Source organism: Mercenaria mercenaria, chromosome 12 (genome assembly GCF_021730395.1).
Source record: "Mercenaria mercenaria strain notata chromosome 12, MADL_Memer_1, whole genome shotgun sequence".
Classification (NCBI taxonomy): Eukaryota; Metazoa; Mollusca; class Bivalvia; order Venerida; family Veneridae; genus Mercenaria; species Mercenaria mercenaria.
This window is the reverse complement of record NC_069372.1, coordinates 79552426-79624514: the sequence shown is the minus strand read 5'-3', so window position 1 is coordinate 79624514 and position 72089 is coordinate 79552426. Positions and strand designations below refer to the sequence as shown.

Below are 72089 nucleotides of genomic sequence, written 5' to 3'. Positions count from 1 at the left end.
TTAGGGTCAAAGGTTTGAACCTTCCATTTAGTGTCCGCTCTATATCTCCTAAACCCCTTGAAGGATTTTCATCAAACTTGGGTCAAATGATCACCTCATCAAGGCGATTTGCAGAACTTATAAGTCAGCCTTGTTGGCTCAAGGTCAAGGTCACAACTGAAGGTCAAAGGTTTGAGCCTTCCATTTCGTGTCCGCTCTATATCTCCTAAACCCCTTGAAGGAATTTTATAAAACTTGGGTCAAATGATTACCTCATCAGAACGATGTGCAGAAATTATGAGTCAACCATGCCAGCTCAAGATCAAGGTCACAACTAAGGGTCGGAGGTTTGAGCCTTCCATTTGGTGTCCACTCTGTATCTCCTTAACCCCTTGAAGGATTTTCATCAAACTTGGGTCAAATGATTACCTCATCAAGAACTCATGAGTCAGCCATGTCAACTCAAGGTCAAGGTCACAACTGAAGGTCAAAGGTTTCAGCTCTGTATCTCCTAAACCCCTTGAAGGATTTTCATGAAACTTTGGTCAAATGATCACCTCATCAAGACGTTTTGCAGAATTCATGAGTCAGCCATGTCAGTTCATGGTCAAGGTCACAACTGAAGGTCAAAGGTTTCAGCTCTGTATCTCCTAAACCCCTTGAAGGATTTTCATCAAACTAGGGTCATATGATCGCCTCATCAAGAACTCATGAGTCAGCCATGTCAACTGAAGGTCAAGGTCACAACTGAAGGTCAAAGGTTTCAGCTCTGTATCTCCTAAGCCCCTTGAAGGATTTTCATGAAACTTTGGTCAAATGATCACCTCATCAAGACGTTGTGCAGAATTCATGAGTCAGCCATGTCAGTTCAAGGTCAAGGTCACAGCTAAAATCAAAGCTTTTACCCTTTCACTATCCATAGCAGTGGCGGGGGATTTAGCTGTCTTTCAGACTGCCTTGTTAAAATGATGTCACAATTTGTTAAAGCTTCACCTAGCAAAACAGGTACTAAATTATTACTGAATTATACAGTCGACATTGTATTAAGAGACCACCCAAGGGACTGCTAAGAAGTGGTCTCTTAATGGAATGGTCTCTTAATGAATTTCAGTCAGATGAAAAAGAAAGTTATTTTAACTGTTAATGTAACTGTATTTATTATGAACATACACGTATGGTCTAAGGTCAAGGTCAAGCTTAGAGGTCAAATGCCAAATTCAAGAATGACTTTGTCCAGAGCATTTCTTCTTTATGCATGGAGGGATTTTGATGTAACTTGGCACAAATGTTCACCACCATGAGGACTCTCGTTTTTTAGAGTTATTTCCCTTTGTTGTTACTATAAATAGCTTATATTGTAACTTACTTATTATAGGCCGTAGGGAAAAATCGACACCAGTTTTCTGTGGTACAACATGTATGGGCGGCGGTTACCGCCAAAATTAGGAAATATACAATCCATTCATAAACGAGTGTAAATATATTGGATGGAATGGAGTTTTGACCTAGACGTCATTGAAATGTATTGCATTGACTGACTTGTTTATGAATGGATTGTATATTTCCTAATTTTGACCTATACTGTGTTGGTGTGCCGTAAAACCCAAATAAATAAATAAATTGAAATTTGGATGACAGTTTCAGTTTTACACACTGATCTTAAAACTGCTTTTCAGTGACTTTGAATGTGACCTACTGACCTTCTTTCTTGTTTTTTTTTTAAGTTTTAAGATACAGCTTTGAAATTTGGATGGCATGTTTAGTTTTGCATGCCAATCTTTAAACAAACTTTCACTGACCATCAATTTGACTTACTGACCTACTTTCTTGTCTTTTTAAGCTACAGCAAAATGATTTGGACAACCTGTAATATTTTTTTACAGATTTCAAAAGTAATCTTGCATAATTTTTACCTTGACCCACTCCCCTGATTTTCTTATTTTTAAAGCTTTAGCTAAGAATTTTGTTCAAGCAAACAACTCTACTCTATAGAGCCATCATGGACCTCTTGTTATGTAAAGCATACCAAGGAGCATTTGTCATATCATGTAGACATTTTTCTTGGTCTTGTTAAGAAAAAAACAAAACTGTTCCTTTTGTTTATAGTTCGGATTAAACGCTGTAGTGCTGTTAATTTCTGTACATTTCCATAGTAACTGTCTCTGACTAGAATTGTTGAAATTTATCCAGCAGAATATGTTTTTTGTTCTTCAACATAATTTTTGTTATTCATCCATTGTCATTCATTGTTTTTTGTGTGATATGTCATGATAGTTAGTAAGAATATTAGAACTTGTTCTGGAGACAATAGGCCGGCTGGTAAACAGTTTGGTGAAGATTAAGGTAGTTCTGCATATTTGGATCATTTTTTTTTCCACATGGTAGAGTTGAATGAAATCATGATTTTTCAAAAATCCAAAATAGACCAAAAAAGTTCACCCAATACTTATGGTGGTGTGATGACTTTTGGTGAGATTTTTTTTTTTTTTTAAAGTTAGACATCTACCAAGTTTTCATTATTTATCTCCTGAAAAATTAAGTTTTGATGAAACTTATGATAGATGTAAATTTACATATTTATCCTATGGTAACTATGTGTGTTTATTTAGATTTTTGCCCATAGAATAGTTTCACAAATATTATTTTGAAACTTCATAGTATAATTGTATGACCATAATTCATATACCAAGTCCGAGAAATCTGACTTGCCTATTTACATTATTATTGCCATTTATTTATTAAACCATGCATGAGTATTTATTATGATATGAATTTACACACCTCCTATTTTTTGTCTGCCTCCTATTTTCAGAGTTATGGTCTCTGAAATAATTAAAAAAAGGGTTAGGATTAGGGTTTAGCTTTTTACCTTGTGACGCGCCTAACTCAAAAGGTGTTACATATAAATTGATTAAACCTTGCATGAGTCTTTATTATGATATGAACTTGCGCACCTCCTATACCCCACTAAGACTGCAAACATTTGAATTACAGTAGTGTATTTCCCCTTACTTGTGACAAATGTACCAGTGCGGGTCACTCACTGTGTCCTACAGACACGTAGTTGGTTTTGAAAATACACCAGAATTGTTTTTCTCTGAATATCTGTGAAACCAGTGAAGGTGTTATATTGTTACTTTAAATCAACTTTTGAGGATTGTCGGAAAGTTCAAATACATGATACCATGTAAGAACATCATTTCCATTTTTGCACTTGCAAATGGTCACAAAATAAACATTTTCACCAAATTTTGCACATAGACTGGAATGAGATTTTATGCTTAACTTTAGGATCATTATACAAATTAAGAATTTAAGTTCAATAATTTTGCTTTAAGTTGTAACAAAAAAAGCTTCAGTGTTTTTTGGGGGCTTTTTTTCAAAATTTTCTCCTTTCAAACTTAGAAAATCTCCAAAAAGTGTTGTTAAGGCCATACCAAATTGATATGTCGTTCGTCGGAACTACCGCATCAATAATTTCATTCCCGAGAAAAAAAAATAAAAATTACCCGCCCGCACGTACATAAAAATCTCCGAAAAAAATATTTTTTTTTCGATTACGCGGTCCGGAATAATAACGGTAAAACAGGTTTTATCGCTGTTTTAATGCGTCAAATTGATATTGATCGGATTTCATGCGTCCGTAATACATGTTGCTGATGATCCAAACTCAAAAAGTCAGGAATTATGGTGTTGTTCATTATTTGTTTTAAATCTGGAGTGTCTTTGTTAGTGCCACACATGGCCTTCGATGTGCCGGTAGGTAATGAAATAGGCACATTCTACTTTTGTTCAATACAGTGAAAAGAACGAAGCCCGACTTGCAGGGCTTTTTCACCCTATCTCACGGGGCCGATATTCGGCCCCATTCCCAATGCCAAATATGCTCAATTTTACCCAATCTGGAGCAAAAAATTCCCAATCCAATGAAAAATTTCCCAACTGAAATCAGTTACTTTCTGTTTTTCAATAATAATTCTTTCACAATTAGTTTTGTTTGCCAAGTAAATCAAACAAAATGTTGGAAAAACCAACTCGTTTCTATTTTTAGTAACATGACCGTCTGCAAACTCGGCAAAAAATAATTACAAGATTTTGCTGTGGAAATGTATGATTTGTATGCAAAAACCTCTCAAAATGCATAAAAACACAAATATTAATTGAATAAAGTACCCAAAACATGTTGACAGGTAGTTCTTATACCATTAAAATCAATTGTCACATATTTTCGCGACCCAGTTTTTACACTCGAAAATACACGCACTTTGCATTTCTACTTTTTGGATAATTTCAGTTATAACTTTGGTGAAATCAAACTGTAAACAAAAATTTTAGCATGACAAATAAAGAGTTAGTATTTTCAGGCAATACTGGAACACAATCCTGAAAAAAAAAATTCTCAAAATTTCACAAGGGGATAATCGATGAACATATTGTGAATTATTCAGCAAAGCGAATAACTAAGTATGTTTGTAAATTAATCAACACATTTGTGCAATGTGGCATTTTGTTTAAAAATATTATCAAATTAAATATTTCATGACATTTGAAAGTGCTATTTCTTGATGGGTACACGGCGCTAAATATCACATTGACGAGACGTCAACATAATATCGTTGTGATGATTAAAGCATTGTTAGTCATATTAGAATGTGATTAATCTTCCTGTTAAAACCAAAAGTGAGGTACACTGACACATTTCAATGATTTGTTCATGTTCTTCTTATGATGAAACAGTTTGTTCACTTGTGTCTTTACAAAGTTTATATAATCAAAATGCAAAAAAAAAAAGAAAATAAAATTGTTAGTTAATAATGCTCTTAAATGATCTAAGAATTATAAGACTATCAGAAAATATCACTAATTCTGGAAACTGACTATGAAATATTATACTGCAGCAACTATTTTACTAGTACCCATACATGGATGTATAGTCCGTAGGCCCTGATATCAATTTGTATTGGGTTCTGTATCAGAAAAGTGTTTAAAGTTATTATCTGAAACCTTTAGTTCAATTTATATACATATTTCTTAATAGGTTTCAAGGAAGCTTGCCATACTCTTCTTAGTTTTCTGTTCAGAATGTAAATTGGAAGGCAGTGCATATTGTCTCATTTGATGGTACTTTGAAATCCAGCTCTGGATATATTATGAAATTCATAAAATCAACTTCATATTCCATAAAGCAATATTGAAAACATCTTAATGCAACTATTTAACTTATTTTCAACACTATGAATAACTTTTTCTGTGTTATCTAGGTATGTTATGCTTTGGCATGTAGAGTCCGTAGGTCCTAAGAGGTGTGGTTCCTTGAGCATCCGTAACTTTTTTATTTCGCATAATTGAAGAAAACCCTGATAGATTCTTGTGCCCAAAGGATGTACCTTGAAATCACATGATAAGATATGAAATTTTGATTGAGTTTAAAATTCACCATATGTGCAACATCAGGGGTACCCTTTATCTTGGCTATGCCGATAAGTCCTATGTAAAAAGTAAATACATTTTTCTGTGGTAACATGGGTCGGTAAGACACTTTTTTGTATTCACTTTTAGTGTATCTCTAATATTAGAGATTTAATATATTTACTAGTATTACTATACTAGTATTATACTAGTATTACTTACATGTGGAAGCCCAGGATGAAGTACTCCAAAGACTAAGTATTTTTAAGATTTCTTATGGTTGCCATTCTTCTGTGACAAGACCGTATGGTGGGGGTATGAGTCACTCCTGTGACAGTTCTAGTTTAGTATAATAGTCTCTATCTGTACGAAAGAGAACATAACTCTGTTATCTATTTTGGCTGAATTATGGTCCTTTTTGGATTTTGAAATTGGTTCTGTTTTCATACAAATCCATGTTTTGTCAAAACTATTTGACATATCGAGGGTTCAACGCAATAAGGGCGTAACTACATTTTTGAAAACTTTACAAGAGAAGAAAAAAACTATTTTGTTTTCTTCTGTGTTCAGTCACATATAAATTTACCAAAGTTTTTCATTTAATATTAGACATGTTATATGAAACATTAAACAACATGAATGAAATTTGACAAAGTAACAGTATATTTTAAAACATTTGACTTAAGCCCTTATTGCATGATTTTTCTTGCAAATCTGGAGTAATTTTATATGCAAGATGGGCGTAAGTGGACTTACGCCTTTATTGCAAGAAAGTTTCTGCTGAAGTTGGTAAAATTGTGTCATGCAACATGGTAGTATGTACAAATAAGTAAATACAACAAAAGCATATTTGCACTTTTATACTCATTTTAAATAAAACATGTAAGAACATAATTGAAATTGAAGAATGTAACTGCTTATTTTAAAGTAGCAGACTTAACAGCAAGATTTTTTCATGTAAATCCGGAGAGATTGTATTTGCAAAATGGGCAAAAGCGTTCTTTTGCAGTAAAGTTTCAATTAAAGTTTCTGATGAATTTAATATTTTTTCACGTAAAATGGTATTACTATACAACAGAATACAATTATAAATAACTAATTTATGTCTGCATTTTCTTTAATTAAACTGAATATTACACATATCAATTTTTTTCCTCCAGACCTGAATGAATATCTTTCTATTTGGCACTATAATAAAGGGAAAACAACAAAAAAAGAGACTTTAAAATAGCAAAACAGTATATAGGGAGTCTATCAAATATCAAATAAGACAAATGAAATCTGTCAGTCACTCTGTTTCTTAAATTTCAGTCTTGCAAGCTTTATCAAAGACATTAATTGTATATCTGTACAAAATGAAAACACCACAAAATACAGGACATGACACACAGGAGATGGCATCAGTTACCACAGCACAGTAACAGCATCTTTGCTGCATGTTATAACATGGCAATTCTCCTTGCCTATTTAATTAATAAACTGAAACGGGGAGCAGTGGTCTAGTGGATAAGGTGTCGACCGCTCAATCATGGGGTCGTGGGTTTGAGCACACTCATATGACACCAGTATTGGATTTTCCAGAAGCAGACGCAAGAGTGGTTCCAATAAGCTTGAAGCTTTCATCACAATTGAGCTAAAACAAATAAGTATAAACTACTAAATTAAAATAAACTGAAAACTAGATGTGTGTATAAAGGACACAGGTGCCCCCACCTGCTGTCACTGTACATCATGGTTTCATGACTGGGTGAAATATCTTATAGATACATGCAACACAATTAAATGTTTCATCACTTTAATGTGTATTTTTCACTAAGTCAAAGACCATAACTCCTGATTGGCTGAATGAAATCCAAAACAGAACACCCAATTGTACCAGTTCACATGTTATAACAATTCCCTGATGTTTTCTGACTCTAACTCAAATACTTCTTGAGATACAGGCAACACAAACTTGTTTGCCCTTTATGCATTTTTTTTTTACTTAATCAAGGCCCATAACACTAGTATGACCAAAAGAAATCCTGAATGAAACCTTAGGTGCACAAATTTACATGCTGAATAATATTCCTATTATGTTTCATCCCTTTTGACCCGTGGTCAAATACGTTTTAAGATAAGTGTGACACAAACTTTTATATTCATTTTATGCATATTTTTTATTAAGTGAAGGGCCATAACTCTGGTCTGGCTGAATAAAATCACAAACAAAACACCAGGCACAGAACTCAAGTGCTGAATAATAATCCTGTAATGTTTCATAATCTCTAAGGTCAAAACTGTGATGTGACACAGACTTAAAATTAATTGTTGGTTGGCTGTGAGAGATCCAAATTAAAATACCAGCTAGGTGCACAATTTCACTTAATGGAGCTTGATGACACTTTGTAAAATACCTTTTTTGAGATATGCACAACATAAATTTGGACGAAAATACAAGGGCAACTCAAAGTGCCCCCATCCAACCCTTGCTCACGAAATTTTGGATGGCTGAAAAATCTCACAGTGACTGTAGCAATGTTAATACCAAAAGAATCTGTATAGTTGCAGATTTAGCATGATCATTTTACATATTCCACCTGAGCACAATGCAAAAACCACAAATTGGTTTACAAGTAAATATAAGAAGAAAAACGCCCAGGAAATTTGCTGAAATGGCATAGAAAATATGTGGTAAGTACTGGTATACAAAACAAGAGCACAGCCTTGCAGGTGCAGACGCTCATCTGATTTTATTGTCTCGATCTGTATAATAGAAATATTGTCTACCCGTGATTTTCTAAGTCCAAAAGGGGCCATAATTCTTGCAAAAACAATTTAAAATTACGGTACTTGCTTTGCAGAGTCAGCTTTAATAGCGAATGCCTTCACCAAGATTTAAAGCAATAGCCTTGACCTTTAAGGAGAAAAGTTGATCTAAACCCGGGAAATGCAAAATTTAAAAGGGGCCATGATTCTTGCAAAAAGCAGGATGGAGTTATGTTTCTTGCTGTACATAGTCAGTTACTGATGTTGAACAAGTGTTGCAAGTTTTAAAGCAATAGTTTTGGTAGTTGACTTAAACATAAAACTTAACCAGGCAATGCAAACACCGACGCAGACATTGACGCCTATCAGGCGATGACAATAACTCATCAAATTTTTTTTCCCCAAAAAATCAGATAAGCTAAAAAGCTTCGAATGTTACCAGACTGGCTTCATGTATTATTATGTTACTGAATAATACAGTCACATTCACATTTTCAAAGAACGTATGCTGTATGTCTTAGGCTGTGGTTGTTCACTGTAAACTATAGCCTGAAGTACTGGCTTTTGATGTATGGCACCTTTTTGATTTTCATTTTATTATTAAAGTAACTAAATTTGGAAATAAATTGCACTTTTTTACCTCATTTTGAATGTTTTGTTTCTTTTGGTGCCATACAACACTAAAATTTTGGTACATATTATTGAGGAGTTTTTCTAGGCCAGACGCCTTTCATGTATTATCACATTTCATTGTTGGACTTCCCTTTTTTAAGTATATGGAGTTTCACCTACAGTTTTCGTGGACTATAATCCTTTTGCAATACTGTACCGAGTAAGCAGGCACAAGTGTAAAAATCTTCAAGTAATTGGTACTACAATTTATTTGTTTTCAAGAAAATCATTTTTTAGCTCCCTTACATTTTTCAAGGGCATAAAAATATTTTTAAACCATGTTACATCTTAAAAAGCCTGCAAGGATATAGAACATGGACTTAGTTCAACCATGGTACGACTTTACAAAATTCAAGGAAATTGAAATATTTCCTACCATGATACACCTTTAAATATCTTTAAGAATACAGAATATAGACTTACTTAAATCATGATACACCTTCTGAAGTCTTCAAGAATACAGAGAATAGCCTTTTTATAACCTAGCCCAGTTAATATTTTGAAACAATTTTGGATAAAATGTTAATATATTTCATTTTATTTTATGAGTATAGAAAACTTTCTATTTGGCAATAATTATTGTGGGCCAAGTACGGCTTTCACTTTGAAAGTATTGGGCTATTAGTGCCACAGGTGCCCGTCTAGTCTTGGTGCCCATATGGGTGCCGCCCCCTCAAAAAAAAAAAAAAATGAAAAATACTGTTTTAAACCTAAAACGAAAAAAAAAATTGTTTTTTGAAAATTTTTTCGTTTTAGGCTTAAAACAGTGTTTTTATTATTATTTTTTTTTTTTTTTGGAGGGGGCGGCACCCATATGGGCACCAAGACTGGACGGGCACCTGTGATTAGTGCATTAAGTAGCAGTAAGATGAATGGGGGTCTATTTAACTGTAGCTAAATTTGATAATTAACATATCCATGCACATGGGATGAATAGTACCATTTGTAAGTACTGACTTTCATAAGCATAAAAAACTTTTCTTGACTTCAATGTCATAAAATGTGACAATACTACATTTACTTTAAGGGCCATGCATCAGGATAATGCCCTTGATATTTTATGATGTCATCATTATGACATCACAGAAATTATCTGATTACACAAGCCTGTATTGCAGGATAGATATTAAGACTACTGGATACTTTTTTGCATGCAATAAGGTAGTAAGTCAACTTACTTCCATATTGCGCGTAAAAATCAAGACAATCTGAGATACGCCCTTATTGCAATATCAAAATAATGATATAAATAACTGAAACATCTGGTTTAAATTTTCACAGTATATAAATTAGGTCAAAATAAAGTGAAAAATCAAAAAAAGTGATTTTTGGTAAAATATGTAGATACGCCCCTATTGCGTTGAACCCTCGATATGGCTTTTAAACTTTGAACACTTGTTTATCATTATGATTTCCATCTGTAGGCAAGAGTACATAACTATTTTGACTGAATTATGGCCCTTTTTGGACTTTGAAATTGGCTCATATATTGCCATTTAGTGCAAGACTTATCGAAATCAAAGTAATACAGGAACATTGTTTGTCTAATCTATTTATTCCTTTTGTCTGAATATCCGTGGAAATATTTTGACCCCATTCTTCAATCAATTCTTCGAATAGTCGAGCGCGCTGTCATCAGACAGCTCTTGTTACACCACTCGCGCACACGCTTCCTGCCGACTTTAAACAAACTTGCAGCAATGTGTTTACGATATACCCTTTTCTTCGGCAGTTTTAAGAATGTGTCAAACCATTGACATTGTGTATTGCCCTATTAGCTACCCGCATGTACTAAGGAAAATGTTATCGGAGTACACAGCTGTTTGGGGGTCATGACGTAATGTATAGTGTCGCGAGCGTATCAAAAAGCCAGACATGGAATACACGAGGTACCGTATATAAATGCATAAAAAACACACTGCATTAAATTGGATGCCAAATAATTACGTTTTGGGGGGATTAAACAACACAGAAACACTTTACAGATAGTTTGAACGATGTTTTTAAGTTTTGTAAAAAAAAACTTTTTTTTTTTTTTTTTACCTCAAATAAACGCCCCCTCTTTCGAAAATGTAACGCCCCCGGGGGCGTTAATACGGGAAAATACGGTATATATCTATCCGGACAATAGCTATATTTCTGCCGTGTACACTGCACTTTGTCATGTACAATATACGTACCATAATTTCACACCCATTTCAGCCATACAATATGGACTAGCAATACAACAAAAGTACACTGATTTAGCAACATTTCTACCTTGCAAAATACGGACTAGCAATATGTCTGCCGTGTACAATACACATATAATAAATTAGCAATACTTCTGCCTTGCACAATACGGACTAGCAATATTTCTGCCGTGTACAATACACGTATAATAAATTAGCAATATTTCTGCCGTGCACAATACACGTATATTAAATTAGCAATACTTCTGCCGTGCACACTACAGACTAGCAATATATCTGCCGTGTACAATACACGTAAATAATTTAGCAATATTTCAGCTGTGCACCATACGGACTAGCAATATTTTTGCCGTGTATAATACACGTAAATAATTTAGCAATATTTCAGCTGTGCACAATATGGACTAGCAATATGTTTGCCATGTAATATAGACGTAAATAATTTAGCAATATTTCAGCCGTGTACAATACACGTACAATAATTTACCAATATTTCTGCCATACAATACGACACAGACACTAGCATTTTTCTGCGAACACTATATCAATATTCGGTCCTATCGAAAGGAAATTTACAATGCCAAAGAGACACATAGGAGATACCAAGCCTAGCAACAGCTTGTGGGCAAAACCCAGTGCTCACAGAAAAAACTAAATTTTGAAATGTACTCCAGCAACTTCACCAGATCGAAGAATATTCCACCTAAGTAAGACATACGACCCGGCCAAGTAATTGCTAGAATATTTACCTAACAAAAAGAATGTTTACATATTCGACCATCCTCTTTCATGAATATTCCATACAGCATTTACAGACCATAAAAGAAGATGTTGATCAATGTGCAAATGCATGGCCAATCCTCAGCAGTCAGAATCCCTAATAAAGATGTAACAAGAATTTTTACTTGGAATAAATTTTGATTAAACTAGCATTATTATGCAATACAACAGTTAACAAACACCTTCGTGTTGACCGTTCTTTTAAGTCATTTATAAGTACAAATGTTAAAAGAATAAATGCAATTTGAAATCCGCGCACCAAAACCCTAAAAAACTCATTTAATGAGAAAAGTAAGGGAAAGCATTGGATTACATTAAACGAAATAATATTGTTATTAGGTCAGCTGATATAATAATACAATAACAGAAATGGAATGCAAAGATGTAACAAATTGAATAACAAAAATAGTTTTTATAAACAATAATCAATGACTTCTCATTTAAAATTTAAATAGGTCAACAGTGTCGTTGTACTTGGAAAATAGGCTAAACTGACCCAGTTTATAGGTTGGTCAGGGCTACTAATATGTGTAATGTATTGTATTTTGTCATTATTTCTAGCATGGATTCCTTTCATTTAAAACCGTCAGTGTTTACAATCAAGTTTGTTTAATTGATAAGGAGTACACCTGACTATGTCAATGTTTCAAAATAACACTTCTGTTTATTTTCTTTATGATATATCTATATATATATCTGTATATATACACGGAAATCGCCACCTGTGTTATCCCTTGTTAACACACTGAATGACAAATTATAGATTCAATAGTTAAAACTTCCACAAAACTTTCATTTTTTCACCTCCATACATTTGGTGTCAATTGTTCTCCTGATAGCTCCATATATCAAAGCACTCAAAGCGCTGATGGTGGCTGCTAATCAATGTGTAAAAAATTACAAATAAAGTGACATTGGAGGAATTCTTGATATAAACCAGAAGAACTTCTTTTTTTTGGGGGGGGGGGGGGTGCAAAATATTCAGCTTTGGTTTCAAAATTAATCCTTTTTTCATTGCCAGTCATTGTTTACATACACACTGATTCTGTCTTTAACGAACAGTTTTGATCCTTTTTGATTATTTGTGACGAAAACAACAACTTAAATTATTTTACTGTAAATAAATAATATAAGCTTTTTCTACAAACCATTCAGCTTTTAAGATTTCTTTCTAAAGCTTTTGGACAGTGCCTGTCATTAATTATAAACACACTGACTTAGTCCTTATGGGATAACTTTGGTTTTTGTGAGATTTTTGTGAAAGAAAACAGCATAAAACATGCACCAAAAATGCACCTCAGAATTTCAGTTCTGCAGCCAGTGTATTTAAGAGGCGCATTAATTATCACTCCATCTGTTATACCGGTACTCAAAAGTCCGCTAGACATAACAACAGGCTTCGCAAAAATGTTGGACATTTAAGTCAGACAAACTTACAACTTTAGTCAGACCGAGAAAAAAATCGAAAAAATATATTATGTTACTGGCGAAACGAAACCGTTTTAATTTTTATACATATTTGTATCAATCCAGATATTTTGAGCCGCACCATGAGAAATCCAACATAGTGCGTTTGCGACCAGCATGGGTCCAGACCAGCCTGTGCATCCGTGCAGTCTGGTCAGGATCCATGCTGTTCGCTTTCAAAGCCTATTGCAACTAGAGAAACCGTTAGCGAACAGCATGGATCCTGACCATACTGTGCGGATCCGCAGGTCCATGCTGGTCACAAATGCACTATGTTGGTTTACTCTTGGTGCGGCTGAAGTGAGCAGAATCTGTCTTAAAACAATTCAATTTTTAAGTTGGTCAAATCTGTTATCCGATGGCTTGCTACAGTCTGACATATTGCCGTTTCAAAAGGGCGAGTATTAATATCATTGCTGCGCCCGTTGATAATTCGTGTTTTGTTAGACGAAATTGTACATGTGTATCTATGCATTAATATAGTATCTTATGTTGTACATTTGCTGAAGGAAGTTATCCGTGAGGGAATATTATTTAGAAAACATACATGTCTTTGATTCTCATGGCAGGTCACTTTGCAAACAATATTGAATGAATTTTAACTGAATATTCTTTTGTTTTGTTCCCTCTCGTATTGCAAAGCATGTTTAATTATATTTTGTTCTTAATATAACGATGAACTGTACATGTTCAAGTTATATTAATAAATTACTGTCCTGTTCTGTTCATAAATCATCTTACTAAATTAGTGCGCTAATTAGTGTTAATTGGCAGTAGCAACGCCTGAGGAAATCTGTATCACTGCTGATTATCGATTTTCTATAAATAGCCTAATTAACATGTGGTCATATTTTCGTGTGTTTGAAACAACAACGAGACAATACTGTCTAAAATTCGGTAACATTCTTAGATCACTAGGGTTGCTTTAATATAATATCTTATAATTTGATAGCTATGATTGACGAACATTTAAGTTTATTCTGACATACTTGAAAATTGTTACAACTTTCTGGAAAAGCTATGGTAGGTACAAACTGGTATTGTCTATGGACCGGAAATGTTCGGAAACTTTTCCGTTGAAATTCCGTTTCTATTTTTAGCCGTGGATTATCTGTAGATGTATATAATCTGTAGATTATTGCTATTAGAAGTCATCATTCTTTATCAAAAACAGTCTTATATTTCGGGAGTTATACATGTGACAATGCGGTTAGGAAGCATGTTTGAATTGTCAGTCTGGATTCTCGGCTAGGTTTCTACCTTTTCTACGTTATAAGCTACGTGACCTCTAGGGCAGTACTATGCAATAGCTAATCAATATCATCGTTCAGTTCAGGTGACATGAGGTCAACGTTTATTCACGTGATCATAAATTTACATATTTGTATTCATACACGTGGTTGTTTTAATTAAAACGTTGACTTCAGTTTGTATTGATTTTAGTTGCCGAATTTACATTAAAAATGGTATTAAGGCGTATATTGTAGCTTTGCATTATTCTGCACGTTGTGTAGATAATTATTTCCCTGGAAAGCCTGGAACTATTTTTGGTTGTGTTGTTAGGATGGTCTTAAGAACTGACAAGATTTCTCAAACAGAGTATTCTTTTTTACACTGGTGGCAGCAGCCACCAAAAAGCAAGTATATTTATGTTACAATCTGCTGTACATCATAAGGCCATACCAAATTGATTAATAGTTCTTCGGAAAATTTTCAAAAAAAATAGGAGCAGGCGAGCGAAATTTTTATTTTATTTTTTTTTTCTCAATTTTGATTTTTTCAGAGGCGGGTAGATTTTACATGGAGCGAGCGGGCTTTTTTTATTTTTTTCCCCCCCAGCTTGAACCCTTGAGGAGGCGGTTATGATTATATATAAAGTTAACATTTCTTTAGAAATAACACAGAAATCAAATATTTACAGTGTGGGTAACACAGTATATAGCTTTTCTATATGTTTTAAAGACTACATGAATGATTTTGCAAATAAATTCTTGCCAGAACTCACTTTTTTTTATCCCCCCGCCAAAGGCGAAGGGGATATTAGAAATGCTCTCCGTCCGTGCGTGCGTGCGTGCGTGCGTCCGTCCGTCCGCAACGATCTTTGTCCGGAGCATAACTCCAAAAGTACTGGAGGGATTTTCTTCAAACTTCATACACTGATAGAACACATTGGGAGGAAGTGCAGTGTGCAAGAACAATAACTCTACCTTGCCTATTTTTTGAGTTATTCCCCTTTATCTTATTTTCTTAAAAAAAATTGTCCGGAGCATAAATCCAAAAGTACTGGAGAGATTTTCTTCAAACTTTATACACTGATAGAACATATTGGGAGGAAGTGCAGTGTGCAAGAACAATAACTCTACCTTGCCTATTTTTTGAGTTATTCCCCTTTATCTTATTTTCTTAAAACATTTTGTCCGGAGCATAACTCCAAAAGTACTGGAGGGATTTTCTTCAAACTTCATACACTGATAGAACACATTGGGAGGAAGTGCAGTGTGCAAGAACAATAACTCTACCTTGCCTATTTTTTGAGTTATTCCCCTTTATCTTATTTTCTTTAAAAAAATTGTCCGGAGCATATCTTTTTCATGCATGGAGGGATTTTGATGTATGTTGGCATAAATGTTCACCACCACGAGGCGGAGTGTCATGCGCAAGAACCAGGTCCCTAGGTCTAAGGTCAAGGTCACACTTAGAGGTCAAAGGATACAAGAATGAAAACCTTGTCCGGAGCATTTCTTCTTCATGCATAGAGGGATTTTGATATAACTTGGCACAAATGTTCACCACCACGAGACAGAGTGTCATGCGCAAGATCCAGGTCCCTAGGTCTAAGGTCAAGGTCACACTTAGAGGCCAAAGGTCAGATACAAGAATGACTTTGTCCGAAGCATTTCTTCTTCATGCATGGAGGGATTTTGATGTAACTTGGCACAATTATACACCATCATGAGATGAAGTGTCATGCGCAGTTCCTTTCTTTAGAATTACCTCCCTTTGTTGTTACTTTAAATAGCTTTTATTGTAACTTTTTCATTACTAGTCGTAGGGAAAAATCGAGACCACTTTTCTGTAGTACAACATGCATGCTACATCCAATTTTGAGGTGTATTTTGACCAATCTCTACCTGGTAAAGATTTTTGTGTGGACTTACAATTTTTTTTTTTTTTTTTTTTTTTTTTTTTTTTAAAGATTAACTTCCCTTAGTTGTTACTATAAATAACTTATATTGTAACTTTTTTATAATTGACCGTAGGCAAAAAACAAGACCACTTTTCTGTGGTACAACATGGATGTTACTTTCCAATTTTATGTGTATTTTAAGATATCTCTACCTGGTAAGGAGTTTTTTTATGGACTTAGAAAAACAAAAGACTGATTACTAAACAACCACAAAATTAAAATTCCATTTGCAAATACAGCTGCTAGAGTAAACAAATTTGCTGTGACGGGCATATATTGTGACATTCTGGCACTAGTGTTCCCTGTTAGCTTTCCATTCCTTCTTTTTACAGTAGCCATATAGAAAAACATCATAGCTTTACTGTTCATGAAAATTAATAAAATTTAGCAGTAAACCACCTCACCACTGACTTATTCTTTCTTCCACATCTTTAAAACCCCTGATGCGGACCACAACTAAATGGTTCTTCAAAGCTTTCCCCAAAATTAATACTTTCAGACACTAACTTGCCAGGAACTTTAGCCTTCAATTATGATATGCCCGGCGGGGGGATTGGCCATGTCTAACATGGCTCTTGTTTATTTTGTAATTTTAATTACTAAGGAATGAGTGTCTTATTTTTAATTTTGATTTTTCTACATTAATCTGAAGACGTGCCTATTTAATGGCACAGGATGAGGAATATTTAAGACAAAACAGGCACATGATTGTTTGGAATAACATTTCTTCTGAAACACAGTTAGATGGCTTTGACACATGAACAAATTTGTGCCCCTAGTGGAACTCCAACCCATAGAGGTGACAGGGGAAGTAATAAACCACTTGACCAGTGAGACCTGACAGAACTGGGCATACAGATGCTTAGACATTGCTCGAATCCCTTTGGAATAATTTTTTAACAGATCATGATCAGGCTAGCTTAAGCTTTTGTGGTAGAGATTCATTTCAGGCAAAAATAATAACAGACTGACAAAGAACGATCCCAATATGACCACCCTTAAAAGTGTTGTTTGTTGTGCTTTGACTGAACTAGAAATTTAGAGTTGGGGAAGTCTGTTTTTTTTTTCAGTTTCTTTCGTTCAATCAATTTACAGCCAATTTTAAATATATCCTGGCATCATGTGTACAAACAGGCAAAACTGTGGTTACAAAAGGACAGATTTTGTTAGAAATTATTTTCATATCAACACTACTTATTTGAAAAGCTAAACAATTTTTAAATTGACTAAATGCTTTTTGATAGAATATCTGACTGATGTACTATTTAAAGGAGTTACGTTCAAAAAGATTTGGGTCGAGACAATGTGATAGGTCGGTCAGGATCTGTTAACAAATATTTTTTTAAGATAGTAGTTGGCCTCAGCTTTGGGCTCTAGATCTAACAAGCTGAATTAAACAACTGATAACAAATGGTTTGAAAACTTTATATCTGAACAATATTTCCAAATATTTTAACTGCATCCCCGTGCACGTCTTACAAGTCGGGCTTCGTTCTTTTCACTGTATTGAACAAAAGTAGAATGTGCCTATTTCATTACCTACCGGCACATCGAAGGCCATGTGTGGCACTAGCACAGACATTCCAGATTTAAAACAGATGATGAACAACACCATAATTCCTGACTTTCTTGAGTTTGGATCATCAGCTACATGTATTACGGACGCATGAAATCCGATCAATATCACTTTGACGCATTAAAACAGCGATAAAACCTGTTTTGCCGTTATTATTCCGGACTGCGTAATCGAAAAAAAAATTTTTTTTTCGGAGATTTTTATGTACGTGCGGGCGGGTAATTTTTATTTTTTTTCTCGGGAATGGAATTATTGATGCGGTAGTTCCGACGAACGACATATCAATTTGGTATGGCCTAAAGCAAGTCTGACAGATCAAAACTGCATTCCCATTCTTATGTTAAGCGAATCTAAAATCTGTATTTGACCGATAATGTCAACTGTGTCAGCAGTAGTTCAATTAGTTGAAATATGGACCATCTATATGTAAATAGGCATAGTCACTAGCATGTGTCGTCCATCGATTATAGATGCAATAACTAAAACCTTCATTTCCACCTAAAGTTCATTTCGATACATCTGATGTAAATTGTTCTCCTGATGAAGATATAACTACAATCTGATGTAGCAAGTCTGACAGTCACAGTTGCCTTCCCGCAAGATCTTGAAATGTTTTAAAAGTGAATCTAAATCTGTAGTAGACCGATAATATCTGGAATTCAGTCAATAGTACCGGTAGTTCAAATAGACGAGGTATCGTCTGTATGTAAATAGGGATAGTCACTGGCATGAGTTGTCCCTAAGTTTAATTTCCATACATCTGATGTAAATAGTTCTCCTGATGAAGGTATAACTACCATCATTCTGGTGTAGCAAGACTGGCAGTTCAAAACTGCCTTGAAGATTTTGCAATGTTATGCGAGTCTAAACTCCGTGTTAGATCGATAATGTCTAGAACAGATTCAGTAATAGTTCAAATTGAAGCGCTCAGTGAGTACCACAATAGACCGTTCGATGTAGTTAGATCAAGTCACTGACATATGATATTGCTGTCCAGAGCACATTGAAAAGAACCACAACCTGCGCATCACTGAACATGTTTTTGACATCACCTCTTGGTTGCCTGAAAATAAACAACTGACAGCAGTATCTTTGTAAAATCCATAGTCAATACGATTCAGAAATAGTACAACTATTTTGTCACGGATAATGGTTTCACTACCCGATTCCCCTTTTCTCAATATTAACATTAACATGTTATTGTTACAAATAACGTGCGAGAGTAGTACCATTAGATCTGTAACCATAATACAACATTAAACATATGTGAAGAGTGTGGTGGGTGGGAATTTTGTGTCTGTTTCATCTGCCATGTTTGCAATTGATAATGTGACGTCAGATAGTTTTGCTGTTGAAACCGAAGCATTCCAAATGGCATACATATGTAATGACAAGTTGTCTAAAAATAGCATTTATCTAAAAATACCAACGAGAAAAAACCAGATAATTCCTGGCCTAAATAACTTCGGATTTATTTTCATTCGAAAATAATCACTATTATTATTTTACACCCTTTTTTGAAGACATACTAAAAATGCTTCTTACATGCATGCAATACATTTAGTTATTTGTTATATATCATGGGCACATTAAAAAACAAGTATAGAAAATGGTTTATTTTAGCCTAAGAAATCTTACCTATTTAAGTGTGCCATAACTGCATACCAAATGACATAGTTGTTTTTAGCTCGACTATTCGAAGAATAAGTAGAGCTATCCTACTCACCACGGCGTCGGCGTCGGCGTCGGTGTCGGCGTCGGCGTCGACGTCACACCCTGGTTAAGTTTTTCGTACCAGTCCACTTTTTGACAAAGTCTTTTGAGATAAAGCTTTGAAACTTTCAACACTTGTTTACCATCACCATTTCCAGTTGTAGGCAAGAGTACATAACTCTGTCAAGCATTTTGACTGAATTATGGCCCCTTTTGACTTAGAAGTCTTGGTTAAGTTTTTCGTACCAGTTCACATTTTGACAAAGTCTTTTGAGATAAAGCTTTGAAACTTTCAACACTTGTTTACCATCACCGTGTCCAGTTGTAGGCAAGAGTACATAACTCTGTCAAGCATTTTGACTGAATTATGGCCCCTTTTGACTTAGAAATCATGGTTAAGTTTTTCGTACCAGTTCATATTTTGGCAAAGTCTTTTGAGATAAAGCTTTGAAACTTTCAACACTTGTTTATCATCACCGTGTCTAGTTATAGGCAAGAGTACATAACTCCATCAAGGATTTTGGCTGAATTATGGCCCCTTTTGACTTTGAAATCTTGGTTAAGTTTTTCGTACCAGTTCATATTTTGACAAAGTCTTTTGAGATAAAGCTTTGAAACTTTCAACACTTGTTTACCATCACCATGTCCAGTTATAGGCAAGAGCACATAACTCCATCAAGAATTTTGGCCCTTTTTGACTTAGAAATCTTGTTTAAGTTTTTCGTACCAGTTCATATTTTGGCAAAGTCTTTTGAGATAAAGTTTTTAAACTTTCAGCACTTGTTTACCATCAGTTATAGGCAAACGTACATAAATCCATCAAGGATTTTGGCTGAATTATGGCCCCTTTCTACTTAGAAATCTTGGTTAAGTTTTTTCGTACCAGTTCATATTTTGTGTAAAGTGTTTGACATATGGCTTTGAAACTTTTATCACTTATGTATTATAATAGTCTTTATCTGTAGAAAAGAGTACATAACTCTATCATCTATTTTGGCTGAACTACGGTCCTTTTTGGACTTGGAAATCTGTTCTCTTTTCATACAAGTCCATGTTCTGTCAAAACTACATGACATATAGCTTTTAAACTTTGAACACTTGTTTATCATTATGATTTCCATCTGTAGGCAAGAGTACATAACTCCGACAACTATTTTGGCTGAATTATGGCCCTTTTTGGACTTTGAAATTGGTTCACACTTTGCCATTTAGTGCAAGACTTATTGAAATCCACAGATACTGGAACATTGTTATTCTAATCTATTTTTTTCTTTTGTTTGAATATCTGTGTTAATATTTTGACCCCATTCTTCAATCAATTCTTCGAATAGTCGAGCGCGCTGTCATCAGACAGCTCTTGTTGTTCTGCCCAGCTGCATTATTGAAATGACTATCTTAATAAAAATAAAATATAACAATTAACAAATTAAATCAAATGGAAAACAATAGTAAAGATACTCATTTTTAGCTCTACTATACGAAGTATAAGGAGAGCTATCCTACTCACCCCGGTGTCGGTGTCGGCGTCTTTCCGCGTCCCCACCTTGGTTAAAGTTTTTTTACACTTTCTCTTTTTTCAACTTACCTCTGTAATTACTTGTTGGATTTGATTCAAACTTGAAATACTTATTCCTCATCATCATCTTCATCATCTGACCTAAGGGCCATAACTCTGGCACCAATATTTCATGAATTATCCCCCCTTTTCACTTAGATTTTCAGGTTAAAGTTTTGATGCACTTTCACTCTATCTCTGTTATTATTGAATGGATTTGATTCAAACTTAAAATAGTTGTTCAACATCATCACCCACATCATATGACACAAGGTGCATAACTCCGGCACCATTTTTTCATGAATTATTCCCCCTTTTTACTTAGAATTTCAGGTTAAAGTTTTGGTGCACTTTCACTCTACCTCTGTTATTACTGAATGGATTTGATTCAAACTTAAAATAGTTGTTCAGCATCATTACCCACATCATATGACACAAGATGCATAACTCTGGCACAATTTTTCATGAATTATTCCCCTTTTTGCTTAGAATTTCAGGTTAAAGCTTTATGCACTTTCACTCTATCTCTGTTGTTACTGAATGGATCTGATTCAAACTTAAACAATTGTTCTACATCATTACCCTTATCATATGACACAAGGTGCATAACTCTTGGACCAATTTTTCATGAATTATTTCCCCTTTTTACTTAGAATTTTAGGTTAAAGTTTTGATGCACTTTCACTCTGTCTCTGTTATTACTGAATGGATTTGATTCAAACTTAGAATAGTTATTCAACATCATCACCCACACCATATGACGCAAGGTGCATAACTCTGGCACCAATTTTTCTTTAATTATTCCCCCTTTTTACTTAGAATTTTAGGTTAAAGTTTTGATGCACTTTCACTCTGTCTCTGTCATTACTGAATGGATATGATTCAAACTTAAAATAGTTGTTCAACATCATCACCCACACTATATGACACAAGCTGCATAACTCTGGCACCAATATTTAATGAATTATGCCCCTTTTTGCTTAGGATATACTTACATAGTGTTTTGATACATTTTATCTTTACCTCTCTTATTACTTTAAGTTGATATTTTTAACATAGACTCAGGCTATTGTGCAATATCTTCATCCACAATTGGATTCATTAAACACTCCAGTGACAGCTCTAGTTTCCTCAGATGTGCCCAATTTTACTATCCAGCATCGAAATAGTTGAGCACGCTGTCTCCTGTGACAGCTCTTGTTAAATGTGTTGTATGTTTTACTTATGATAAAAGTTCTATAAGTGGATACATTTTTACAAAGGAGTATAAGTATGTTTAATTTTTCTTTTGTACTTATAACAGAATATAACTAGTCTTGAGTCAGTGATTATATGAGTTTTATCATTCAAAAAAAAGATCAAGCACTTAAACATTAATATTTGCATTTTTGCAATTATACTGCTGGTGATATTAAAACTATGCCATAAACCATAGTCAACCTGCAGATGTTTGCACCTTTTGTTCAGAATGTTACCCTCAATAAAATCTTGGATGAGTTCGATATTGGGTCATCTGGAGTCAAAAACTAGGTCACCGGGTCAAATCAAAGAAAAAGCTTGTTAACACTCTAGAGGTCACAGTTTTGGCCCAATCTTAATGAAACTTGATCAGAGTGTTATCCTCAATAAAATCTTGGGTGAGTTCGATATTGGGTCATCTGGAGTCAAAAACTAGGTCACCGGGTCAAATCAAAGAAAAAGCTTGTTAACACTGTAGAGGCCGCATTTATGACTGTATATTCATGAAACTTAGTCAGAATGTTAATATTGATGATCTTATGGTCCGGTTTGAATCTGGGTCATGTAGGATCTAAAACTAGGTCAAATCAAAGGTGAAGCTAGTTGACACTGTAGAGGCCACATTTATGATCATATCTTAATGAAACTTGGTCAGAATGTTAATCTTGATTATCTAAAGCTCAAATTCGAATCTGGGTTACGTGGGGTCAAAAACTAGGTCACCAGGTCAAATCAAAGGAAAAGCTTCTTAACACTCTAGAGGCCATATTTATGACTGTACCTTCATGAAACTTAGTCAGAATGTTAAACTTGATGCTCTTTAGAACAAGTTCGAATCTGGGTCATGTCAGGTCAAAAACTAGGTCACCAGGTCAAATCAAAGGAAATAGCTAGTTAACACTTTAGAGGCCACAATTATGACCATATCTTTATGAAATTTGGTCAGAGTGTTAATCTTGATGATCTATAGCTCAGGTTCAAATCTGGGTTAGGTGGGGTTAAAAAACTAGGTAATAAAATAAATAAAGGCCATATTTATGACTATATCTTCATGAAACTTAGTCAGAATGTTAAACTTGATAATCTTTAGGACAAGTTCAAATCTGGGTCATGTTAGGTCAAAAACTAGGTCACCAGGTGAAATCAAAGGAAAAGCTAGTTAACCCTTTAGAGGCCACCTTTATGACCATATCTTAATGAAACTTGGTCAGAATGTTAATCTTGATGATCTTTAGGTCAAGATTAAATCTGGGTCAGGTGGGGTCAAAAACTAGGTCACAAGGTCATATCAAAGGAAAAGCTTATTAACACTCTAGAGGCCACATTTATGACTGTATCTTCATGAAACTTAGTCAGAATGGTAAACTTGATGATCTTAAGGTCAAGTTCAAATCCGGGTCATGTCGGGTCAAAAACTAGGTGACGGGGTCAAATCATAGGAATAGCTAGTTAACTAATTTTGGTGATCTTTAGGTCAATAGGTCAGGTGAGCGATACAGGGCCTTCATGGACCTCTTGTTTAAGATACAGCCTTTGGTGACATGTACAGTTTTGCACACTGATCTTAAAACTGACTTTCAGTGACCATAAATATGACCCCCCCACTTGCTACTCAACCCAGTCTCCCCAAACACTTTGATCATGCACATCTTCTCCCCCACTCCCATTCATTCATTTTTAGCTCATCTGATTTTTTGAAAAAAAATGATGAGTTATTGTCATCACTTGAGCGGTTGTCGGCATCGGCGTCGGCGTCTGCGTCGGCGTTGCCTGGTTAAGTTTTATGTTTAGGTCAGCTTTTCTCCTAAACTATCAAAGGTTTTGCTTTGAAACTTGGAATACTTGTTCACCATCATAAGCTGACCCTGTATAGCAAGAAACATAACTCCATCTTGCTTTTTGCAAGATTTATGGCCCCTTTTGTACTTAGAAAATATCAGATTTCTTGGTTAAGTTTTATGTTTAGGTCAACTTTTCTCCTAAACTATCAAAGCTATTGCTTTGAAACTTGGAATACTTGTTCACCATCATAAGCAGACCCTGTACATCAAGAAACATAACTCCATCTTGCTTTTTGCAAGAATTATTGCCCCTTTTGGACTTAGAAAATCAGTTTTCTTGGTTAAGTTTTATGTTTAGGTCAGCTTTTATCCTAAACTATCAAAGCTATTGCTTTAAAACTTGCAACACTTGTTCACCATCATAAGCTGACCCTGTACAGCAAGAAACATAACTCCATCCTGCTGTTTGCAAGATTTATGGCCCCTTTTGGACTTAGAAAATATCAGATTTCTTGGTTAAGTTTTATGTTTAGGTCAACTTTTTCTCTTAAACTGTCAAAGCTATTGCTTTAAAACTTGCAACTCTTGTTCACCATCATAAGCTGACCCTGTACAGCAAGCAACATAACTCCATCCTGCTTTTTGCAATAATTATTGCCCCTTTTGGACTTAGAAAAATCATTTTCTTGGTTGAATATTATGTTTAAGTCAACTTTTCTCATAAACTATCAAAGCTATTGCTTTAAAACTTGCAACAGTTTTTCACCATCATAAGTGGACACTGTACATCAAGAAGCATAACTCTATCCTGCTTTTTGCAAGAATGATGGCCCTTTTTAGACTTAGAAAATCATGGGTAAGACAATATTTCTATTATACAAAAAAAATCAGATGAGCGTCAGCACCCGCAAGGCGGTGCTCTTGTTAGTTCATCTGATTTTTTGAAAGAATATGATGAGTTATTGTCATCACTTGATCTGTCGGCGTTGCCTGGTTAAGTTTTATGTTTAGGTCAGCTTTTCTCCTAAACTATCAAAGGTATTGCTTTGAACACTTGTTCACCATCAATAGCTGACCCTGTACAGCAAGAAACATAACTCCATCCTGCTTTTTGCAAGAATTATGGCCCCTTTTGGACTTAGAAAATCAGATTTCTTGGTTAAGTTTTATGTTTATGTCAGCTTTTCTCATAAACTATCAAAGCGATTTCTTTAAAACTTGTAACACTTGTTCACCATCATAAGCTGACCATGTACATCAAGGGACATAACTCCATCCTGCTTTTTGCAAGAATTATGGCCCTTTTTGGACTTAGAATATCATGGGTAGGACAATTTTTCTATTTTACTAAAAAAATCAGATGAGCGTCAGCACCCGCAAGGCAGTGCTCTTGTTAGAATGAACAAGCAGTCTGATTCTGTGGGATGCTGGTTGAATTTTGCCAAGAAGTCATAATGCATTGGACTGACTCTTCACTTGTAAGGCAGAATGTTGCCATAATAATATAGCTGTTTGTATGAAGTTGGTGCAATAGAATCAGGGGCTCAAAGGTTTATTTCTCAGGCAAATGTTCTTCATGAAGACATTCTCTTTTGATTCTTGTGTAGAAGTTGTCATTTGTATATGTAGAATGGGGGTATTATTGATGAAGAGTTCTGGCTAGGTTAAGTTACAGATGTAACACTGCTAAAACAAGCATTTAACCTAACATGTGATGATGACATTTCTTGTCAGGATGATTCTGTAGTAGTAAGAACTAAATACATAGGAATTTGTTGTTATTTCAGGCAACAATAGAACATTGTAAGCTGGTGGTAGATTTGGCAGAGGTGATAATCAAGTGGTAAAATACAGAGAATTAAGGAGGACAGTGATCCAGCTGATGTAAGTGTTTATGTTTATTAACAAATTGTTCCTAGCCATTTAACATAGTTCCTGTTTATATAAAGTGTTCCTGTTGATTTTGCTCTGTAGGCGATTTTAGCATTCTCCCCTTTTTAGCTCACTTAGCACAAAGTGCTCCCGGTGAGCTATTGTGATCGCTCACCCTCCGACTTCCATTTAAACAACATCTCCTAAACCACCAAGCCAATTTTGATGAAATTGTACAGGGATATTCCTTGGCTGATCTTCTTTAAGAATTGTTCAAGGAATTTAATTCCTCACAAAACTCTTGTTGCCATGACAACCAAAAGGAAAATTTTTAAAAATCTTCTTGTCCAAAACGGCAAGGCTTAGAGCTTTGATATTTGGCATGTGACATCATCTAATGGTCCTCATGAAGACTGTTTAAATTATGCCCCTGGGATTCCAAGTTTTACATAGACTTATATAGGTAAAAACTTCAAAAATCTTCTTGTCAGAAACTGCAAAACCTAGGCTTTTGATATTTGGTATTTTGCATTGCATAGAGGTCTTGTAGCAAGATTATACAAAGTATGCCCTAGTCTGGGAATCCAGTCTGACAATTTCTAACTTTTTTCTACCTGCAAATTGACAGCCTGGGGAAACCTGTTTTCCAACCGCAGCGCCACCTATATTACACCCGAAATATGTGGGTGTTTGATAAAGAACGATAACTTCGGAAAGCAATAATCCATGGCTAAAAATAGAAACGGAATTCTCACGGAAAAGACATTTTGCAATCAGCTATCATCAGACTTGCACAAAACTTGTATTGGCATACTATCTCAGTTCCTTCAAAAACTGGCCAGACCTCGTCATAAGTTTCAGAGTTATGGCCCCTTAAAGGTCCAAAATTTGCTATTTTGCCTTTTGCAGTCATATAGAGATTTCATTTATGGTTGGATTTAATACAAACTTGCAAAATATCTTCAACAACAATAAATCTTGGATTCCATGATGAATCTGTCAGATCCAATCATAGGTTCTGGAGTTACGGCCTCTGATTGACCCCTGAAAGAGCCAAAATTTGATAATTTTTTACCTTGTGAACACTATAGAAGTGTCAATTTATGTTTGATTTTAAATGGAAAAGAATGTTGTTCTTATGTTAATTTCATCTGCTGGGATTTCTTAAATCATGGCAACAAAAAACAAAATGGCGGATTTATCATATATCTAAATACAAATTTGAACAGTATATACTTATTTCTACAGAATAATTTCTCTGCTTTTTTCAGCTATAATGGAAGAAATTATCGTGCTTTACACCTTACACTCAAAAAACATGAAAAATAACTGCCATATCTTTTTCAATAGTGGTCCGATTTTAAAAATTATTCCAGCGTTATGAAAGGCTTGAGGACGGCTTTCATATAAAATCAACTTATTTTCAGGTTTTACTTACCCTTTAATCATACTTACACACAGCTGAAGTCACAATAAGATCTCTGTTCCTTACGAAAACTGGCTAGATTCCATTATGGGTTCTAGAGTTACTGCCCCTGAATGTGGCAAAATTTTCTGTTTTTGCCCTTTCAGACATATAGAGGTTTCATTTATGCTTTGATTTTATACAAACTTGCACAGAATGATTATCATGATGATCTCTAGGCCTGGATTTAAACTGGGTCATGTCTGGTCAAAAACTAGGTCATCAGATCAAATCAAAGGAAAAGTTTGTTAACAACCTAGAAGCCACATTTATGGGTATCTTCTTGAAACTTGGTCAGAATGTTTATCTTCATGCTATCTAGGCCAGGTTTGAAACTGGGTTATATGGGGTCAGAAAGTAGGTCATAAGGTCAAATCAAAGGAAAAGCTTGTTAACATTCATCAGGCCACATTTATGATCCTATCTTCATGCAATTTGGTCAGAATGTTTATCTTGATGATTCTTAGGCCAAGTTTGAAACTTGGTCATATGGGGTCAAGAAAAGGTCACCCAGTCAAATCAAAGGAAAAGCTTGCTAACACTCTTGTTCATTTGATGTGCATGAAACTTGGTCAGAATGTTTGTCTGCATGGAATATCGTAGGAATTTTTATCTGGGTCATGTGGGGTCAAAAACTAGGTCACCAGGTCAAATCAAAGAGTAAGCTTGTTTACATCGTAGGGAACACATTTTTATACGCCCGTTTGAAAAACGGGACATATTATGGGAACGCCCCCGGCGGGCGGATGGGCGGGCAGGCGGGCTGGCGGGCGGGCGGCGTCCACAGACCTTGTCCGGAGCATATCTTCTACATGCATGGAGGGATTTTGATGAAACTTGGCACAGTTGTTCACCATCATGAGACGGAGTGTCATGCGCAAGAACCAGGTCCCTAGGTCTAAGGTCAAGGTCACACTTAGAGGTTAAAGGTCAAATTCAAGAATGACTTTGTCCGGAGCATATCTTCTTCATGCATGGATGGATTTTGATGAAAGTTGGCACAATTGTTCATCATCATGAGACGGAGTGTCATGCGCAAAAACAAGGTCCCTAGGTCTAAGGTCAAGGTCACACTTAGAGGTCAAAGGATACAAGAATGAAAAATTCAAGAATGACTTTGTCCGGAGCATATCTTCTTCATGCATGGAAGGATTTTGATGTAGCTTGGCACAGTTGTTCACCATAATGAGAGGGAGTGTCATGCGCAAGAACCAGGTCCCTAGGTCTAAGGTCAAGGTCACACTTAGAGGTCAAAGGATACAAGAATGAAAACTTTGTCCGGAGCATATCTTCTTCATGCATGAAAGGACTTTGATGTAGCTTGGCACAATTGTTCACCATCATAAGACGGAGTGTTGTGCGCAAGAACCAGGTCCCTAGGGGTTAGGTCAAGGTCACACTTAGAGGCCAAAGGTCAGATACAAGAATGACATTGTCCGGAGCATTTCTTCTTCATGCATGGAGGGATTTTGATGTAACTTGGCACAATTGTACACCATCATGAGACGGAGTGTCATGCACTGGTCCCTTCTTTTGAATTACTTCCCTTTGCTGTTACTATAAATAGCTTATATTGTAACTTTTTCATTACAAGTCGTAGGGAAAAATCGAGACCACTTTTCTGTAGTACAACATGCATGTTACATCCAATTCTGAGGTGTATTTTGAGCTATCTCTACCTGGTAAGGATTTTTGTATGGACTTGTAAGTTTTTTTTTTTGTTTTTTTTAAAAGATTAACTTCCCTTAGTTGTTACTATAAATAACTTACATTGTAACTTTTTTATAATTGACCCTAGGGAAAAGCCAAGACCACTGTTCTGTGGTACAACATTGATGCTACTTTCAAATTTTGGGTGTATTTTAAGGTATCTCTACCTGGTAAGGATTTTTTTTGTGGACTTAGAAAAATAAAAGAATTACAATAATTTCTAAAAAAAAACATTGTAAACAACAAGAAAATTAAAATTCCATTTGCAAATACAGGTGCTAGTGTAAAGAAATTTGCTGTGACGGGAGTATATTGTGACATTCTGGCACTCTTGTTTCATTCTATCTTCATAAAATTTGGTCAGAATGTTTGTTCTCATGAATTCTTGGACAATTTTCAAATCTGGATCATGTGGGGTCAAAAACTAGGTCACTAGGTCAAATCATAGGAAAAGCTTGTAAACACTGGCCACATTTTTTATCAATCTTCCTGAAACTTTGTCAGAATGTTTGTTTTCATGAAATTTTGGACAAGTTCATGGGTGATGTGGGGGATAAAATAGGTAACTAGGTCAAATCAAAGAATACGCTTGTTTAAACTCAAAAGGCCAGGTTTTTTGGTCCAATCTTAATGAAAATTGGTCAGAATATTTGTCTCCATGAAATCACATGGTAAAATATGTTTCCACTGTTACGATGTGTTACACAGGTGAGCGACCTAGGGCCATCTTGGCCCTCTAGTTTTAAGATAGAGCCTTTAAATTTAGATGACATGACGGTACAATTTAACACACCGATGTTAAAACTGACTCAGCGACCATGAATGTGACCCACTAACTTACTTTCTTAATATTTTAGCATCAGTTTGATATTTGAAACATGTAGCTCATATTACTCAGGTGAGCGATCCAGGGTCAACATGACCCTCTTGTTTAATATGTAAAACTATATCTGTAAACTATTAGTGTTTTTTACACCAGGAATTAAACTTTTCTTGAATGTGTTTCAGGGATCAAGTGATGCCACTCCAGGGTCTATGAAGAGGGCTGGCTCAGTTGACCCACCAGGCAAGGTGAAAAAGGCTAGATACTCTTCTGGTGCCTTAGGAAGCCCAGGTCCAGCCATTAAGTGGACAGAGAGTGGTAAACCTATAGTGAAACAGTACTGTGATGGGGTTGTGAATTTCCTGCTGAAGGTAGCCTGCCAGGTAACATAGTTTGTGTTATATTACCTGAAGGCAGCCTGCCGGGTAACATAGTTTGTGATATATTACCTGAAGGCAGCCTGCTGGGTAACATAGTTTGTGATATATCACCTGAAGGCAGCCTGCCGGGTAACATAGTTCGTGATATATATTACCTGAAGGTAGCCTGCCAGGTAACATAGTTCGTGATATATATTACCTGAAGGTAGCCTGCCAGGTAACATAGTTCGTGATATATATTACCTGAAGGTAGCCTGCCAGGTAACATAGTTCGTGATATATTACCTGAAGGGTTGCTCCTTGGATGATCTTCTTTTAAAACATTTCAAAGAATAAATTCCATACTGAACACTGGTTGCCATGGCAACTGAAAGGAAAAACTTTAAAAATCTTCTTGTCCAAAACCACAGGTCCTAGGGCTTTGATATTTAGTATGTAGTATCATCCTAGAATGACTTGATACTAATACAGATGTAACCTGTGACCATTCCTCATCTTCAAACATCACCTGACCTCAGTTTGACCTTGACCTTGACCTCATTTTGGACTTAGGTTGCTTTATATGGGTCATCTCTTGGTTAATCAAATGGGACCGTTTCATCTAGCATTAAGTCCGCTTACAAGAATGAATTGATACTAATACAGATGTAAACTGTGACCATTCCTCATCTTCAAACATCACCTGACCTCAGTTTGACCTTGACCTAGTTTTGGACTTAGGTTGCTTTGTATCGACAAGGATGCCACCCGGGGGAGGGGGAGGCATCAAGCGTTTATTGAACGCAGCTCCTTGTTATTTTTATCCCCCGACGAAAGTCGGAGGGATATAGTTTTGGCGTCGTCCGTCCGTCCGTCCTTCCGTCCGTCTTTCCGTCCGTCCGTCCTTCCGTCTTTCCGTCCGTCCGTCCGGAGCCATATCTAGGAAATGGTTGGGAATATTTATTTAAAACTTCATATACATGTTCACCACAATGAGTTCTTGCGGCCCGTCAAGTTTCAGTCAGATTGCCCAAGTAACACCAGAGTTATGGCCCTTAGAAGTTTCTAGTGTTAACTATATAGGGTACTATAAATATGGCAATTTCTGCATCATAACTTTTGATATATTTGACCTAGAACTATGAAACTTAAACAGAATTTAGATCACCATAATGTGGTTGTGTACACACAATTTCATTTGGATTTATTTGTAAATTAAGAGTTATTGCCCTTTAATTGTATAAAAATCCACATATTTGTACATAACAAACTTACCATTTGGTACAATTTCATTAAATTTCTTTCATTCTTTTCCATGAACATTTATTGTAAACATGTGAAGTTGTGTACCCACACCTGGTCACCCCCTTACCTTGATCACACACCTCCCCCCTTATCCCCTGACCCCCCCTCCCCCCCACACCCAAAAAAAAAAAAAATTCATTCCTTATTTTAGATTTTTTTCAAACAAACTTCATATACATGTTCACCACTATGAGGTTATGGGGCCCATCAAGTTTCAGACAGATTGCCCAAGTAACACCAGAGTTATGGCCCTTATAAGTTTCTAGTGTTAACTATATAGGGTACTATAGATCTATAGATATGCCAATTCTGCATCATAACTTTTGACATATTTGACCTAGAACTATGAAACTTTAACAGAATTTAGAGCACTATAATGTGGTTGTGCACAGACAATTTTGTAAGGATTTCTTTTTGTAACTTCAGAGTTATTGCCCTTTAATTGTCTAAAAATCCACATATTTGTACATTACAAACTTACCATTTGGCAGAATTTTATTAAATTTCTTTCATTCTTTTCTGTGAACATTTGTTATAAACATGTGAAGTTGCGCACCCACACCTGGTCACCCACTTGCCTTGGTCACACCCCTCCCCCTCCCCCCCACTCCCCCCAAAAAATATTTTTTTTTTTTTCATTTCTTATTTTAGATTTTTTTCAAACCTTCTAAGTTGTACCATTCCCCCACCTCACTTCCCCATCCAGTCATGCCCACCACTGATCATGCATCCTCTGCCCCCCCCCCCCCCCTCCCCCCACTCCAACTTCACCCTTTTACCTTTTTTTTTTTTAATTTTTAATTTCAATCAATATTTATAATCAACATGTGAAATTTTGTTTCCTCTCCCATTCCCCTGCACCCCCACCCCTAAAAAAATAAATATATACATATATCTATATATAGATATATATATTTCCATTCCTTTTTTTTTTTTTTTTTTTTTTTAAATGTTCAAACCTTCAACATGTTAAGTTGTGACTGCACAAACCTTGCCCTCAGCCGTTTCAAGATATCTTACCTGTGTTCTCTTAAGACATCTGATCTTTTAAGTTCAAATGTACATGTAAAACAGCAACACCTGGTGCCAACCACTCAAAGACAATATTTCATTCCAGTTAAACTTCAAGCTCACATTTCAATTAACTGCATTTAATTTTAAAAGCTAAGCTTATTACAGTAAGCATATCCCATTCAAAATAAATTCTTAAGTCAGGATCAAAGTATCATACATTTATTATGTACTCTTTAATTAAACATTTGTTTTCTGTTAAATTGATTTTGACTAATGAAATTATTTGCTTCTTATTAACATCCTTAACTTTTTGCCGGATATATCTTTTTGCCATTCCTCACCACAAACCCTTTCGGCGGGGGATACCAATTCATCGAATTTGCTTGTTTATTTTTTAATTGGGAAATATGGGAGTCTGGAGGTCAATTTGACAAATTATATTTAAAATATCACTGTATTGATATTCTAGTGTATGTTGCTGTGTCTTTGAAATCTTTTATATGTTAAACTCATTTTGAAATGCATATGTTTATGAAAAAAAAAAAAATTTCATGTCATAAACTTTTATCTTTTTATCTTATTTCTACAGTAAACCTCGCTTATAGAGAACAGCTTGGGACCTTTTGTTAATCACGCGTAATTAGCACATTTATTAGGATATTTTCATTTTCAAACTAGACTAATAATGACCAATATTATAATTTCAAGTCTACTATCGTGTAGTATTTGATAAATGTTAATGATGATATTATATATTTTCTTTTTATTGTATCCTTGAATTAACAAACTTAAGATCATAGAAATGAAATAATTTGTTTTTATTCAAGTACATGAAAGTGTGTGAAAGTGCCGAGTTTACTCTGACGTCATCAGCGATGTTCATGTTTATTTCCGATTTTCAATATTTTTTATTCTTTATGTCTATCCACTATAACCGAGGGGTATTCCACTGAATTTCGTACTTTGGGACTGGAAAAAGTGTTCCTTATAACCGAGTGTTCGTTATAACCGAGTTCCCTATATCCAAGGATTTTTACATTGGATAAAGAAGGAATTAGATCGGGGAATTGAAAACTGTTCCTTATAATCGAGTGTTCTTTATATCCGAGTTCCTTATAAGTGAGGTTTACTGTAATGTGATTGTAAATCATTTTGTCTGAAGGTTGATTGTATCCTGTAGATCTACAAATAGTTAAATCTACAACAATGGCAAATAAATATTTATCTGTTCAATGTATTTGCAAATTCAAAATATTTAGTTCTGTCAAAGTACAACGACGACCTGTAAAGAAAACAATCAATCTGTCATTCCTGCTGAGCATGTGCTAAAAGCTATATACCCCTGTAACCGATAATGATGCTATTGACTTTTGAGCTTAAAGTATAAAATACGAGGAATCTAGTAGTTTTACACCTGAAAAAAATTCAGATGTTTCTTAAATAGATGCACTTGCATACATAACATATTTTTATCCTATTTCCAGATCTATGAAACAAATAGCCAGTTAGTTCAGTATTCTTTGCACGTGAAAATGGCATGTCAGGCTTCCCCACGAAGGCAAATGTTCCTGTTAAACACAATTGAAATATTGAAATCCAGACAACAGATACTTATTTATAATCAATAAAAATCAATAACAATCAAATCAGGATAAGAAAATACATTGGCTTTACCTTTTTAGCTCGACTTTTCAAAGAAAATGTAGAGCTATTGCACTCGCCCCGGCGTCGGCGTTGGTTAAAGTTTTTGATAAAGTCAAATATCTCTGTTACTATCAAAGCTATTGACTTGAAACTTAAAATAGGTATTTACTATCAAAGTCTACACCAGGAGAAACAATCCCCATAACTCTGATTTGAATTTTGACAGAATTATGCCCCTTTTTAACTTAGAATTTTTGGTTAAAGTTTTTGATAAAGTCAAATATCTCTGTTACTGTCAAAGCTATTGACTTGAAACTTAAAAAACTTATTTACCATCAAAATCTACACCAGAAGAAACAATCCTCAAAACTCTGATTGAATTTTGACAGAATTATGCCCCTTTTTAACTTAGAATTTTTTGTTAAAATTTTTGATAAAGTCATATATCTCTGTTACTATCAAAGCTTTTGACTTGAAACTTAAAATACTTATTTACCATCAAAGTCTACACCAGGAGAAAGAATCCGCATAACTCTGATTGAATTTTGACAGAATTATGCCCCTTTTTAACTTAGAATTTTTTGTTAAAATTTTTGATAAAGTCAAATATCTCTGTTACTATTAAAGCTTTTGACTTGAAACTCAAAATACTTATTTACCATCAAAGTCTACACCAGGAGAAAGAATCCCCATAACTCTGATTTGAATTTTGACAGAATTATGCCCCTTTTTAACTTAGAATTTTTTGTTAAAATTTTTGATAAAGTCAAATATCTCTGTTACTATTAAAGCTTTTGACTTGAAACTCAAAATAGGTATTTACTATCAAAGACTACACCAGGAGACACAATTCCCATAACTCTGGTTTTAATTTTGACAAAATTATGCCCCTTTTTAACTTAGAATTTTTAAAAAAAAATTGATAAAGTCACATGTCTCTGTTACTATTAAAGCTTTTGACTTGAAACTCAAAATAGTTATTTTCTATCAAAGTCTACACCAGGAGACACAATTCCCATAACTGATTTTAATTTTGACAGAATTATGTCCCTTTTTAACTTGGGTTTTTTTTTCTGGCAAAGCTCTAATTCAGAGTCAAGCACTGAGAAAAGTCGAGCGCGCTGTCATACGGACAGCTCTTGTTCTAAAAGTTTTTGAAATCAAAAGTAGGTTGCCAGAATGTCTGCTAGTTGTGTGAATTGCCGATATTTTATGATCATTTCTCTTAATTTATTATGATAAGAGGTAATGTCATGGTAAATTTTAATATCAGATACTGTCAAATGCTGTTAAATTGTCTTTGCATCACCACAATATGTCAGACATTTTCTTTAAACTCGAGAATTATGCAATGTTTATGCAAGTGTACTGGTATCCGGATATAAAATTTTGGATATCCGAATTTTGACTAATAAAAAATTTTGAGGCGGGGAGTTTCAGATAGGGGCGGGCGGGGATGAGAATCTAAAAACTAATTTTCTATTGCCTAAAGGAAAATCTTTGAAAATCTTCTTGTCCATAACAACAGGTCCTAGGGCTTTGATATTTGGTATGTAACAGCATCTAGTGGTCCTCTACCAAGATTGTTCAAATTATCCCCCTAGGGTCAAATATGGCCCTGCCCTGGGGGTCGTCTGGTTTACACTAGTCTTAGGCATAAAAAGGAAAATCTTTGAAAATCTTCTTGTCCAAAACAACAGGTCCTAGGGCTTTGATATTTGGTATGTAACAGCATCTAGTGGTCCTCTACCAAGATTGTTCAAATTATCCCCCTAGGGTCAAATATGGCCCCGGCCCAGGGGTCATCTGGTTTACATAGACTTATAAAGGAAAATCTTTGAAAATCTTCTTGTCCAAAACAACAGGTCCTAGGGCTTTGATATTTGATATGTAACAGCATCTAGTGGTCCTCTACCAAGAATGTTCAAATTATCCCCCTAGGGTCATCTGGTTAACATAGACTTATAAAGGAAAATCTTTGAAAATCTTCTTGTCCAAAACAACAGGTCCTAGGGCTTTGATATTTGGTATGTAACAGCATCTAGTGGTCCTCTACCAAGATTATTCAAATTATCCCCCTAGGGTCAAATATGGCCCCGCCCTGGGGATCACATGGTTTATATAGACTTGTATAGGGAAAAACTTTGAAAATCTTCTTATCCAAAACCACAGGGCCTAGGGCTTTGGTATTTGGTATGTAGCATCAACTAGTGGGCCTCTACAAAGACTGTTCAGATTATATCACTAGGGTCAAATATGGCCCCGCTATAGGGGTCAATAGTTTATATTGACTTTTACAGGGAAAAAACTTTGAAAATCTTTTTGTCCTAAACCACAAGGCCTAGGGCTTTGATATTTTGTATGTAGCATCATCTAATGGTCCTGTACCAATTGTTCACATTATCCCCCTAGGATCAGATATGGGTCCTTGGGGGGTCACATGGTTTATATAAACTTATAGAGGAAAAAACTTTGAAAATCTTGTACAAAACCACATGGCCTAGAGCTTTGATATTTGGTATGTAGCATTGTGTAGTAGTCTTTTACCAAGATTGCTCAAATTATCCCCTTGGGTTAAGACTGGCCCCATATATAGGGGGAAAATAACAAAACAAAGCATAAACACATACTTATTGCCTACCTGTATTTATTTAATAGAAATTTTAATTGTTCAGGCAAGCAACTATAGGGCAGGGGTGTGGAAATCCCAATATTTTTCACTTGTCCACGGACAAATGAGACTTAAAAATCTACTTGTCCGCAGTCAAAACTTACTTGCCCGGATTTTCAACATTTTAGCATGCAAATAATTCTTTATTTTGGACAAAATCTACAAGTAGTAACAAAAGCAAACATAATAAAGTGTAATACTGTAGCTGTTTCAAAAATTAAGCTTTCGGAACTTTAGGTTGTGTTCGTCCGCGAGGCCGTCGGACATTTAACAGAAATATCTGGAAGACTGCCCATCATGCCATGTGAAATCATGTGAGAAAGCATGAAACATTCTGACTGTTACAGTAAGAAAACATGAAAATTCCTGACTCATACTAGCGAGGTTTTTGTGCTTTGACTGTTGACTTCCATTTTTGTTGGCAGACGAGGTCGTAACAACGAGTTTGTCCAAAACTTTGTGATAATTGTTTACGTTTCCGGTTTCTATTTGCCGAGTTCGTGACATGGAACCAATCAAAACGCAGAGAAAGAGATGCTAAATTTAGACGCAGTATGGTTTTCCCAAAACTGGAGAAATCGAGAGGCCCTCGGCGGGTGAAACATCCGTTTTGTATGTCAAATTATTTTATTAACTGCGTAAACTTGAAGCACTGTTCAGCGTTTCTAAATAATTTTTTCCTTCTTTCATTTCAAACCAGAAAATTTGTGCTTGTCCACGGACAAACGGAATGCAAAAACTCACTTGTCCGCCGTCGAAAAGTCCCGAGTCAGACAAGTCGGACATAGGAATTCCACACCCCTGTAGGGCCATCATGGCCCTATTATTCGTTACATTTTTCCTTATTCGAAATATATCACAAATAATTTAGAACTTCATTGGTACTGCACAAGATTACAAGGATATTTAGTTATGGAATATCAAATATTGTATGGGGCCCCCATGTTCAAGTGGTTAAGGCCACTGATTATTTGCCCCTCTAGTTTAATACATTGCTTGGGGTGAAGAATCTTTCATTTGTGGAAGCCATCCAGTGGATCTACCCAGGTGCTCACCTGTGCCTGTAATGATGGATGGACTGATACCTTATGTTTTCCTCCACCATCAAATTCTGAATTGCCACCTTATGACTTTTGTTGATGTGGCGTAAAACCCAACAAAGTAATCCAATGATGAAATACTGCTGATATGGAAATTGCTCTCAAGTATGATATACATTATATTTGATTTAATATTGAAGCTAACTCATGCAGCTATTTGTTTTAAGCAGTAATATCTATTCAGGTGTGTGAGGTAGCAGGCTTGCCGGGAGAGGTGCTGTCGAGGTGTGTGGCACTGTTGAAAATGGCCTTGAGACAGGATGTATGGCTTGGTTTGATAAGCTGTAGAAAGTCAGCAGCCAGATTTCAACAACATATGTACAGCCTTAGAGTTATTGTGCTTCCGTCTAACTATACTGGTAAGTTAACCTTTACCCAGCTGAATTTCTGTAATGAACTTGTCTTTGAACAATACCATGTTAAAACTGTTAAAAGGGTGCTTACCAAAAAGATACTGACTGAATGGCAAACAGTGCAGATCGTGATCAGACTGCAGAATCAATTGTGTCCAGTGTGATATGGGTTAAAAATGACTAAAGCTTTTCTGTTTGGGAAATTTTGTTCTGTCTTGTTTGATTGCATGGAGTACTGCATACATGTGATACGTCCCCGATGGTCCGGGATTGTCCCGGATATAACATACTTGTCCCGGTGTCCCATACAATCTTGAAATGTCCCGGAAAAAAAAATACTGGAAAAAATAAAAATAATCCCCCCAAAACTTTTTAGCTCACCTGAGCCGAAGGCTGATGGTGAGCTTTTGTGACTGCTCAATGTCCATCGCCTGTCGTCCGTCCGTCAACATTTTCTAAAAAAATCTTCTTGAAAACCACTGGGCAGAATTACACCAAACTTCACAGGAATGATCCTTGGGTGGTCCCCTTTCAAAATTGTTCAAAGAATTCAATTCTATGCAGAACTCTGGTTGCCATGGAAACTGATATGAAAAACTTTAAAAATCTTCTTGTCCAAAACCGCAAGGCGTAGAGCCTTGATATTTGGCGTGTGACATCATCTTATGGTCCTCTATCAATATTGTTCAAATTGTGCCCCTGGGGTGAAAAGAGGCCCCGCCCTGGGGGTCACAAGTTTTACATAGACTTACATAGTAAAAAAATTTAAAATCTTCTTGTCTAAAACTACATGACCTAGGCCTTTGATATTTTGTATGTAGCATTGCCTTGTGGTCCTCTACCAAAATTGTTCAAATTATGCCCCTGGGTTCAAAAGAGGCCCTGCCCAGGGGGTCTCATGTTTTACATAGACTTATATAGGAAAAAAACTTTAAAAATCTTCTTGCCTGAAACTGCAAGGCCTAGACTTTTGATATGAAGTATGTTGCCTTTCCTAGTGTTTCTCTACCAAAATTGTTCAAAGTATGGCTTTAGGGTGAAAAGAGCCCTGCCCTGGGGGTACCAAGTTTAAAATAGACTTATATAGGAAAAAAATTAAAGATCTTCTTGTCTGAAAGTTCAAGGCGGAGGCATTTGATATTTGGTTTGTAACATTGCCTGGTTGATCTCTAACAAGTTTGTTCAAATTATGCCCCCCAGGGGTGAAAAGAGGCCCTGCCCTGTGGGTCACATGTTATAATTATGATTTATATAGGAAAAATGACTCAAAAAATTATCAGCTCATATTTCCTAGACTAATTATAATTACCTGATAACTCAAGCGATTAGGGATCACATGACTATGACCTTGCCCTACTGACCTACTTTCTTGTTTTTCAAGATACAGCCTTTAAATTTGGATGAAATGTACAATTTTGCACATCAATCTTAAAACTGTCTTTCAGTGACCATGAATGTGACCTACTGACCTACTTTCTAATATTTTAGCATCAGTTTGCCATTTAAAACATGTTACTTAGGTGAGCGATTCAGTGTCATCATGACCCTCTTGTTTTGTCTATAAATTGTTCAATTTTACATAATAAACAGTCCCGGGTGTCACTTTGTTTATTTCTAATTATCCAATATCAGTTTCATGCCCTCGAGCCGGACACGTGTTGATTAAGTCCGCTTTGATCACGCGACGATCTTTTGATGACACTGATTAAGTTACAGTCAGTTATTATGATGACCCTGATTAAGAAATGACAGGATTATGCAATCAATAACTTTTTAATGATACTTAAATTAGGAACAGTAGTCGTAATTCTCTTTGTTTTTAGCACGTTCGCGGTAAAGCTACATGTAGCCTTTATGGAAGAAATTATTGAAATGGTCAATTAAACGATAATTATTTTAAAAGGGTGTAATTATTTAAGATCTAGATCGATTTTAACATATATTCTAAATTAAAATGTTCAATGCCTTTTGTTGACCGACCCATGAAAATTGACCCAACTCCAAATATTTTAATATATTGTCGATTTTATCTATAAGATTTATTTTATTCCTTTAAGGATTCAATTCAATCATAAGATAAATGTTTAAGCTTTAGAATGATACCAAATTAGCTAGAATCTAAAGTACGATGACCAGGTTGATTCTTCGTATACAGTAAGTCTCGTAATTCTGTTCACCTCGGGAACGCAATAAATTCACGTGCCGAACTATAGATGTGTATTACCTGTACATGTACTTACCTCCCTTAGAAAGCTAGACGACATTTGCAGTAAATGAAGACAAGCAAGTGAATAATGTTTATCTCAGGAAACTACATGAAATATTATGATATTTTAGCATGAAATGGACTTATACCAATGTCACGGTGTATGTTGCGGACAAAAGGTAAAAATCCCTGAAATTTTAACTCAGAATCACGGAAATGTTCTGAAAAATTATGGCATGTATGAGTACTGTGAAATCACTAATTTTCGTAGGTTTCTTGTTTCAGTCAATGAAATCACATCATGATAAATCAGTAAATGTTCCGTTTGAATTTCATGGCAGCCTGCCCACTTAGCTCAATAGGGAGAGTGCAGACATACAAATTGCGGGGTCATAAGTTCAAGCCCTGGCCAAGATGTATGTTCTCTGTGATGATTTGATAAAAGACATGGTGTTTGTCCTCCACCTCAGATTCATGTTGGGAAGTTTGCAATTATTTGCAGAGAACAGGTTTTTACTGGTACAGAATCTAGAAACACTGGTTGGGTTAACTGCCTGCCGTTACATAACTGAAATACTGTTGGAACATGGTGTTAAAGCCAAAACAAACAAGCAAACAAATTCATGACTGCCAAAACTGCGAAATTTCATTGCCAAGTATATAACTGATTTCACAGTATATTAAATTATGATTTATTTGTTAAAAGGGATTGTAGTGGTTTGGATGAAGATATATGCAATTCCTCTTTGTACTGCTATCTTTAATGGAAGGTAGATGTATCTACATATTACTTAGTGACCATCATCAGTATTGATCAAAAGGTGTAAGTCTGGTGACAGTGTCTGTAATAGATTGCACAAGGTGATAAAAAGAAAAAGTCTTCATTTCTGATCAATAATTGGAGAAAGATTTGGCCTAGAACCTTCAAACTTCATAGGTTGGCAGGGCTTATGATGTAGACGACCCCTTTTGTTTTTGGGGTCACTCCATCAAAGGTCAAGGTCACAGTGGCCTGAACATGGAAAACCTTTTCCGATCAATAACGTCAGAACCACTTGACCCCAGAATGTTGAAACTTCATAGATGACACCTATTTATTTTTGGGTCACTACAGGGCCATAACATGGAAAACCATTTCCAATCAATAACTTAAGAACCACTTGACCTAGAATGTTGAAACTTCATAGGATGATGATTTGACATGCAGAGTAGATGATCCCTATTGTTTTTGGGGTCACTCTGTTAAAGGCCAAGGTCACAGGCACCTGAACATGGAAAACCATTTCCGGTCGGTAACTTTAGAACCACTTGACCCAGAATGTTGAAACTTCATAGGTTGATTGGACATGCAGAGTAGATGACCCCTATTGATTTTGGGATCACTCTATCAAAGGTCGAGGTCACAGGGTGCTAAACATAGAAAACTCTTTTCAATCAATAACTTGAGAACCACTTGACCCAGTCTCGTATTAGCTCACCTGAGCAGAAAGTTTTCAAGGTGAGCTTTTGTGATTGCCCTGTGTCCATTGTTGTTGTTTGTCATTATCTGTCATCAACAATTTGACTGTTAGCACTCCAGAGGTCACAATTTTTGCCCAATCTTAATGATTGTCAGAATGTTATCTTCAATAAAATCTTGGTCGAGTTTGATATTGGGTCATCTGGGGTCAAGAATTAGGACACAAGGTCAAATCAAAGGAAAAGCTTGTTAACACTGTAGAGGCCACATTTGTGACTGTATCTTAATGAAACCTGGTCAGAATGTTAATTTTGGTGATTGTTAGGTCAAGTTCAAATCTGGGTCAGGTGGGGTCAAAAACAAGGTTACCAGGTCAAATCAAAGTAATAGCTAGTTAACACTCTGGAGGTGAAAATAAATAAAAATATAAAAGAAAACAAGAAATATCTTTAAAAATGATGGTCGGCGAATTGTAATAAGGAAAGAAGTTTATGAATTTTTCATCTAACATTCATCTTTCATCTAACATTTTTCAAATTGCAAAACTAAACACCGCACTTTAACAATTTAAATGGTTTTCTTTTAATTTTTCGCAAAGGTTTCGTAAGGTTGCAATTTTGTTTCGTTTATCCTTAGACGAATAATTACAGCAGTAGTTTGATGAAGATTCATGAAGCGGTTCATGAGAAGAGGTCATTAAACGTGTTTATATCTTAGCTAAATTGGTCCCTATCCCCATTTGTAACAAAATAGCAGGAGACCTTACGATATTGTTACACATCGAGTTTGATAAAAATCCATTACATTTTAGTGGTTAATGCGAAGAAAGGCATATCTACTTTTAGCTATAGTGGTCCCTAATAGGGCCCAAGTTCCTATATAAATAAATTTGGAAGAGGACCTTATAATGATGCTCCAGACCAAGTATGACAAAGATCCACCAAGCTGTTCATGAGACGCTGTGTAAAGGCATTTCTAGTTTTAGCTCTAGCAGCCCCTAAAAGTGGTTAAATGTCCCAGCTGAACAAAGTTGGCTGCGGGCCTAATAAAGATGCTACAAATCAAGTTTGATTAGAATACATGAGAAAAAATCAAAGGATTTATTTATTATTTATTTTTATTTATTTCTAAAATAGGCCAACTGATCCCGCTTTAACTAATGCATATTCGCTATTCATGAATCTTTGGACAATGACGTCACACCTAAAAAAAAGTGAAGGTCAAGCAAAACATACAATTGTAATTATTTCAATATTTCTGTTTCATAAGCAAAGTTTGACAGTAGTCATATCACATAGATAAACTGTATGTAGTGTACCTTCATTTTCAGAGTAATGAGATTCAGTCATTATATAGCATATATATAATAAAACAGATTTCAAATGAGTTCAATATTTGCATACCATACTAAAGAAAAATATTCATATATAATAAATCAGTTAAATAATTTATAACAAATATATCAAAGCAATCAAGTACTCATTTTAATATGCAATCTGAATAGTCACAAAAGCAAGAAACCTTTTCATATACAGACGACAATTGTAACGAGGAAAATCTTTTAAAAAGCACTTCTCTACATAAAAGACTCTTATCACACCCTTATTCATGTGATACGCAGACCGTATTCAGCTCTTTCTTTAATTTGATATATGTTGGTATTTGAACAGGTTTTTATCATATTTATTAAACTTACTTATCATTTTGAGATATATCAATATTCTTGCTAAATATACTGAGCCAAAGTTAGCTTTAAAACTGTGAACAGCGTCGTTTAGGATAAACGCTTTGTCTACATTTCACTCTGCGTTGCACAATCAACAGAGTGAAAGAAATTGACACTCTCGTCCAATCAGGCAGAGTGTTGCATAAATCTTCCATTTTGATAAATTATCTGTAATGCGTTATCAAGTAGTTTGATTTGCAAACTGAAGTCACGTGGCATAGGTAACGAAAACGAATTTAGACGGCGTCGCCGAAAAAAGACTGCTGTACAAACACGTCCATTTTAACGTGGCTGTTTAAACGTCACCAAACTGTCATATTTTCGACTAATTACCCAGATTATACAACATAAAGGTTTGAACTGATGCACAGTGATCAATAATGACCCCTGGCAGATAACAGTTGTTTGCGAAATCATGTTCACTGTAAATTGTAATTAATAAAGTTTATTGCAGTACCACTTACATATCATAAACAATTAGAATCACATCACACCTCAGTGCAAGAAGTGGATAACTGCATTGACTTAAAAAAGGACTTATTCACTTTTAACACTAAGGTGACAAATTGTGTGCAAATGTTAAATTTTAACAGTACATCATAGAAAACATATCCTTTATAATATAAAAAAGTCATTACATGGATATGAAATGTTCATTATAATATATCAATAAACTGTTAACATCTGTGTTGGGTTTATATTCTCGAGCTTTCCAGTTAGCACAGTTATTATTGAAAACTGTATTCAACAATAAAAGAATGGTTTTATATCATTATGTCACTGCTTACAGGACCCCTGGTGAAACAACTGATAATTTCAAATGACCTGCTTTTAATAGTGAACAAATCCAAAATCTGGCCAATTCTTGCCTATTCCAGTTAAGGAAACCGGGCAGTGAATTTTAATGAGTAAGCGAGTACTCAATCGAAAAATCAGCAAGTACTCGAGTAATATAGAAAACTCAGTACCTGTCCGTTTAGCTCAATAGGTAGAGCGCAGATCTGTGGATTGCAGGGTCGTGTCAGTTTGATCCCCGGGCAGGACTTTTGTTCTTCCTGACGATTTGATAATTGTGTCTGAAGTCAATCATCTTCTGCCTCTGATTCATGTGGGGAAGTTGGCAATTACTTGCAGAAAACAGGTTTGTACTGGAACAGACTCCAGGAACACTGATTAGAATAACTGCCCGCCTTTACATAACTGTTGAAAAACGGCATTTAAACCCAAAACAAACAGAAAACTCAGTGTACATGCAATATTAAATTTAAGCCATTTATTAACAATTTCAGATATTCCAATGGCTGTGAGCATGAAAGAACATGGCTTTGTGATGAAGACCCTTTCCATGAATCAGTCAAGCACATGTATATCTTTAATTAAAGTAAGTATTGTGCAAAAGTTATTTAAACAGGATTGGCTAAATCAATAGTTGCTCTTTTTATCCCCCGACGAAAGTCAGAGGGATATAGTTTTGGTGTTGTCCGTCCGTCCGTCCTTCCGTCCGTCTTTCCGTCCGTCCGTCCGGAGCCATATCTAGGAAATGGTTGGGAATATTTATTTAAAACTTCATATACATGTTCACCACAATGAGTTCTTGCGGCCCGTCAAGTTTCAGTCAGATTGCCCAAGTAACACCAGAGTTATGGCCCTTAGAAGTTTCTAGTGTTAACTATATAGGGTACTATAAATATGGCAATTTCTGCATCATAACTTTTGATTTATTTGACCTAGAACTATGAAACTTAAACAGAATTTAGATCACCATAATGTGGTTGTGTACACACAATTTCATTTGGATTTATTTGTAAATTAAGAGTTATTGCCCTTTAATTGTATAAAAATCCACATATTTGTACATAACAAACTTACCATTTGGTAGAATTTCATTAAATTTCTTTCATTCTTTTCCATGAACATTTATTGTAAACATGTGAAGTTGTGTACCCACACCTGGTCACCCCCTTACCTTGATCATACACCTCCCCCCCCCCTATCCCCCGACCCCCCCCCCCCACCACCAAAAAAAAAAAAAAAAAAAAAAAATCATTCCTTATTTTAGATTTTTTTCAAACAAACTTCATATACATGTTCACCACTATGAGGTTATGGGGCCCATCAATTTTAAGACAGATTGCCCAAGTAACACCAGAGTTATGGCCCTTAGAAGTTTCTAGTGTTAACTATATAGGGTACTATATATCTATAGATATGCCAATTTCTGCATCATAACTTTTGATATATTTGACCTAGAACTATGAAACTTTAACAGAATTTAGAGCACTGTAATGTGGTTGTGCACAGACAATTTTGTACGGATTTCTTTCTGTAACTTCAGAGTTATTGCCCTTTAATTGTCTAAAAATCCACATATTTGTACATAACAAACTTACCATTTGGCAGAATTTCATTAAATTTCTTTCATTCTTTTCTGTGAACATTTATTATAAACATGTGAAGTTGTGCACCCACACCTGGTCACCCACTTGCCTTGGTCACACCCCTCCCCCTCCCACCCCCCCACCTCCCCCAAAAAATTTTTTTTTTCATTTCTTATTTTAGATTTTTTTCAAACCTTCCAAGTTGTACCATTCCCCCACCTCACTTCTCCACCCAGTCATGCCCACCACTGATCATGCATCCTCTGCCCCCCCCCCCCCCCTCCAACTTCACCCTTTTACCTTTTTTTTTTTTTTCATTTTTAATTTTCTAATTTTCAATCAGTATTTATAATCAACATGTGAAATTTTGTTTCCTCTCCCGTTCCCCTGCACCCCCACCCCCTAAAAAAATAAATATATACATATATCTATATATAGATATATATATTTCCATTCCTTTTTTTTTTTTTAAATGTTCAAACCTTCAACATGTTAAGTTGTGACTGCACAAACCTTGCCCTCAGGACATTTGCCCCCCAATGAAAAAATGTACTACCAGACATTTGCCCCCCAGTTGAAATGGCAGATAGGACATTTGCCCCCCACTTCTTATTTTTAGAATGGACATTTGCCCCCCAATATTTTTGTCCTATGTCCAGTAGATATACTTTGTTTTATGTTGTTTAATTATCAAAATTACCCTAAAAGGCAATTTTCTGTAAAAAAAAGTGTGTTATTGATAAAAATTTGATGAATATGTTAAGTACATTCAGGTGTTAAGGTAAATAATAGCCTATTATTGAGTGATAAAAGTGCTCATAACAATGTTATAATTTTTTAATTTGTGCAATGTTTTTAACACTCAAACTTGTTAATTTGGCAATTATCTACTAGAAAGATGTAAGAAACAATGACATTGTTATCTACAATATGATAATTATCTTCTACTAAGTTCCTAAAAAATCACTAGGGGACAAAAATATTGGGGGGCAAATGTCCATTTCAGAAATAAGCACTGGGGGGCAAATGTCCTATCTACCATTTCAACTGGGGGGCAAATGTCCAGCAGTCCAGTTTTTTATTGGGGGGCAAATGTCCTGGGGGGCAAATGTCCGGATCCCGCCGGATATATCTTTTTGCCATTCCTCACCACAAACCCTTTCGGCGGGGGATACCAATTCATCGAATTTGCTTGTTCAACATAGCTTTTTAGTGTCGGTTAGTGGTTTCAAATAGTTCAGTGTACTGTTACTACAATGCATGTCTTGTACATCAAGTTGGCATAGCACCATTCATAATGTTTCAGTATTCCATTTCCTAAAAATCTGCATAATCAATATAGAAATGGCAATGTGTATTTTTTCAAAAAAAGGACCATCTAGTTAAGTTACGTTTTGATAAGGAAAAAAAATGTTTGTTTTTTTCAAATTTTGCTTAAATCATTAGGTTCGTGATGTGACGTCACATGACAGGTTTCATAATTCTGGCTGATATTTTGGCAAAATAATGTATCTTTATAATTTGAAAATTTTTGTGAAAATTTATTTCTGTCAAAGTAAAATTATTGTTCTGAACGCATCTAGGCTCTAAACAGGTCTTTGATAAAATATAGTAGCCACTCGAGTCAGCCTCTATAATGCCAAAATTTTACTCTTTTAACCTTGACAATTTTGGGAAAGCTTTTGCATGTAAGGGTCAGAAATTGTTGAGCATACTATTACTAGAAGGCCGGTATTTTCTTAAAAGGCATTTTTTGAAAAGATAGCATAATATTTGTGTAGTATTTAAAGGTCTGCTTTGGCAGGACATAGATAACCAGCAGTGAACGCTTACTTCAGCACTTTTTTCAACTTTTATCAAGCTGTTCAGAATGCTTATTGGCAAAATAACTTTGCTACATATTTTCTCTAGCATTAATTACCGTTTAATTAATAAAAATTGAGCGTCCACTCTGTAATTGTTTTCTTTGAACTGTAAAATCTCTACCTATTTCTGTGACAAGCCAGTTTCCAGAGTTATGGCCAATGAGTCACTTGAATAACGGACAACTGGATGTGTCCAGTCAGAAAAAGGACGGGTTTATTTACCTCGACTGAGGTAATAGAGGATAGACCTCCCTATTATATAAATTCTCAGGTTTTTATTAACAGCCAGTATTTTCAGAGTTACTGCCCTTGAATTTCTGAAAATTCAGAATATTGTGTCTGCACTCCAGAACTGGTGGTATATCTTTTTTGGATATTAGTAATATTTATTTTTGCAAAATCTAGGTCAAGATCAATGAATAAGTCAGTTAAAGGTAAGTTTTGGCCCTTAAATTTATATACAGACCAGATCTCCAAATGTATCACCATTAAATATTATAGCCAAAATTTGTATAATAAATTAAATAAATACAAAGGTCAAAATGAATCTGTTAGGTCTTGAGAGTAACATGGAGAATTCTGTATAGGTAACTCCAGAAAAAGTCTTAATTTAATCTTCCACCAAGTACTGAATCCAAGCTTGCTTTTCTAAATCTACCAACTTTTAACATTTTTTTTTTTCATTAACACTTTAAACCCTTTTTCTGCATTCTTTTATTTTTCTGATCTTTGACTATGAACATTCAGTTGAGAAGGTGGCATACTTTACTCCCTTGCACAATACACCTCCCTCCCTTTGCATGTTTGCTGCTTTCTCAGTGGAAAGATTTCAAGTTAAAGTATTGGAGAAATAAGGATGTCTAAGTTAAAGGATTTGTCTAATTTGTCACATTTACATTAAGTAAGCAAGCAGTATTTAGTACATGGTGCTACCAGTCCATCATTTGCTGCCTTCATAAGGTAAACATCAAATACTTAACCACTACACCACCAGTCTCTATTTATTTCATTTAAGGTCATCTTTAAAGCAAACTTCCGTCTAATAGTGTGTAGGAATAGAAAAAATGGAAATGTGGCAAGAAAATACTGGCTGTGTTTGGTTATTAAATGCTCGACTGTGGCAAGAAAATACTGGCTGTGCTTTGTTATTAATCCCCCGCCAGAAGTGGTGGGGGGTTATAGGAATGGTCTCCGTCCTTCCTTCCATAACATTTTGTGTCTGCTCTGTATCTCCTTAACCCCTTGAAGGATTTTCATGAAACTTGGGTGAAATGATCACCTCATCAAGACGATATGTAGAACCCATGAGTCAGTCATGTCGGTTCAAGTTCAAGGTCACAACTCAAGGTCAAAGGTTTGAGCCTTCCATTTTGTGTCCGCTTTGTATCTCCTGAACCCCTTGAAGGATATCATGGATCTTGAATCAAATGATTACCTCATCAAGACAATGTGCAGAACCCATGAGTCAGCCATGTCGGCTTAAGGTCAAGGTCACAACTAAAGGTCAAATGTTTGAGCCTACCATTTCGTGTCCGCTCTGTATCTCTTAAACCTCTTGAAGGATAATTATGAAACTTGGATTAAATGATCACCTTATCAAGACAATGTGCACAACTCATGAGTCAGCCATGCCGGCTCAAGGTCACAACTTAAGGTCAAAGGTTTGAGCCTTCCATTTCGTGTCCGCTCTATATCTCCTAAACCCCTTGAAGGATTTTCATCAAACTTGGGTCAAATGATCACCTTATCAAGAGGATGTGCAGAATCCACGAGTCAAGGTCACAACTGAGGGTCAAATGTTTGAGCCTTTCATTTTGTGTCCACTCTGTATCTCCTAAACCCCTTGAAGGATTTTCATCAAACTTTGGTCAAATGATCACCTCATCAATAGCTCATGAGTCAGCCATGTCAACTCAAGGTCAAGGTCACAACTCGAGGTCAAAGGTTTGAGCTCTGTATCTCCTAAACCCCTTGAAGGATTTTCATGAAACTTGGGTCAAATGATCACCTCATCAAGACATTGTGCAGAATTCATGAGTCAGCCATATCAGTTCAATGTCAAGGTCACAGCTAAAGGTCTAAGGTTTACCCTTTCACTATCCATAACAGTGGCGGGGGATTTAGCTGTCCTTCAGACTGCCTTGTTAAATGCTCGACTGTGGCAAGAAAATACTGGCTGTGCTTTGTTATTAAATGCTGGACTGAGGCAAGAAAATACTGGCTGTGCTTTGTTGTTAAATGCTTGACTTAGACAAGAAAATACTGGCTGTGCTTTGTTATTAAATGCTCGACTGTGGCAAGAAAATACTGGCTGTGCTTTGTTGTTAAATGCTTGACTTAGACAAGAAAATACTGGCTTTGCTTTGTTGTTAAATGCTTGACTTAGACAAGAAAATACTGGCTTTGCTTTATTGTTAAATTCAGAGGAACTGGCAGCTACTGATAATTCTTAGATTAGTTATATCTGGTAAAATTGTTACTCTTTTAAGTGTGCATGTGTAATGATTTTCAAATATTTTTTAGACCGATTCACAATAGCTGACAAATTCCTTAGCATAGTGTTAAAATTTATCAGAATACTGGAACTGTATTATTGCCCAAATAGAAGTTTTTTGGGTTGTTTTTTTTATCATATTACGGCCAGAATTGATGGATTTGTTTTTCTTCTTGATAAATTTTTCTTCAAGCATTTTCATACTGAAATAGCATTGGGGAAATTTTGTATGATTTCAAACAAATACTGGCTGTCCTTTAAAATTAATTGAATGATTAAGGCAGAGGTACTGGCTATGCTTTGTTAATTTTTTAGCTCCACTATTTGGAGAATAGGGGGGCTATTCTATGCCCCGGCGTCGGCGTGAGCTTTGGTTAAAATTTTCCGGCAACCTTTGTCAAATCTTTGTTACGATTGCTTATATTTTACTGTAACTTGTCATCATGAAAAGGGCGCTATATAAATCTGGTATAATAATAATAATAACTTCACATAAACATTGTCCAGTATACAAACAAAGTAAGTGCAGGGGCTGGGCCATTATGAATAAGGTCAAGGTCACCAAGGTGTTATACTTAGGTTATTTTTAAGGTTAAAGTTTTTCAGCAACCTTTGTTTTTCTGTCATATCTTTGTTATTATTGCTTATATCTTACTGAAAGTTCACATAAACATTGTACGGCATGCAAACAAATTATGTGCAGGGGCTGGACCCATGTTACCCAAGTTCAAGGCCACCAAAGTGTTATACTTAGGTTATTTTTAAGGTTAAAGTTTTTCAGCAATTTTTGTTTTTAGCTCACCTGTCACAAAGTGACAAGGTGAGCTTTTGTGATCGCGCGGTGTCCGTCGTCTGTCCGTGTATCCGTCCGTCCGTAAACTTTTGCTTGTGACCACTCTAGAGGTCACATTTTTCATGGGATCTTTATGAAAGTTGGTCAGAATGTTCATCTTGATGATATCTAGGTCAAGTTCGAAACTGGGTCACGTGCCATCAAAAACTAGGTCAGTAGGTCTAAAAATAGAAAAACCTTGTGACCTCTCTAGAGGCCATATATTTTACAAGATCTTCATGAAAATTGGTCGGAATGTTCACCTTGATGATATCTAGGTCAGGTTCGAAACTGGGTCACGTGCCTTCAAAAACTAGGTTAGTAGGTCTAAAAATAGAAAAACCTTGTGACCTCTCTAGAGGCCATATATTTCATGAGATCTTCATGAAAGTTGGTCAGAACGTTCACCTTGATGATATCTAGGTCAGGTTCAAAAGTGGGTCACGTGCCTTCAAAAACTAGGTCAGTACGTCAAATAATAGAAAAACCTTGTGACCTCTCTAAAGGCCATATTTTTTATGGGATCTGTATGAAAGTTGGTCTGAATGTTCATCTTGATGATATCTAGATCAAGTTTGAAAGTGGGTCACGTGCCTTCAAAAAATAGGTCAGTAGGTCAAATAATGAAAAAACGTTGTGACCTCTCTAAAGGCCATATTTTTTATGGGATCTGTATGAAAGTTGGTCTGAGTGTTTATCTTGATGATATATAGGTCAAGTTTGAAACTGGGTCAACTGCGACCAAAAACTAGGTCAGTAGGTCTTAAAATAGAAAAACCTTGTGACCTCTCTAGAGGCCATACCCTTGAATGGATCTTCATGAAAATTGGTCAGAATGTTCACCATGATGATATTTAGGTCAAGTTTGAAACTGGGTCATGTGCCTTAAAAAACTAGGTCAGTAGGTCAAATAATAAAAAAACATTGTGACCTCTCTAGAGGCCATACTTTTCATGGGATCTGTATGAAAGTTGGTCTGAATGTTCATCTTGATGATATCTAGGTCAACATTGAAACTGGGTCAACTGCGGTCAAAAACTAGGTCAGTAGGTCTAAAATAATTAAAATCTTTTGACCTCTCTAGAGGCCATATTTTTCAATGGATCTTCATGAAAATTGATCTGAATGTTCACCTTGATGATATCTAGGTCAGTTTCGAAACTGGGTCACATGCGGTCAAAAACTAGGTCAGTAGGTATAAAAATAGAAAAACCTTGTGACCTCTCTAGAGGCCATATTTTTCATGAGATCTTCATGAAAATTAGTGAGAATGTTCACCTTGATGATATCTAGGTAAAATTCAAAAAAGGGTCATGTACCTTCGAAAACTAGGTCCATAGGTCAAATAATAGAAAAACCTTGTGACCTCTCTAGAGACCATATTTTTCAATGGATCTTCATGAAAATTGGTCAGAATTTTTATCTTGATAATATCTAGGTCAAGTTCAAAACTGGGTCACATGAGCTCAAAAACTAGGTCACTGTGTCAAATAATAGAGAAAACGACGTCATACTCAAAACTGGGTCATGTGGGAAGAGGTGAGCGATTCAGGACCATCATGGTCCTCTTGTTCTGTCATATCTTTGTTACTATTGCTTATATCTTACTGAAAGTTCACATAAACATTGTCCAGCATACAAACAAATTATGTGCAGGGGCTGGGCCCATGGTACCCAAGTTCAAGGTCACCAAAGTGTTATACTTAGGTTATTTTTAAGGTTAAAGTTTTCCAGCAATCTTTGTTTTTCTGTCATATCTTTGTTACTATTGCTTATATCTTACTGTAAGTTCACACAAACATTGTCCAGCATACGAATAAAGTATGTGTAGGGGCTGGGCCCATTATACCGAAGGTCAAGGTCACAAAATTGTTATAATTTTCATGTTACATTTTTTCGAAAGCTTCATTTATAGACATATATTTTTGACAGAATTATGCCCCTTGGTGTATCTTCCTTTTAAAGTAGAGGTCTCTTATTTAGACATGTATTCATTTTACTGTCAAATTGCCGAATAGTGGAGCACACTGTCTTACGGACAGCTATTGTTTCATGACTGATTAAGACACTAATTGCTTATTCTGGTTAAGACAAAAAGATGTAGGAATATTACCAATTAACACACAAAGATAATGGTCACTTTCTGTTGTAATGAACTTATCATTTGATACTGGCTACATGTTTAGCTCGACTTTTCGAAGAAAAAGTAGAGCTATTGTATTCGCTCCGGCATCGCCGTCGCCATTGGTTAAAGTTTTTGAAAAAGTCAAATATCTCTGCTACTATCTAAGCTATTGACTTGAAACATAAAATAGTAATTTACTATCAAAGTCTACACCAGGAGAAACAATCCCCTTAACTCAGCTTTGAATTTGACAGAATTATGCCCCTTTTTAACTTAGAATATTTGGTTAAAGTTTTTGATAAAGTCTCTTTAACTTTGATATTTTTTTACTGGCAAAGCTCTATTTCAGAGTCAAGCACTGAGAAAAGTCGAGCACGCTGTCTTACGGACAGCTCTTGTTAAGTATTATCTTAACTACCATTACAGAAATGTTTTGCTACTGAACTGCCGTTACGGTATAGTATAGGATGAGTTTCATGGTAATAACAGCCACTGGGTTCTATACTGAATTGTCGTTACAAAGTTATAACATTGGTTCATCATAAACTACATTAAAGAAAAAACATTTCAAGACAGTGTTCAGCTACTCTTATGTTTGTAGCAACTTAAACCACATTTTAAGAGTCAGCCACTGTTGGAAGGAAGATACCAGCCACTGCTTTAGGAAAGGTATTAGTCACTGTAACAGTGTCGCCTATAGTCATTAGATCATTTCTCCTAATTATTAAGAGCTAAAGCATAATTATAGTGTTAATTAGATGCGGACATTGATTCTGTTTTAAGTTTAATGCAATAATCATAGTAGTATTTTAGGAAAGGTGTCTGCCAATATGCTTTATGCTCCAAAATTGAGTTGCAGTTAAGGATACTACCTTATCATTTACTTTGTCAACTCTTACGGATAGCCAGGTCGGTTTAAACAAAATCAAGCGGAGGCCAGGTATTATAACAGACCATAGTTAAGATGGAAAAGCTATATCTTACTTCATTTAGAAATGATTTGTTAGGGATATGGTAGGATAAGACAAAGACATACTGGCTACAGGTTTCAAGAAACTACCATGTCATTGCATTTTAAGGGTTTTATTTTTGGACTATATTTCAGCAGATAGGGATGATAAGGTAGAATAAAGTGTTTTTCTGCCACTGTTAGTGTGAAAGAGTACTGTACGATAGTGTTTGTCAGCCCTCAAAATAACAAGGTAATAGGTACTACCATATCATACAGTGTTTGCATCAGTTGTAGCCAGGCCATTTACTTGGTTTAGTGAAAATCCACACATCAAAATCTGAGGGTTGCTGGTCATCATGGTTTTGTTTTTGTTTTTTGCATTTGTAGGACATTGATTTTTTTCCTATCAATTTTTTATTTCTATATGATTTCAGTGTTCTACCTGAACATTCTGTTAAGTCATAGCACACTGAACACAGTGTGTTTTTTTGGCTATTCACTCTAACTTGTTGTTCAAAATTAAGATATTCCTTGGTCAAACACTGAATTTCATTGCTAGAGGACTGTAGTACTGGTGATAAAAGCCAAATACAAAATGGCTACTGGTTAAACTACTCCTGTTTCATATTATTAATGAATGATAATGATTAAATCCTGATAGCTGTTAGGGATATGGTAGAACAAGGCAAAAGTTCAATTCTGGCTACTGGGTTTCTATGAAAACTACCATATCAACACATTTTAAGGGCAATATTTGGCCATCATCTTAATAATTTTTGGACAAAATTTCAGTGACAGGGATGATATGGTAGAATGTAGGAAGATCATCAGCCATTCACTTTCTTTTGAAGTTGTATAATATCAACATTGTAAGATAAAGAACACAGCGTGTTTTTTCTGAGTAAAATTATACCCTACTCAAGTGGCTTTACCTGTAAATTTAAATAAAAGACTTGCTCTTGAATTTGATGAATGGAAGTTGGCCTCCTATCAGTGAAGTATTGCAACAGTATTTACTTGTAAAGAAGTTAGACATTGGGTTGCTGGCTAGATTCACTTCCAAAATATTATTACATTGAATATTTAAGAAGTTCAACAATGTAAGAGTTTATAACTTTTGTCTATGATTGTTAAGTTGATTAATTTTTGTGAAGAATTCTAATGTCAAGGCAATCAGAAAATTGTCTTTTGAATTAGGCATTACTAACTGACTCACTGATTTATATTCTTGATAGAACCATAGGATGGAAACTGGTCAGTTTTGCAAACAACAAAATTTAATGTTGAAGTTTCAGTTGTACTCACTTGTTTTTCTATCTTTACTACCAACTGTCCAGATCTGTTGCGGAGGTGGACATTCAACCAAGCTAGCAGCTGTCCCATACTTCTCCTAAAAATAGCTGTCTGTTCTTCTTTGAGTGGAATCTCAACCCAGTTAACTGTCAAAACTGCTGCCGTGTGAAATTCTACCAAGCCAGCTCTCTCTCAGCTGCTGAGGAGGATATTTCACAAGCCAGCAAACTTCCATACACATGTCCTATACTGACTTGTAATTCTGTCCAAATTAGCTGTTAAAACAGCTTTAACGGCTTTAAAAGAAGATTCTACCAAGCCAGCTGTCCCAAACAGCTATTGGGGAGGAATTCTACCAAGCCAGCTCTCTCTCAGCTGCCGAGGATATTCCACAAGCCAGCAAACTTCCATACACCTGTCCTATACTGTCCTATACTGACCTATAATTCTGTTCAAATTAGCTGTTAAAATTCTACCAAGCCAGCTGCTGTCTCTTTCAGCTATTGGGGAGGAATTCCACCAAGCTACCTGTCCCTTACAGTTATCTGGGAAGAGTTCCACCAGACCACCTATCCCATACTGCTATTGGGGAGGAATTCTGCCAAGCCAGCTGTCCCTTACAGCTGTTAGAGGAATTCTACCAAGCCAGCTGTCCCTTGCAGCTATTGGGAAGGAATTCTACCGAGCAACCTGTCCCTTACAGCTGTTGGGGAGCAATTATACCAAGCCACCTGTCCCTTACAGCTGTTGGGGAGCAATCATACCAAGCCAACTGTCCCTTACAGCTTTTGGGGAGGAATTCTGCCGAGCCACCTGTCCCTTACAGCTGTTTGGAAAGAATTCTACCAAGCCATCTGTCCCTTACAGCTGTTGGGGAGGAATCCTACCAAGCCACCTGTCCCTTACAGATGTTGGGGAGGAATTCAACTAAGCCAGCTGTCCCTTACAGCTGTTTGGAAGGAATTTTACCAAGCCATCTGTCCCTTACTGATGTTGGGGAGGAATTCTACCAAGCCAGCTGTCAATTACAGCTGTTGGGGAGGAATCCTACCAAGCCAGCTGTCCCTTACAGCTGTTGGGGAGGAATTCTACCAAGCCAGCTGTCCCTTACAGCTGTTGGGGAGGAACTGTCTCACACAGTTATTTGGGAAGGAATTCCACCAAGTCAGTTTTCTGTCAGTGTTGCTGTGAGGATAGATAATCAGTGATGAAATGGGAGAAAAATATTTTGCTTAACTACTGTCAGACAGTTCATCATTTGATTTCACACTAAATTTATATTAATGGTCAGTTAGTAAGAAGTTTATTTTATGTTTTCTAAGCTTGAACATTAATAGAAGCTCAAACAGTAACAAGTTACCAAAAAAAGTATTTTTTCCAGATTTTGAGCAAGTTAGTTGATATGCTGAATTATTATCTTTTTGGATAAGCACAAAAACAGAAAATTATATAAACCGCATTTTCATGAAAAAGGCATTTATAGTACATAATTATTTAGATCTATATAGTGATTGACATAATATTTTTATTTAATAAATGGAGAAATAATCTAATAAGTGATCATTTCATTCTAACAGATTGCAGTGTTTCTTTTGTATAAGCTAGTGCAGCAACCTGTAGTCTAAAGGCAGAACCTACTTAAAAAATGTCCAAACCATTTGGTCTGGAATCATTTTCACAACTTTTTAGGTGTATTGTTTAAAAACTTCAAAATGGGTTTGACTGTATCTCAAAACAGAATGTAAACAATATAATGCACTGCACTTAAGTTTTTCTACAGTTAAAGTTTTTGAAGAGGCACCATTTCCCCAGACACTGCACCAATGATTTTTCCTCCATACTATTTACTAGAGCATTTAGACAGCTAAGTTTTTAAGTTTCTTTTTCAAAGACCCACTCTTGATATACAGCAGCAATGAAAGGTTGAATATTAAGTACAAATATGTTTGGTTGTGGTCTTCCTACAGAGTTTTGTATTTGTTTTGTGTGTTTGAGCTGTGTGATTGTGTTGCTTATTCTGACTGCTGACGAGACACTTCTGCAAGATTCTCTTGTGTCCTTGACTGTACTGTTTTATAGCCACTGTCACACTTGACAGTCTGGAGACACTACATTGCCATGTTATAGTGTAACTGTAGCCAGTAAGAGAAAATCTCAGCTGACAAGTTTAATTGAATGCTTATTACTTCTGGTTATGAAATCTGGGTTTAAGCTTTTGAATGTTTTTAAAACTATAATGCTTTTTAAAAATCTACAGAAATTATCATGAGGTGAATGTTAAATGAAAATAGTTGCTAAAATAATGTTGTAATATTTACTGCACTGGATGTATGTTAAATGAACCACCTTGTATAATGCAATGAAAGAATGAACAGTGAATGAATGGTGAATAAATTATTTTGTAAAATTGTGTCAGTGAATATTAAATTCAAAAGGTTTAAGCAAACTTTAGTTTAAAACAATATGACTGGACTGTAAAACTCAAGATTTTGTAAAGCAGTGGCAGGGTTAGGCTTCCGTGCATCCTTCTGTGCGTGCGTAAACTTTTGCTTGTGACCACTCTAGAGGTCACATTTTTCATGGGATCTTTATGAAAGTTGGTCAGAATGTTTATCTTGATGATATCTAGGTCAAGTTCGAAACTGGGTCACGCGCTGTCAAAAACTAGGTCAGTAGATCTAAAAATAGAAAAACCTTGTGACCTCTCTAGAGGCCATATTTTTCATGAGATCTTCATGAAAATTGGTGAGAATGGTCACCTTGATGATATCTAGGTCAGGTTCAAAACTGGGTCACGTGCCTTCAAAAACTAGGTCATTAGGTCAAATAATAGAAAAACCTTGCGACCTCTCTAGAGGCCATATTTTTCAATGGATCTTCATGAAAATTGGTCAGAATTTTTATCTTGATGATATCTAGGTCAAGTTCCAAACTGGGTCACATGAGCTCAAAAACTAGGTCACTATGTCAAATAATAGAAAAAGCGACATCATACTCAAAACTGGGTCATGTGGTGACAGGTGAGCGATTCAGGACCATCATGGTCCTCTTGTTTGTTAAAGACAGTGGCATGGTACATTAGCTAGTGATATTTTGTTGTACAAAGTGGCAAGAATTTTAGTGTATTTAATTTGTAAATTACAATGGCAAGGTTAAAGTTAATTTTTGTATCTCACAGTGGCAACCGAAGGTCTTTTTTTTAAGTGGCTTTAATTTGTAAAAGATAGTTTACAAAATACAGTGATAATTCATCAAGTAGAAAGCCACACAAAGTAAAATAGGATTAAGTAAAATATTCAAGTAAACCAGTGGCAAAAACCTGATATTTCATATTAGTATAGAATGGTTGTGCAGTAGCTTATTGTTTCTGTATTTGAATTACAGTCAAACCTGTGAACAAAGACCACTCTTCGGAACAAGCAAAAGTGGTCTTTGTTCACAGTTGGTCTTTATTCAGGGGGAAGGGTCACTTCTCAGTCAGCCATTATCATGCTGATAAAATGTTAATTGTTGTATTAATTCGGCTGGTGCAAACTTGCAAATTTTCAATCAAGCAGTAATTATTGTACCCCCCGACAACAAAGTTGTAAGGGGGGGTATACTGGTTTCAGGTTGTCTGTCTGTCTGTCTGTCCGTCTGTCTGTCTGTCTGTCGGGGCCTCCGTGGCCGAGTGGTTAGAGTCGTTGACTTCAAACCATTTGCCCCTCATCGATGTGGGTTCGAAACCTCATTTGGGGCGTAGAATTCTTCACGTGAGGAAGCCATCCAGCTGGCTTACGGAAGGTCGGTGGTTCTACCCAGGTGCCCGCTCGTGATGAAATAGTGCACGGAGGGGCACCTGGGGTCTTCCTCCACCATTAAAGCTGGAAAGTCGCCATATGACCTAAAATTGTGTCGGTGCGACGTTAAACCCAACAAAATAAAATAAATAAATGTCTGTCTGTCCGTAGACGCAATCTTGTGCGCACCATCTCTCCTTATCCCCCTGACAGAATTTAATGAAACTTCATATAAGTGATCAGTACCAACAGTAGTTGTGCATGGGGCATGTTAGGTTCTTTTAGAAAAAAAATTTGCAGAGTTATGGGACTTTGTTTTTTTGTTACTATACTATATACATAGACACAATCTTGTGCGCACCATCTCTCCTCATCCCCTTGACAGAATTTAATGAAACTTCACACAAGTGATCAGTACCAACAGTAGTTGTGCATGGGGCATGTTAGGTTCTTTTAGAAAAAAAAATTGCAGAGTTATGGGACTTTGTTTTTTTGTTACTATACTATATACATAGACACAATCTTGTGCGCACCATCTCTCCTCATCCCCTTGACACAATTTAATGAAACTTCACACAAGTGATCAGTAACAACAGTAGTTGTGCATGGGGCATGTTAGGTTCTTTCAGCGACAAAAATTGCAGAGTTATGGGACTTTGTTTCTTGTTAACATACTATGTACATACAGTCTGCATATGCAATCTTGTGCGTGCCTAATCTACCAAACCCTTGCACACAATTTAATGAAACTTCACACAAGTGATCAGTACCAACCCTAGTTGTGCATGGTGCATGTTACATTCTTTTAGATAAATATTCTGCATAGTTATGGGACTTTGTTTTTTGTTACTATACTGTATACATACAGTCTATATACATACAGTCCACATAATTATGCAATCTTGTGTGCATCAAATTGCAATCTACTGTGTCAGTGCATGCGGGGGGTACATTCATCACCTTTAGTGATAGCTCTAGTTATGTTTGCTATAAGGTAAAAGTTGTGAAAATTTGGCGGAACTTAAGGGGACGCATACTTTGAAATTAGAAAAAAGTGGGTGGGGTATGATAAAATTTACCTGCAAAAAAGTACAAGGTTTTGGTACATGAAATGGATACTGTTTCAACTGTTATAAGTACAAAAAGGATTGCTCACTAAAATAAAAATGAGAAAACTGAAACAAGAAAGTTATTGTTGAATTACATAAGACTTATTGTGTACATTCAAACTCAACAATTAAGACTTTTTGGTGCGAAAATAATAGTGCTTCACCTTGTCCAAACATTTATCAATGTCCTACAGATTCTAATTTAAAGAAAGAATGTGAAATATGGTCACTGTCTTGCTTTTCATTTCGCAATTATGTAAGCTAAAACACATTATTTAGTTTGTTTACAAAGTAGTGCATAAGAAAAGATACGGTGGTCAAGGAATGCCACATTCCAAAACTAAAAGAGTATATTCCCCTTAATACATTAAACATTTATCATTACAGAAGTCTAGTGGCTTACAATAAGGGCCTAGAAATGTTGCCATTATTAATTTTTAACTTGGTATTCATGAACTACAATGCACTTAAATATCAAAACACATTCAACAAACTTTTGAAAATGTATTGTCTTAAAAATCCCTAAAATAAGGTATGAAATTTGGTTGAGAGGTCCAATCAATGTGTATATGTGCAAAAGTAACGTTCTAATCTTGTTCACAAAAGTTACTAATACACAGCAGGCTAGACTGTTACAGTTTGACCGTCACAATATAAAAACAAACTGTATACGTCGGATTAGTTCGACTAACAGCAGGCATGTCAATGATCAAAACTGAACGAATATACAGTTATCCTCACTTTAATGTCATTTATATTTTGTCCTTGAATTCTCCACCATACTTTTCATAACTCTGTTTGCACGAGTTGCACGAGAATGCTGTCATTCACGTAAAAAAATGGTGTCAAATAAGTTGTAAATGCAATATCATCTAAACGTAATTAATGGATTATGCAGTTCAAGATAAACTTTATCTCATAACGTAACGAACATGTATAATGTTGTAACAACAACATTACTTACACTGATTTAAGTAGCAGTCGGTTTATAAGTGACTTTATTGATTCATTTTGTGTTTTGTTATTGTTGTCAAATAGTATAACAGAAGTGCCTCACAACTGAAGCGGAAACCAGTTTGATGCGCAAAGTAGTCCAATGTAAGTAATATTTTTTGACAAATGTCCACAGAAATTAATAATTTTCTAATATTAAAGACGAATATCTGTATAGGATTCATTATTTGATAAGAAATTATAATCATCGACATGTTTTTTTAAAAATTGTACACATGCTGACACCTAAGTTGTCTCCCGTTGTTTATTAGAGTTACCTTTCGTCCGGCGCAGTAATACATTTGCAGTGAATCGCCGAGGAGTCGTGGGAAAATTAAAAACCATGTAATTAAACAAAAATTAACCACCTTTTCAGGATGAATTTCAAGTGATCGCCATTATGCATTTAACCCGCCTGACCTGTGTAGCATCTTAGATATCTGTTCTAAGGTATTCATTGTGTAGAATGTCATGTTATGCCCTTGCAATGCTAATCCCACTCTGACTTTTTTTGTTTACATTTTTATCAATGAGAAATATGGCGTCCATCCCGAGCTGAAATGACGTGGCGTAAATTTTTACATGTTTAATCAAACCTGGTGTGTTAGAAAGAAAATCTCATCCCTTCAACATTATTTGGAACACTGTTATTGTAAAAAACCTGTTTTTTCCTTTAACAAAAGCTTAATATTTTGTGTTGAATGTACTTTCACAAAGACCTCTGTTTTCCTATTACATTCATAGTACCACATCCTTATCCACAAAATACTGAATATTACAGGTGTCCATCAGTATTATATCAGTTTAGGAATATGTTTTTTATTTTCCCACCATCGATTTCTTGAATATGCACCCCTTCCGCATTTCTGTATGAACTGTGAATGTAGCAATATGCGTCCCCTTAAGTATTTTTTATGCCGGAACGGTCCAGCTTGGTCGTTATTTGGGGGCAAATATGACCCTTGGGAATGAATCGGGCCGGTCGCTGGTCGCGGTCACCAGGTGGTCGCTATTCACGGCCTTTTTATGAGTATTTTTCTACGGGGGACCAGCGACCGTTCTTTGTCGACAGGTGGTCGCTATTCAGGGGTGGTCGCTAGCACAAGTTTGACTGTACATTTAAATAAAGTTTTTCACTGTAAAATCTAGAATATATTTTGATAACCAGTAAGTTTTGAACTGTGTCTAAATAAATAAACCTTGAACATTCTGATAGTGTCTCTTATGTAGGTAATTTTAGTAAGCATTTCAGAAACTTTTACTTCACTGTTTTTTGTAAAGAGAAAACATTTTGTAAAATTACCTTTCATATTTTATAAGATGAATACATAATATTAATAAAAACTTAATTTACATGCAATATTAAATTTAGCCATGTTTCTTTCATTCTTTTGGCAGCTTTTTCTTTTCTTTATATTAATATCTTCAGGATGAGAGTGCCTTTATTCCAGTGGCTGTGAGCTTGAAATCACCTGCACTAAGTATTGTGCTGAAGACACCTTCTATGAGTCAATTAACTGCATGTATACCTCCAGTTAAAGTAAGTATTGTGTAACAGTGTTTGCTTACAGACATGTGGCTTTCACCATAATAGTAAGCAAAAGTTCTTGACAGAATGACTCACACACCAGGCTTAATTGCTTGTATGGAAATAAATTGAATTTACCTTCCAGTTTCTTTGTTCCGATGAGGTCTATAAACACCTTATAGACCACTTAAGAGGTCTATAACAATTTCCAGACCTGACCTACCTTTACTGTTCACACGAAGATGATGAAAAGTCTCAAGTGCCTGTAGTGGGAATCGAACCCCAGTCGCTCGGATGATAGTCCAACGCTCTAACCACTAAGTCGAATTGTTGGCACACGCACTTGTCAGAGACAAAATTTAAAGTTATGCGTAAGTGACTGAAACAGTAGAATCATGAGAATTCCGTGCCTGTCATTTAAGCTGAACGCGTGACTGACACCGTAAATACAGTACCACTAACTTACTCTGTTTCAAAATAAAGTACATTTTAAATGAGAAATTTCCAACTAGTTTTACGTATCTTGAAAATTGTTCTAAACATGACTTTACTTAATATATAAAGTTTTAACATTAAATCCTAAACAGGTCTTGATATTTGTCTGAAAGTGTATACGGGCAAACTCGTCCGTCTAGGAGAAGAATGCTTCATGATGAAACAGGACATTTTATTTTACAAAGAAAAGTAATGACAATGATATAATTGCAAAAAATACAAACAACACAAATTTCCTCTAGGTTAATCATTAATCTGCTATTGTAAATTGTGATAATTTTCTGTACAATTACTTGAAACATAAATTTAGAACTGCCTCGGTAGCCTAGTGGTAGAGCGTCTGTTTCGAGTGCGGGAGGTCGTGTGTTCGATCCCCGGCCGCGTCATACCAAAGACGTAAAAAATGGTACTAGCAGCTTCTTCGCTTGGCGCTCAGCATTAAGGGGATAGTACTAGGACTGGTCAGCCCGGTGTCAGTATAATGTGACTGGGTGGGGTATCATGCCAGGTGTCTACGGCGTGATATTCCAGTGAGGCAGCACTATAAAGTTGGGCATTGTGCTCACTGCTACAAGTAGACACCGTCGTTTATATGACAGAAAAATTGTTGAAAAAGACGTTAAACCCGAACACACACACACACACATAAATTTAGAAAATAGCCCAGTTTAATGATCATGATACATTCTAACTTGTCTGAAGTAAGATTGACAGTTTAAACATATAAGGCAGTTTTTAGGTAGTGGCAATAGATAGGAAACTGTTCAAATTACATTTCTTCTTTTGTTGACCTTTCATTCGTGAAAACTGTCAGTTTCCTGTATTCAATACTTGCATTTACATCCACAAGTATCTGACAACTTTTTCACGTGAATCAGATTTGGAGGACTAGAACGACTTTAAACTATATAATATTTATTCAAGTCGTTGCCATGTCAATTAAAACAGAGGCCTGGAACTACAAGCCTCTTGATTAGTTGTACTCATTACTTTCATTGTCAAGAAGACTGAAGCTTTTAATATCTTCTCGATGGTGTGTGCGCAGTTTTTTTTAGCACATTTCATTGTGTCTTCTTGGCGTTTGCCTGATCACAGTATATTATGATATCATTTCTTGTGAAAATGTAATGATAAATCTATACCCATACCTTTTTATAAGGCAATATATATTTAGGTGGCAAATTAAAGAACTAAATAAACTTAAAGTTTCTTATAATAATTATGAAAAATAAAAGCTGTCACTATTGGTAACAAATGCCCCCCTCCCCCCCCCCCTCCCAAGTAGGCCCAAGAATGCCGCAGTTGTATGCACAAAAAATCACATACTAATATCATTTTGTGACCTTGGCCCTGCCCTAAGAAGCCTCAGTCATAAACGTGACACATCTGCTCAATATGGTTAACATTTGTGTCAAATCATTTATGGAGTTATGGACCAGACAAGAAACACCTTTGACCTCTTATTGTGACCTTGACATTGGAGCTAGAGGTCTGGGTCCCACTCATGACACATCCTCTCATTATATGGAACATATATGCCTTGTGATTTTAAAATCCCTTCATCAATGGCAGAGTTATAGTTGGACCAGACAAGAAACACACAATATTAACCTTTGACCTATAATTGTGACCTTGACCTTGGAGCTAGAGGTCTGGGTCTTGCTCATTACACGTCGTTTTAATATGAACATTTATGCCAAGTAATTTCAAAATCCCTTACTGAATGGAAGAATTATGAACCGAACAAGAAACATACCCTGTTTATCTTTGACTAATAAGTGTGACCTTGACCTTGGGAGCTAGGGATCTGGGTTTTGAGCATGACAAATTGTCTCATTATAATAAACATTTGTGCCAAGTTGTTTCAGAATCCCTTTATGGATGGCAGAGTTATGGACTGGACACGAAACAGACCATGTTAACTTTTGACCTCTATATGTGACCTTGACTTTGGAGCTAGAGGTCTGGGTCTTGCGCATGACACGTCATCTCATTATGGTTAACATTTATGCCAAGTTATTTCAAAATCCCTTTATGGATGGAAGACTTACATCTCGGACAAGAATTTACCAGAAGCACACATGCGTGAACGGACGGACAGTGCGATTTTTATATGTCCATCATGTGGGGGGGGGGGGGGGGGGGGGGGGGGGGAACTAACAAAATACCATTCGCGTCATACGACCAAGGCTTTTGATATTTGGTATGATGCATTGTCTAGTAGTCCTCTACCAAAATTGTTCAAATTATGCCCCTTGGGTTAAAAGAGCTTTGGGGTCACTTAGTTATTATGTGGGTTATATAGGAAAAATACTTAAAAAATCATCTGATGCTTTTTCCAAGACTGTTTAATTATAATTACCTGATGACCCCAAGTAATATGATCTCACTCGACTGTAACCTTGACCTACTGACCTACTTTCTTGTTTTTTTTAAAATACATCCTCGAAATTTTGATGACATACACAGTTTTGCGCACAAATCATAAAGTGAATTTTGTTGACCATGAATGTGATCTACTGATTTTCTTAGTATTTTATCATCAGTTTGACATTCGAAACATGTAGCTCATATTACTCAGGTGAGGGCTTTAGGGTCATCATGACCCTCTTGTTAACCATTGCAGATACTATGTCAAACTCAATTTTCATGTGATAAACACTAGGTTACAGCATCAAGTCCTTTATATGAATTACAAAAGAAATATTCCACTTTTTGGACTTTATAAATCTAGGTTAAAGTTTTGCATACAAATTGCCCCCACCATATATCAGTACAGATAATGAATTGAAACAAGTTATTGAGTGGATAAAACATTTAAAAACATGCATGTCCTGTAACTCTGAATTATATTTCAGCAAAGGTAAAAAACAGCAGGTTAAATGTTTGCATGGAAATTATAATCTCTAAAACTAATGCATCTACTTTGTTGAAACTACACATTCAGTCTATCTCTGTTATTGCTAAATGGATTAGATTTAAATTAAAATACTTGTCTTGTTGATGAACCATTCTGACACAAGGCCCATAACTCAAATATTTAATACATTTTGCCCCATATACATACAATTTCAGGTTAAAGTTGTGATGCATTGTCACAATTTATTACTGAATGGATTTGATTCAAACTTATTATGCCCCCCTTTGAAAAAGGAGGGGTATATTGTTTTGCAGATGTCGGTCGGTCGGTCGGTCGGTCGGAATGTAGACCTATCCGTTTCCGGATGATAACTCAAGAATGCTTGGGCCTAGGATCATGAAAGTTGATAGGGAGGTTGGTCATCACCTGCAGATGACCCCTATTGATTGTGAGGTCTGTATGTCAAAGGTCAAGGTCACAGTGACCCTGAATAGTAAAACGGTTTCCGGATGATAACTCAAGAACACTTGGGCCTAGGATCATGAAAGTTGATAGGGAGGTTGGCAATGACCAGCAGATGACCCCTATTGATTTTGAGGTCAGTATGTTAAAGGTCAAGGTCACAGTGACCCTGAACAGTAAAACGGTTTCCGGATGATAACTCAAGAACGCTTGGGCCTAGGATCATGAATGTTGATAGGGAGGTTGGCAATGACCAGCAGATGACCCCTATTGATATTGAGGTCAGTATGTTAAAGGTCAAGGTCACAGTGACCCTGAACAGTAAAACAGTTTCCGGATGATAACTCAAGAACGCTTAGGCCTAGGGTCACGAAAGTTGATTGGGAGGTTGGTCATGACCAGCAGGTGACCCCTATTGATTTTGAGGTCAGTATGTCAAAGGTCAAGGTCACAGTGACCCTGAACAGTAAAACAGTTTCCGGATGATAACTCAAGAACGCTTAGGCCTAGGGTCACGAAAGTTGATAGGGAGGTTGGTCATGACCAGCTGGTGACCCCTATTGATTTTGAGGTCAGTATGTCAAAGGTCAAGGTCACAGTGACCACAGGGTTCGCACAGGCTTGAAAAGTACTTGAAAATGAAGGGCAGTCTTGAAAAGTCCTTGAAAACAAAATTTGTCTTGAAAAGTGCTTGAAAATTGCCCAAAGACCTTGAAAAGTACTTGAATTTCTTATTTTCTCGTATGCTAGACAATTAAAATCTCCCTGAAAATCAAAAGTAAATCTTTTAGAATAAAATCGGCAAGTTTCGAGCAATGGGCAGAGCTACGAAAACGCCGTAATAAAAAGGTCGAATGTGTTCGGGACGAAAGCAAAGTTTGGCTACGAATGTTTCGTACTTTCTGTTAGCGTTGTCTCCCCTGACTAAAATGGCGTCAATGAATGACGGCTAGAATTTACAAGTCTGTGTAAGTATTATTTATAAATAAGTCCTTGAAAACTATAAGACTAGTGCTTGAAAAGTCCTTGAATCTGACTTGGCCTTGTCTGTATGAACCCTGGACCAGGAACAGTAAAATGGTTTCCAGGCAATAACTCAAGAACGCTTGGGCTTAGTGTCAGGAAAATTGATAGTTAGGTTGGCCATGACCAGCAGATGACCCCTATTGATTTTGAGGTCATTAGGTCAAAGGTCAAGGTCACATTGGCCAGGAACAGTTAAATGGTTTCTGATCTTCTTGTCCAAAACCATAGGGCCTAGGGCTTTGATATTTGGTATGTAGCAAATCTAGTGGTCCTCTACCAAGATTGTTTTAGATTTTTTCCCTGGGGTCAAATATGGCCCCACCCCTAGGGTCAATGGTTTATATAGACTTATATAGGAAAAAAACTTTGAGAAACCTCTTGTCCAAAACCACAGGGCCTAGGGCTTTGATTTTTTTGTATATGACATCAAACTAGTGATCCTCTACTAAGATTTTTCAAATTTTTCCCCTAGGGTCAATATGGCTCCGCCCTGGGAGTCACATGGTTTACATATACTTACATAGGGAAAAACTTTGAAAATCTTCTTGTCCAAACCGCAAAGTCTGTGGCTTTGGTATTTTGTAATGTAGCATCATTTAGTGGTTCTCTACCAAGTTTGTTCAAGTTATCCCTCTCGGGTCAAATATGGCCCTGCCTCAGAGGTCAAATGGTTCATATAGACTTATATAGGGAAAAACTTAGAATCTTCATGTTCCATAACTTACATCATTCAAATTTGGACACATGTATAGTTTTGAGTAGCAAGATGAACCTTGACATGAGTTGACCTTGATCTTGACCTAGTGACCTACTTTCACATTTCTGTACCTACAGCCTTCAAATTTGGACCACATGCATAGGTTTGGTACTGAAAAAAACTTTGACCTTGTTATTGACCTAGTGACCTACTTTCACATTTTTGAAGGTACAGGTTTCAAATTTGGACCACATGCATAGTTTTTTGTTCCAAAATAAAATTTGACCTAGTTTCACATTTCTCAAGCTACAGCCTTCAAATTTGAACCACAAGCGTACTTTTGTGTACTGAAATGAACTTTGATCTTGAGATTGACCTAGTGACCTACTTTCACATTTCTGAAGGTACAGGCTTCAAATTTTGACCACTTGCATAGTTTTGTGTTCCGAAATAAAATTTGACCTTGATTTTGACCTAGTGACCTACTTTCACATTTCTCAAGCTACAGCCTTCAAATTTGAACCACATGCATAGTTTTGTGTACCGAAATGAACTTTGATCTTAAGATTGACCTAGTGACCTACTTTCACATTTTTGAAGGTATAGGCTTCAAATTTGGACTGCATGCATATTTTTTTGTTTTGAATTGAAATTTTACATTGATTTTTATCTATAACCTAATTTCACATTTCTCAAGCTACAGCCTCCAAATTTGAGGCACATGCATAGTTCTGTTTACCGAAATGAACTTTACCTTGAAATTGATCTAGTGACCTGCTTTCACATTTCTCAAGCCACCGCTTTCAAATTTGGACCACATACACATTGTTTTGTACCTAAATAAAATTTTACTTTGATTTTGACCTTGAGCTAGTCTTGAAATTTGGAACATTTAAAAATGGCTCAGTGGATGGCGCCAAGATCAATCTGTAATCTCTTGTTAGGTTAATAGGTTAAAGGTCAAGGTCAGATTAAACCAGAATGGTAGTACTTTTGTTTACAGTAAGCATATAATTTCTGTTCCTTGTGCAATTACTAAATGCATCAAGGGGGGCATTTCGTGTTCGACGAGCTCTTGTATAAGTTAGTATCTATCATCACCAACATTGTGTAACACAATATCCATAACTTTGGCACTACTTCTTACGGTTATGCAGCATTTTTACTTAGAATTTCAGTTTAAAGATGTGATACACTTTCACTTTATCTTGGTTATTACACCTCTCCCACACAGTCAACCCATCATATGACACAGTTGGCTTACTCTAGAATTTTTTTCTGACCATGAATGTGACCTACTGACCTACTTTCTTAATATTTTAGCATCAGTTTGACATTTGAAACATGTAGCTCATAATACTCAGGTGAGCAATCCAGGGTCATGATGACCCTTTTGTTTTGGTAAGTGGAAAACCACAAATACATACCATAATGAAACAGCTGTTTTTAGCAGCAAAATAATTACCCACAATGTTAGATGATTTCCCAGTATATGATAGATTATTTGTAAGTATTCATAAGACACTGAGTTTCTGAATTGATAAAAGTAGCCATTATGACATTCGTTTATTACAGGAAAAACATCAGTTACTGGCCAGCTTTAAGCCTCTACGAAAAGGGAAAGCTGCCTGTATGAACTGTCCAAACACCAAGGTTACAAGGAGTACAGTGTGTAATCACGACTGAAGAGCTTTTTCGCAACAGAACCAGTCAGCTCTAATGTGGCATCAAAGTACGAGGAACTAGAATGTCTGTATGTGTGTGTCAGCAATCTGGTCTATGAGGAACTCACCAATAATGACAAGTTTGTATTTTCTTTTTCCACTTTCTGTCTTTTAAGAATCAGATTTTATAAACATGACTTCAGTTTTCAGTATTCTTTAGTCAGTGCTCTGTGTATGGATGAATCTGTCAGCAACCAAGGACTATGGGAATTATAAATAAAGTATAAGTAGGCTTTCCCTTTTTGAATGTTTCATTAGGAATTTACTTCCCTTGCAATTACACAATTGAGTGGAAATAAAAACTGTTTTAGACACAATATCATACTTTTTTGCACAACAAAAACATTTAGGATTTATTCATTTGTGTTTGATTTACCCCTCAAAACATGGTTCCTATGATTCTGTCAACTTACATATTGTAAAAAATTAACTTTTAACAAGCCAATAATAAAATGAAGTACCAGTAAGTAATTAATAGTGCAGATAATACAGTTTTGCTTGTATCAAAATGTCACAATAGAAGCACTTTTGTAATACAGAACACCTGGTAGGATTAGTAAAGGTGCCATTATATTTATCTCTATTTCCTACGCCTATACTGTATATTATTACCCGCTTCAGCAGTCACCCCTCATCTAACTGCCGCCATATTTACCCCTATCAGTGGCCAATCATTTTTAGCTCACCTGAGCCAAAGGCTCAGGGTGAGCTTTTGTGACCACTCAATGTCTGTCGTGTTGCGTCCATCGTGTATCTTGTCAACATTTTCTAAAACAAATATCTGCTTCTTGAAAACCGCAGGGCAGAATTACACCAAACTTCACAGGAATGATCCTTGGGTGACCCCCTTTCAAAATTATTCAAAGAATTGAATTCCATGCAGAACTCTGGTTGCCATGGCAATTGAAAGGAAAAACTTCAAAAGTCTTCTTGTCCAAAACAACAGGGCCTAGGGCTTTGATATCTGGTGTGTAGTATTATGTAGTGGTCCTCTATCAAGATTGTTCAAATTATCCCCTTAGGCAGGCTTTCAAGTAGTCCTACTTTTTCCTACTTCTTCTACTTTTTAGGTCTCTTCCTACTTTTTTCCTACTTTTTAAAAAAAAAAAATCCTACTATTGCTACTTTTTAGCTCACCAGTCACAAAGTGACAAGGTACTTGCTTTTGTGATCGTGCGGCTTCTGTCGTCTGTCCATGTGTGCGTAAACTTTTGCTTGTGACCACTCTAGAGGTCACATTTTCATGGGATCTTTATGAAAATTGGTCAGAATATATATCTTGATGATATCTAGGTCAAGTTTGAAACTGGGTCATGTGTGGTCAAAAACTAGGCCAGTAGGTCTAAAAATAGAAAAACCTTGTGACCTCTCTAGAGGCCATATTTTTCAATGGATCTTCATGAAAATTAGTCAGAGTGTTCACCTTGATGATATCTAGGTCAGCTTTGAAACTGGGTTACATGCGGTCAAAA

The 72089-nt window shown here is 35.9% G+C and overlaps 1 protein-coding gene across 1 annotated transcript; it reads left to right on the top strand.

Moving 5' to 3' along the window:
* Positions 1 to 38461: 38461 nt before the first annotated feature.
* On the top strand, positions 38462 to 70668 carry LOC123535105 (uncharacterized). The gene is made up of 4 exons (XM_053520416.1): positions 38462 to 38620; positions 45295 to 45386; positions 63255 to 63365; positions 70469 to 70668. Exons 1-4 carry the CDS (start codon positions 38506 to 38508, stop codon positions 70577 to 70579), a joined length of 429 nt encoding a protein of 142 aa, XP_053376391.1. The 5' UTR covers positions 38462 to 38505; the 3' UTR covers positions 70580 to 70668.
* The last annotated feature ends 1421 nt before the right edge of the window (positions 70669 to 72089 follow it).

What these genes read in the sequence shown, in the direction of transcription:
- LOC123535105 (XM_053520416.1), top strand. Translation starts at nt 38,506, where the DNA reads ATGGCCTTGAGACAGGATGTATGGCTTGGTTTGATAAGCTGTAGAAAG. An exon ending in GCTTCCGTCTAACTATACTG is followed by an intron (nt 38,621 to 45,294) that starts GTAAGTTAACCT and finishes TAACAATTTCAG; the next exon opens with ATATTCCAATGGCTGTGAGC. An exon ending in CATGTATATCTTTAATTAAA is followed by an intron (nt 45,387 to 63,254) that starts GTAAGTATTGTG and finishes TAATATCTTCAG; the next exon opens with GATGAGAGTGCCTTTATTCC.